Source organism: Salvelinus namaycush, chromosome 4 (assembly GCF_016432855.1).
Source record: "Salvelinus namaycush isolate Seneca chromosome 4, SaNama_1.0, whole genome shotgun sequence".
NCBI classification, from domain to species: domain Eukaryota; kingdom Metazoa; phylum Chordata; class Actinopteri; order Salmoniformes; family Salmonidae; genus Salvelinus; species Salvelinus namaycush.
The window spans coordinates 19,354,840-19,426,928 of record NC_052310.1 but is presented as its reverse complement, the minus strand read 5'-3'; the positions used below and the strand labels follow the sequence as shown (position 1 = coordinate 19,426,928).

The following is a 72,089-nucleotide window of genomic DNA, read 5'->3' as shown; positions in this document are numbered from 1 at the left end:
TTCTGCAAGGCACTTAACCCTCTGGATAATCGCTACTGCTAAAATATCAAATTAAATGTAGCAAAACATTATGGTGGCAAAATGAACTCTTCATCATCCTCTCTCATGTTTCCTGTACATCTTTATTTTGTTTTCCTCAACATGGCTTGTGCAATGCACTTCCTGAAACCAGAAAAGGAAAAGGTTGGCACTCAAAAAACATCGTTATTCCACCTCTTGCCACTATTACATTTTCGGGCCATATTGCATTGAATTGAATTGATTGCTTTTGAAGGCATTCTCCCAATATCATGTCACTCTTTCAAGACATACAGTGCCTTCAAAAAGTATTGACACCGCTTGACTTTTTGTTGTGTTACAGCCTGGATTTAAAATTGATTACAATTTTGATTTTTTTTCGCTGGCCTACACACAATATCCCATAATGTCATAATTATTAAAAAAGGAAATGCTCAAATGTCTCGGGAAATGGCAAACCTAAATAAGTTCAGGAGAAAAACTTTGCATAATAAGTTGCTTGGACTCACTCTGTGTGCAATACGTGTTTAACATGATTTTGAATGACTACCTAGTCTCTGTGCCCTACAAATACAATTATCTGTAAGGTCCCTCAGTCGAGCAGTGAATTTCAAACACAGATTCAACCACAAAGACCAGGGAGGTTTTCCAATGCCTCGCAAATAAGGGCACCTATTGGTAGATGGGTAAAAAAAAAAAAGCAGACATTGAATATCTCTTTGAGGATGGTGCAGTTATTAATTACACTTTGGATGATGTATCAACGCACACAGTCATTACAAAGATGCAGTCATCGTTCCTAATTCAGTTGCTGGAAAGGAAGGAAACTGCTCAGTTACAGAGTTTAACGGCTGTGATAACAGAAAAATTAAGACGGATCAACAACATTGTAGTTATTCCACAATACTAACCTAATTGACAGAGTGAAAAGAAGGAATCCTGTACAGACTAACAAATATTCCAAAACATACATCCTGTTTGAAACAAGACACTAAAGTAATACTGCAAAAAATGTGTCAAAGCAATGAACATTTTGTTCTGAATACAAAGTATTTTGTTTGGGGCAAATCCAATAGAACACATTACTGAGTACCACTCTCCATTTTTTCAAGCATAGTGGTGGCTGCATCGTGTTATGGGTATGCTTGTAATCGTTAAGGATTGGGGAGTTTTTCAGCATAAAAAATAAAGAGCTTGGAGCTAAGCAGAGGCAAAATCCTAGAGGGAACCCTGGTTCGGTCTGCTTTGCACCAGACACTGGGAGATGAATTCACCTTTCAGAAGGACAATAACCTAAAACACAAGGGCAAAGCTACACTGGAGTTACTAACCAGTGAATGTTCCTGAGTGGCTGAGCTAGAATTTTGACATAAATATACTTGAAAAACTATGGCAAGACCTGGAAATGGTTGTCTAGCAATGATCAACAACCAATTTGACAGAGCTTGATGAATTTTGAAAAGGAATAAAGGGGAAATGTTGCACAATCCAGTTGTGGAAAGCACTTAAATAGACTTACCCAGAAAGACACACTCTTGTAATCACTGCCAAAGGTGCTTCTACAAAGTATTGACTCATGGGTGTGAATACTTATGTAAATTAGATATTTATTTTCCAAAATTTCCAAAAATCTGTTTTCACTTTTTCATTATGGGGTACTGTGTGTCGATGGTTGAGAAAAAAATATTTAATCAATTTTGAATTCAGGCTGTAACGCAACAAAATGTGGAATAAGTCAAGGGACTCCCCATTGTAGGTTTATACTTTACCTCCTTATCTGTCTTGTTTCTGTCAAGGCTCTCTTCATGGCAACTTACAGTGAGCTCCAAAAGTATTGGGACAGTGGCACATTTTTTTGTTGTTAGGGCAACAGACCAGGAGAGATGTCTGCCTCCCCATGTAGGATTAATAAATCTTATCATCAGGACTGTCGTTTGAAATCACATTGATTTACCACAAGGCTTAACCGTCCTCCAGATGCAGCCATAAAAGACGCCATCTAAGTGTCTGTGTATGGCCATGTTGCACCAGATCACATGCTCTTAGCTAAAGATAGCAAGACTGTAACTAAATATACAGTATCTGTTTCTATGTACATATTTAAAATAATTGTATGATATGGGCTGACTATTACATCAGTCCCGGCCTAAAGTTCCTATTGGCTCAAGGCCAAGGTGGGCAAGGTCAAGGGGGCTGATTAGTGGGTGGAAGGTCCCTTGAGAGGTCAGAGGCGTGACCTGTAAACAGACACTTCACACCTCCAAGGCAGAGAGTGCCCCTCCTCATGCAGCAGACTGGCCATACATGTAATCAACTCTAGCTGAGGGGGAGAGGGGTTTTAACAGCTGCCCCTCCAAATTAAAAGAACTTGGACTCAAAGGACCATTCAGTCACTGTCCCAATACTTTTGGAGAATTGCATTGCATTGATTGCTTTTGAAGGCAGTGTTCCCAATGTGATGTCACTCTTTCAAGACATACAGTGCCTTCAAAAAGTATTGACACCGCTTGACATTTCGTTGTGTTGCAGCCCTGATTTAAAATTGATTAAAATGTAGATTTTGTTTCGCTGGCCTACACACAGTGTGTCAATGACCTCCCTATCATCACTACACAGCATTTCTCGAATGAAAAGTAAAGAAATGAGTTTTATTAATAAATCCTATAATCAGGACTGTCATTTAAAATCACACTGATTTACCACAAGGCTTAACCGTTCCTCCAGATGCAGCCATAAAAGAAGCCTTATACGTGTCTGTGTATGGCCATGCTGCACCAGTCCTACAGTAGATCACATGCTCTGAGCTAAAGATAGCAAGACTGTAACCTAATATACTGTATCTGTTTGTATGTAGGCCGTCATTGTAAATAAGAATTTGTTTTTAACTGACTTGCCTAGTTAAATAAAGGTACAAATAAATAAAAGTACATATTTTAAATCATTTTATGGTATGAGCTGGCTGACCCCTATTAAATCAGACCAGTGGTGTGTCTACGATCCGATCGATGTTCCTTAGACGAGGTACCTTGTAGTCCTAAGGCTTGGTCTTGATCATGTGGCCGTCTTGCTTTGGCTTGAGTGCTCCTGGTCTGCAGGAGGAGGTTTGTGCAAGGCCTTTAGCCAGCTGCATTCCAGTGCTCCTAGGGTTACGGAGCACTGCCTCCTGCGATTTTGGCTGTGATGAGACGGGTGGGACCAGTTGGCCACCTCGAGGAGCAGTTGGCCATTGCAGCTTAGCCGTCCCATTCGTGCTGTGTTTTTGGGGGCTGTGACATGGTGACTGGTCATGGTCTCCTTGACTTAGATCTTGTGAAGGACGTGGAGGTGGCGTCCCTCACAGATGTTGCAGAGTTTCTTGAGGATGCACTTCTCTGCTGAGTGCTATCGGTCACATCTGGTGCAGCGCTCCTCCTCGTCTAGGTCATTGGAGTAAGTTGAGTAGGGCTGGAGCTAGTCCTTAAACTTATATCGAAGTGGCGAGGCTGGCTTTCCCCAGGGTGGACTCTGGTTGGTTCCGTGAGAACGTTAGTGCCCCATATCTTCTGTGGGCATACGCTCACACCTCTCTCTGGTCGCTTGTGCCCTGCCCTGACACTCTGCCTCGATCTGGAGCCAATTCGCTAGGTCTGTGAGATCAGGACACTCACCATCGAGCGGGCAAGGATGGAGAATCTGCGGAGACCCTTTGGATCATCCAGGCGGACGTCAGCGGCATCCATCGTGTGGGCGATCTGCTCAAGTGCCAGGTTGTGTGGGAGGCCCCACTGCTGCCCAAGGGCATCCATCGCTGCTGTATAGGAAGCTGGATTATTATTTTTTATTATTTTTGTTGGACTTATAAAGATATACAAATTACGAATGTAACAGGTACATCCTTTTATCCCCCTATACTTATTGAAACACCTCCCTTCCTTAACAAAAAAAGCAGCGTATAAATACAAAATTAAATACATGTAAATAATAATAAATATATAAATTTATATGCACATATGTACATATACACATACAGTTGAAGTCGGAAGTTTACATACACCTTAGCCAAATACATTTCAACTCAGTTTTTCACAATTCCTGACATTTAATCGGAGTAAATATTCCCTGTCTTAGGTCAGTAAAGATCACCACTTTATTTTAAGAATGTGAAATGTCAGAATAATAGTAGAGAAAATGATTTATTTCAGCTTTTATTTCTTTCATCACATTCCCGGTGGGTCAGAAGTTTACAAACACTCAATTAGTATTTGGTAGCATTGCCTTTAAATTGTTTAACTTGTGTCAAACGTTTTGTGTAGCCTTCCACAAGCTTCCCACAATAAGTTTGGTGAATTTTGGCCCATTCCTCCTGACAGAGCTGGTGTAACTGAATCAGGTTTGTAGGCCTCCTTGCTCGCACATGCTTTTTCAGTTCTGCCCACAAATTTTCTATAGGATTGAGGTCAGGGCTTTGTGATGGCCACTCCAATACCTTCACTTTGTTGTCCTTAAGCCATTTTGCCACAACTTTGGAAGTATGCTTGGGGGTCATTGTCCATTTGGAAGAACCATTTGCGACCAAGCTTTAACTTCCTGATTGATGTCTTGAGATGTTGCTTCAATATATCCACATAATTTTACTCCCTCATGATGCCATCTATTTTGTGAAGTGCACCAGTCCCTCCTGCAGCAAAGCACCCCAACAACATGATGCTGCCACCCCCGTGCTTCACGGTTGGGATGGTGTTCTTTGGCTTGCAAGCCTCCCCCTTTTCCTACAAACATAACGATGGTCATTATGGCCAAACAGTTCTATTTTTGTTTCATCAGACCAGAGGACATTTCTGTAAAAAGTACGATCTTTGTCCCCATGTGCAGTTGCAAACCGTAGTCTGGCTTTTTTATGGTGGTTTTGGAGCAGTGGCTTCTTCCTTGCTGACTGGCCTTTCAGGTTATGTCGATATAGGACTTGTTTTACTGTGGATATAGATACTTTTGTACCTGTTTCCTCCAGCATCTTCACAAGGTCCTTTGCTGTTGTTCTGGGATTATTTGCACTTTTCGCACCAAAGTACGTTCATCTCTAGGAGACAGAACGCGTCTCCTTTCTGAGCGGTATGACGGCTGCGTGGTCCCATGGTGTTTATACTTACGTACTATTGTTTGTACAGATGAACGTGGTACCTTCAGGCGTTTGCAAATTGCTCCCAAGGATGAACCAAACTTGTGGAGGTCTACACATTTTTTTATGAGGTCTTGGCTGATTTCTTTTGAATTTCCCATGATGTCAGCAAAGAGGTACTGAGTTTGAAGGTAGGCCTCGAAATACATCCACAGGTACACCTCCAATTGACTCACATGATGTCAATTAGCCTATCAGAAGCTTCTAAAGCAATGACATAATTTTCTGGAATTTTCCAAGCTGTTTAAAGGCACAGTCAACTTAGTGTATGTAAACTTCTGACTCACTGGAATTGTGATTAAGTGAATTATAAGTGAAAAAATCTGTCTGTAAACAATTGTTGGAAAAATTACTTATGTCATGCACAAAGTAGATGTCTTAACCGACTTGCCAAAACTATAGTTTGTTAACAAGAAATGTGTGGAGTGGTTGAAAACGAGTTTCAATGACTCCAACCTAAGTGTATGTAAACTTCTGACCAACTGTACGTACATACATATACACAAAAATAAAATTAAAATATCACAACATACTGTCCCTTCCCTCCCACACCCTCTCATATCCCCTGTTGGCCAGAATTCTTACTCCTGATCAATAGAAGGCAACTGTTCAAAAAAGGAAATTTAAGGCTGCCATCTCAATGGCTTGAAAATAACGAGATCATTAAAACTGGCAAACTTCCCATCTAAAAATAAATCTTTGAAACATACCAAACCTCTCTCTTGACACAAAACAAAAGCCTGGTCGAGTTTGGAGGGTAGAAATAGGTGGTTGTTTCAGATAGGGCTTAGAAGAGAAGGGGCAGAAAGTCTCAAATGTTGATGAAATTGTCACCAGATCTTCAAAGTAGAGAGCACAATGGGGTTTCTAGTATACTTTGAAGGACACAAGGAGCACAAGTAAGAGCAGAAAGGGAGGATGGTTTTCAGGAGTGTGCTTCTAATGAGCACCAGTTGGTACTTGGAGCATTACACCAGACCATAATCTTTTGAATATTGGCTTCCCAATAGTAAAAAAGTACATTTGGAAGTGCCAATCCTCCATCTTGTCTCCTTCTTTTAAATATTGCTCTATGTATCCTAGGTGATTTGCCTTCCCAGATAAAATGACTGATGAGCCTATCCAACTTGGTAAACAATGATTTCGGCAGAAAGATCGGAAGACATTGAAAAACGTATAGAAACCTAGGTAAAATTTTCATTTGAACAGATTGGATTCTGCCAGCTAAGGGGAGAGGCAGACTATCCCAGCGTTGTAAGTCTACTTTAACTCGTGTAACTAGACTTGTAAAGTTAGTTTTATGGAGGGTAGCCAGAGAATGTGTTATACTCACGCCTAAATTGGAAAAACCATAGACGGAAAGGCAAGCCTCCAGGGGGAATTTGCTTGGCAGCGGGGTTGATCAGAAAACATGAACTTTTCTGAATGTTCAATTTGTAACCTGAGAAGGATCCAAATGTGTCTAAAATATGCAGTATGTTATCGACAGAGTTCACAGGGTTAGTGATATATAATAGTAGATCTTCTGCATTATAGTGACACGTTGTGTTCTTCACCAGCTCGGTGGATTCTCGTGAATAATGATCATTTTAAGGCCAAGTAAAGCGGTTCTATCGTATCTGCAAAAAGGAGTGGGGACATAGGGCGCCGGGTCCCTCTGGAGAGGGGAAAGTATTTTGAATGTTGAAAGTTGGTGTGTATGCTAGCCGTAGGAGCAGAATAGAGGAGACGTATCCATGAGATGAAATTGGACCCAAAACAAAATCTTCACAAAATCTTAAGTATAATGCCCAAAAGACGGCGTACATTGGAAAACAGTTGTCGCCCTTTGATGATCATCAGATATGACACCCTGAAGGCAGGGTTCCAACCGGCATGCTAGAACCTTAGCTAATAGTTTAACATTAGCGTTCAAAGTGAAATGGAATGATATCCACTACATTCCGCCAGATCTTTATCTTTCTTGGGTATAAGTGATATGTAGGCTTGAGTTAGCGTCGGGGGGAGAGAGCCATGTGATAACGAGTCGGTGAACAGATCTAATAGTAAGGGGTAGAGTTGATCTGAGAATTTTTTATAAAAATCAATGGGGAAGCCATCAGGGCCTTGCCACTTTGCATTAACTTTAGAGCCTTTGTTATCTCATCTAGAGGGTTATCCAGAACTTTACTCATGTCCATATCAATAGATGGAATATCCAAGTTATCTAAATAACTGTCAGTTTCCGTGTGTGTAAGAGTTCCATGTCACCAGTCTGACTGGAAGTCCCAAAACGTCAAATGAAGAAAAAGGAAAAGAGATTGAGAGAGGAGCAGCATGAAAAAAACATCTGAATAATAAATAAATAAACTTTAGAGAAACAGAAACAGAGCACAAGAATCAGGCTCATGTCTATCAGAGCAGACAGGGAGAAAGGACATAGAAAGTGAATCTCATTCTAGTAATGTGAGAGATACTGGCGCAATTCTCACAAAGCCACGGCCACGCGTTGGTCTCAAACATAGGTTACAATGTTGCGCAAATCATAAACACGGGCCGGCCCAACCCAAATCAACTCTTAGAATATTAGGCCAGGGCTGAAAATCTACTTTTCCACATTACGTTTTTTTTGTGGGGGCAGGATAATTAACAATGAGGCAACTCAAATTAAAAAGATTTTTCATGTCACGAGAGGTACCGGATCCAACAAAACAGTCCAAAACGCGGAAGTGCCGGAACCTGTTCTGCTCAAATGAAACACTGGCTCTGTTCCTTGCCTCAGGCTGCACAGGCTGTTATCTCACCAAGTGATCATATTTTCACCCATCAGACTATTCTCAATTTAATCTTGTCTTTACTAATATGTTAAATTCATTTTGATTTAAAATGGCCCGTTATCAAATGGGCAAGAACAGGGGCAAGACTAAAAATACATGTCATCCATATACACTGGAATAGTGAATGGAAGCCACTTTTCCGCAGGTACATTTTTCACTCATGTTGGGTAGGCTACTCCGGTTCTGGTAATTTCGCTGCACCACAGATGATATACCACTCAAACCCATGGGCTGTCCAACTGTGTTCCTGATGCTACCCAGTGCTTAATTTGGGAAACCAAGTGAAATCTGTTTGTGAACATCAATAGAAACATATTTAATGAAACTGTTGACATCTCTCTGAAAGGGCAACCAATGAAGAACAAACACCATTGTAAATACAACCCATATTTACTTTTGTACATCATTATAAAACTGGACATAGCCATAATATGACATTTGAAATGTGCTTATTCCTTTGAAACTTGTGAGTTTAATGTTTACTGTCAAATTTGTATTGTTTATTTCACTTTTGTTTATGATCTATTTCACTTGCTTTGGCAATGTTACCATATGTTTCCCATGCCAATAAAGCCCATTTGAATTGATTTGAATTTAGTTGAAAGCAATGAAGGAGAGAGGGGAGTAGATGGAAACTCATGGTGGTGAGATATTCTTTAATTAAAGGCAATGTGTCAGTCTATTAATTATGACGTTTAAAAAATTAAAAAAAACTATTACTAGCCTATTCGAAATCTAAAACAAATTCACTATAAATGTAGGCTAAATCTGCCAAATTTTGATTTAGGCTAGACCAATTATGTACCAAAGATATCTTGAATCAGTATTTTTTAAATGTTTTTCTGCTATGTGTAATATGTGGTTGGCTATGTATTGTATAATGGCACAATCATTATTTTAATTCAGGGTTTTTGGCAGGCAAGCTGCAGAAGGACGAGTAGGCTACAATTCCCCATCGTTTATCAGAGCAATTTTGACGGCCAGCTAGCGAAAAAGTTTGAGAGGGTTTATTTAATGTTCCTTCGTTAGATTTTAGCTCATCTTGCTCTGGCTAGCATTAGTTGTTGATCTTGTTGTTGTTGATGTGCATAACTGGGGGAGAGAGAGCCTACCTTTTCATGGTTGTTTGATCGATAGGACTGTAAAGTTCCCAAATCTAAAAGGACTCCTGTGGTATTGACATATTTGCAGAAATCCATTCAGGTGAATTTTGTGGCTTTTGGCGAATGCGCTCTAATGATGTAAAGTAGTGCTGTTGCAACTGCCTTTAAACACACAGTCCAGTTCAAAGTGAATGATGGCAGGCCTGTGTGGCAAATGGCTTGTTTTTTATAAAGGCCTACTGTAAATCTGATTGGCTATGGCGCACCGGTCTGCGTAGACTCCGGTCCTGGACGAGACAGATGTTTTTATTAGGTTTTATTTACTGCACTGTCTATTAATTGTCCAAACGCACGGCCGCTTTCCCACTTTGTATTGCTGTAGAATTGTCACAAATGCCTTAGTACATATAATTCCCAAACATTCTAAGAATTTCTGAAAACGTGAAAAAGAACATATTTAAGCGCTCGCTTGTTTCATGTTTCATGCTGCTAAAATGCTGTCAGTTCCACTTGAAATATTGATGTCACAAATGTATTATTTGTACAGTTCTTTATTACAAATGTTGTTATTTGTTTCATTTGACAGTGTAAAACCTCGCAGTACTAGTTATTTCTCTGAAAGTGAGGTGTCTACAGTATATAGCATTTTGCAAAAAAAACATGATTATTTCTCTCTCTGAAATGAAACCATCAAGTGATAGATTTCCAACAAATACAGTACATGTCTGTCATTGAACAACCCCATGCCACGATTAGAAAGTGAAAAACGCACCAATCTCTTTCGTAATTTCTTTAAAAAATAAAATCAAATTTTTTTTAACCAATATTTCTGAAAATGTATATATAGAGTTTTGGAATGAAACTCTTCATTTGTTGTTACTGAAAGGGAATTACTACTCCTGATGCATTTTAGCATTTCAATGTTAACTTCATCAAAAGTATGACCCGTACGATATATATAGGGCGTATTGGATGCCCACGTCTTTATGTGACCAACCAGGTATCAAACCAGGTAGCGTGACTCTATGGACTGCATTGGTCCATTGAGCTGAAGCCTAGGCATTAGCTTTGGTAGCCAACACAAATCTTTAAGTCTATAGCGAAGTTATACATCATGCAAGCATATTTCACCAAACCACCTCCTCTTCGTGTACATCTTCATGAAGCTATTGGAGGAGACTGACCAATCAGTGTCTAATCACTGTGGAGCCAGAAGTGTCAAACAGGGTGCTACTCTATAGCTGGAGTTCATGTGGACAACCTAAGACAGGTTGTTAATCAGTGAATTAATGCTCACTGGGTCAACAGTCCTGTCACACACTAGTTAATTTGAGACGTTAGTAGGGCTGTGGGGGTCATTAACTTTTGTCAGCCAGTAACTGTCATGCAAATGCATTGCTGCTCTGCTTGTGTGGCAAGCAGGTTAAGAGATATCTAATCAATGGAAGATGTCATTAAAACGACAGAATTAAAAGTGAAATGAGAAGGAACAGGTAGGCTGCTATTTATAATCCAAATGGAGTTGTTGTTATTTGTAGGCTATCTTCTCTCAGTTTGATGCAGTCAAGACAGGTACTATAATCGGATTGGATGATAAATAACTAGCAAGAAGTTTTTTATTTTATTTTTATTTCCCCTTTATTAACCAGGTAAGCTAGTTGAGAACAAGTTCTCATTTACAACTGCGACCTGGCCAAGATAAAGCAAAGCAGTGCGACACAAACAACAACACAGAGTTACACATGGAATAAACAAGCGTACAGTCAATAACCCAATAGAAAAAGAAGAAAGTCTATATACAGTGTGTGCAAATGGCGTGAGGAGGTAAGGCAATAAATAGGCCATAGTAGCGAAGTAGTTACAATGTAGCTAATTATCACTGGAGCGATAGATGAGCAGATGATGATGTGCAAGTAGAAATACTGGTGTGCAAAAGAGCAGAAAAGTAAATAAAAACAATATGGGGATGAGGTAGGTAGATTGGGTGGGCTATTTACGGATGGGCTATGTACAGCTGCAGCGATCGGTTAGCTGCTCAGATAGCTGATGTTTAAAGTTAGTGAGGGATATATAAGTCTCTAGCTTCAGTGATTTTTGCAATTCGTTCCAGTCATTGGCAGCAGAGAACTGGAAGGAAAGGCGGCCAAAGGACGTGTTGGCTTTGGGGATGGCCAGTGAAATATACCTGCTAGAGCGCGTGCTATGGGTGGGTGTTGTTATCGTGACCAGTGAGCTGAGATAAGGTGGAGCTTTACCTTGCATCGACTTATAGATGACCTGGAGCCAGTGGGTCTGGCGACGAATATGTAGCGAGGGCCAGCCGACTAGAGCATACAGGTCGCAGTGGTGGGTGGTATAAGGGGCTTTGGTAACAAAACGGATGGCACTGTGATAGACTGCATCCAGTTTGCTGAGTAGAGTATTGGAAGCTATTTTGTAAATGACATTGCCGAAGTCGAGGATCGGTAGGATAGTCAGTTTTACGAGGGTATGTTTGGCGGCGTGAGTGAAGGAGGCTTTGTTGCGAAATAGGAAGCCGATTCTAGATTTAATTTTGGATTGGAGATGTTTGATATGAGTCTGGAAGGAGAGTTTACATTCTAGCCAGACACCTAGGTATTTGTAGTTGTCCACATATTCAAAGTTAGAACCGTCCAGAGTAGTGATGCTAGTTAGGCAGGCAGGTGTGGGCAGCGAATGGTTGAAAAGCATGCATTTGGTTTTACTAGCGTTTAAGAGCAGTTGGAGACCACGGAAGGAGTGTTGTATGGTATTGAAGCTCGTTTGGAGGTTAGTTAACACAGTGTCCAAGGAAGGGCCAGATGTATACAGAATGGTGTCGTCTGCGTAGAGGTGGATCAGGGAATCACCCGCAGCAAGAGCGACTGTAACGGTAGTCATATTCCTCCTCCTCGGACGAGGAGAGGCGAGAAGGATCGGACCAATACGCGGAGTGGTTAGTGCTCATGATGATTTAATAAAACGAAACTGAACACTGAAAATACAAAAACAAATAAACGAAGAGCAGAAAACCGATAGAGTACCGTGTGGTGAAAAACACAAACACGGAAACAAACACCCACCAAACGCACGTGAAACCCAGGCTGCCTAAGTATGATTCTCAATCAGGGACAACGATTGACAGCTGCCTCTGATTGAGAATCATACCAGGCCGAACACAAAAATCCCAACATAGAAAATCAACCATAGACAAACCCACCCAACTCACACCCTGACCAACTAAAATAAATACAAGACAAAGGAAAACAGGTCAGGAACGTGACAGCGACATTGTTGATGTATACAGAGGAAAGAGTCAGCCCGAGAATTGAACCCTGTGGTACCCCCATAGAGACTTCCAGAGGTCCGGACAACAGGCCCTCCGATTTGACACACTGAACTGTGTCTGAGAGGTAGGAAATTACTTTTAAAGTGTGGAAATTACTTTAAAGTGAGGAAATTACTTTTAAAGAACGACCAGGCATCCTTGACTGACGGGATGAGGTTGGTCAGGTTGGTCAGGATAATATCTATGAGGGTGCCCATGTTTACGGATTTAGGGTTGTACCTGGTGGGTTCCTTGATAATTTGTGTGAGATTGAGGGCATCTAGCTTAGATTGTAGGACTGCCGGGGTGTTAAGCATATCCCAGTTTAGGTCACCTAACAGAACGAATTCTGAAGATAGATGGGGGGCAATCAATTCACATATGGTGTCCAGGGCACAGCTGGGAGCTGAGGGGGGTCTATAACAGGCGGCAACAGTGAGAGACTTATTTCTGGAGAGATTCATTTTTAAAATTAGAAGCTCGAACTGTTTGGGCATAGACCTGGAAAGTATGACAGAACTTTGCAGGCTATTTCTGGAGTAGATTGCAACTCCTCCCCCTTTGGCAGTTCTATCTTGACAGAAAATGTTGTAGTTGGGGATGGAAATCTCAGAATTTTTGGTGGCCTTCCTAAGCCATGATTCAGACACAGCAATGACATCAGGGTTGGCGGAGTGTGCTAAAGCAGTGAGTAAAACAAACTTGGGGAGGAGGCTTCTGATGTTAACATGCATGAAACCAAGGATTTTTTGGTTACAGAAGTCAACAAATGAGAGTGCCTGGGGACACGCAGGACCTGGGTTAACCTCCACATCACCCGAGGAACAGAGGAGTAGTCGGATGAGGGTACGGCTAAAGGCTATCAAAACTGGTCGTCTAGTGCGTTGGGGACAGAGAATAAAAGGAGCAGATTTCTGGGCGTGGTAGAATAGGTTTAGGGCATAATGTACAGACAGGGGTATGGTGGGGTGTGGGTACAGTGGAGGTAAGCCCAGGCACTGAGTGATGATAAGAGAGGTTGCATCTCCGGACGCAATAGTTATGCTGGGTGAAGTCACCGCATGTGTGGGAGGTGGGACAAAGGAGGTGTCTGAGGCATGTTGAGTGGGACTAGGGGCTCGACAGTAAACTAAAACAATGATAACTATCCTAAACAACAGTATACAAGGCATATTGACATTTGAGAGAGACATAAAGCGAGGCATAAAGCAATCACAGGTGTTGATTGGGAGAGCTAGCTAAGACAACAACAGCTAATCAGCTAAGACAACAACAAAATGTAAAATGGCGATGAATGGGCAGAGAGGGTCGGTTAGCTACACACAGGGCCTGAGTTCGATAAACAAAAATAAACAAAATGGAGTACCGTGATTAATGAACAGTCCAGCATGCATCATCTATGTAGCCAAGTGATCATAGGGTCCAGTGAACAGCACTAGATGGAGCAGGGAAGCCGCGGGGTAGTTGCGCTAGCACGCGGGAGACACAGCGATTAAAGTTAGCAGGCCGGGGTTAGTAGTAGCTTATGCTCCGACATCCGGCAAAGGCCGGTTGAGGGCACAGCGGATAGCTGACCAGTCACGGTGGTATGGCGGAGAGCCGTGTCGACAAAGGGTCCGGGCCAGATAGCGAAAGAGGTGTTGTAGTTGTAGTAATTTCGTTTTCTAGCCGGGAGATGCGCCTGGCTCACGGCTAACTGATGCTAGCTTCGGGGCAGGGGCGTGAGCCACTATAGCCACTCGGTAGCAGCGATGATCCGATGTAAAGGACCGGAGTTTACGGCAAGGATCCGGTGGAGTAGAGGATTCAATCCGTGTTGGGGTAGGGTCCAGGAGGTGATCACTGAGTAGGCCGGGAGGTGGGCCTGGCTCAGGGCTAGCTTCGGTCACTCGGTGGCAGCTAGCTAGCTGTGATGATCAGGAGTAATGGTCCAGGGCTTTTGGCAGGAATCCGGCGTTGTAGTGGAGAAAACAGTCCGATGCTGGCAGGCTGGGAAGTATTATCCAGGCTAAAAAAAACGGCTGGTGTCTGTGCAAAGGGTAAAGGCCGCTAGCAGTGGCTGACAATGACTAAATAGCTAGTAGCTAATCAGCTGGTTAGCTTCTGATGGCTAGCTTCTGATGGAGGTTCTGGCTATAAGGTATAAAAAAAAGCGGATCCGTATCACATTGGGTGAAGGCGGGTTACCGGAAGGTATATTTCATTTAAAAATGGAAAAGAGATTGAAAATAAATTGAAATATATACAATAAAAGACGAAAAATACAAAAAGGACACGAGAGGACGACAAAACCACGTCTGCACTGCTACGCTATCCTAGTGCGTAGTCTACTAGTACGAGTTAACAGTGGTTGATGTCTCTTTCCGTCCGTGCCTGCTCTGGTGCTCAGAGCCTCCCAACATATTAAGGTTACAATCTACACTCCATTGTTCTACGTGCGTGGGTGGAGTAGGATTTTTGGTGTAGTGGACACATTTTGGTAACATGATATCCTCACCGGTCCCACTCCCATTCACAAGGGGAAAATAGCAAAGTTTTTTTTTTGGTCTGTTCATTTTGCCTTCCCTTGTTAGTAGTAGCTAACGTCAGTTGGCAGCCTGGCTAGCTTGCTTTAGCCTGGATAAAAACATAGCAAGCTAGCTAGCCTTTTAAGTTGAAGTAATCACCATGTGAAATAATCAGATTGATAATGAAGAAAATATGCCCTGCAAATATTGAGTGTAAAAAACATTATGCCAGTTTGATATGCTGCTTGTGTATTCATTCCCATATCAGCTACAAATAGAATGTCATCCTGTTTTGGTCACGCAGAAAACGCACATGGCTAGCTAGTTGGGTACGGCAGGTTCTACCATTTTTGATAGCCTGTAATCACTAGTTATTACTTCTAAGTAAAATACATTTTGGGGTCGAATCTTGTTGTGTGGTTTACTGTTTAAATTGTCGTTGAGATTATATTTGGTAATCAATGCAAAATAGTCTACTTTGATGAATAGCCTAGAAATCCTATAGGAACCAAGCGACAACACTGCTCCCTGTCTCAATTTTCAGGTAGTAAAAACGCACGTTGAATGCCAGAGTTTATTACAAGGAGCTACCCCTTTTGTGACATAAAACAACATTCCAACACTCCGAATCTTACGTCTGCATAGAGTTTGTAGTAAGCTTTACTCACTCAGTCAAACACATCACACGGCCCCTCCTCTCTCTCCCTTTCTCTATAGCTCTGGTTAATGAAGCAGCAAAACTATTCGCTTTTCTGCTGCTTCCCTCAAGCAAATCGAACCAAATGTATTTATGCATATTGGGTCCAGGGCTTTCCCGTGTCCATTTTGTAACGGGACCTCTAACTCCCATCACCATTAACTCCTCATCATTCAGATTATTCAAACTCATAGTGTTTAGAGAGTGATTAGAGGGACATAAAGCACTGAGTACCGGGCCATTAGCGAGGGCCGTTATCAAGTTAGGTAGGCTACCAATCAATGGCATTCATTTGCGCAGCTTTGGATGGGATTACCGTGACCAACGATCACATGAAATTTGACTGCGGTCATGACTCCTGACTGCTGGTGTGGCAGTAATATGGTCATCACGATAGCCCTACACCCGTAACCCAGGGATCAGCAGAGGCCGTCATATGTTGAACCAAGTCATGCCCTCAGTAGCTCCAACCTATCAGATGAGTTTAGTTTTTTTTTCTTCATTGGGAAAAGTAGGTGTTATGAAGTCTCAGTATCTCTTTTACATCAGGAATACCACATACTAAATCATAATCTCAAGTATGGATACAATGTGAGTTGGTGTTAGTGCCCCAGCTGTGCCATGGCACTAGGACTGGAGGAGCCTCCATTTCCCTAATGCACTGGACTCTTCCCGGCATACTGAAGAGTGTTTTACAGATTTACACCTACTCCTCTAACAGGGTATCAGGGGCATTCACACCACGATGGTAGCCAGATAATACCCTGCTGTCTGTATTATCCAATTACTTCGTATTGCAAGATGTATTTTTACATAGATTTTTGAAGCAGATGTAAAAAACAAAAATGTGAGCAATGTACTAAAAGGTGTTATGTGATAACCATTAGTTCTGTCTGATACTTACCTAAACACACGGAAGTCAACACAATACCTGGTATCAAACAGTGCATTATGAAACCGAAAGAAACAGAAGTTGGTAACAAAAGTTGTAATTCATGTAAAATGTAATTATTAGACAAAGACACCAGGCATTTAAGCAGACAGTGAAACAAAGTGTAATCTAAATTGCTGAGAAGAAGAACATAAGGATGGTCAACGTATCTGTTTCAGATCGATCAAAGGTCTTCCTGGATTGAATCCGAAAAGGTCTTTGAAAAATGTACTTTAGCAGGAGCTTTTAGGGTAGAAAGAGACAGCCTGGCTGAGGACTGCAGAAGAGGTCAGCTCTGACTATTTAAGACAATGATGGGCAACTCAGGGAGAACTGACATGACTTCAGCAAGGACATAATACACCGTCCCTTTTCCAGCCGCCGCGGTAATGTAGTCAGGCCTGAGAAAACGTTGGGAGCCAGCTAGATGATATGCCTGATGCGTCTATTTCAGATTAGAGAGGGTTCTTTTACCAGCTTTCTGCCTCAGCCAATCCAAAGTCGGTCCCCTGTCCAATACCCCTGATAGGCAAAAGGCTCGCTGGACAAAAACCCGGACGGACCAGAAAGAGGAGTCATACCGGCAGGCCAGATAGCAATGTCCCGTTCCAGAAATATCTACTGTGGGTGATCCAATGACCCTGAGGTCACAGTGAAATTTGGGGTCAGGTATCAAATTTAAGGGTAATGCAGGCCGTGTTTCACAGTCTCCCACAAATTCTACTGGTGACGATTTTAAAGTGGATATTAAAAGTCTGGTGTCTTCCACTCTAGAGTTACACTCCAAAGAAGTGAGCCACACAGTAAAATGAAACACTACATTTAACATAGCTGCTCTAACGTCATTGCATGGACCGTCTGTTGCAAACATGCAGCGAAACCTGTGAGGGAAAGGCAAATATTAAATAAAGCTTAGTCTTATCACCTTAAGTCCCTAAATTAGACACCTCAAAATACTTAAGTATTATCAGAAAATGTTGTGTACCTTTGAGCATAGAAACAAAGCTTTTTTTATTGAAATGCCATTTTTCTCAATTTAAGTGGTAAGCATTTTTTAAATTGTAATGGTTTCATGATTGCAGTCGCGCATACGACATTGTAACACTGCCAATTTATGTTTCCATTTCAGATCAGGTCATGCGAATACTTATTTAGGAATCAACTGAGGATCAACAATGTTTTCCCTACAGTCTTATCAACTCTTCTGATGTGCGTGTACTGTGTGTTTCTGTTTTTTTTTAGTGAAGCCGGAGGGCGAGGGTGAGTAACCTATGGTGGCGACCTTTGAGTGCATTACAGTGGCATAGTTAGACATGATAATGACTCACATTTTTCCATGTCTTCTTGTCAACTGGTCATGTCAGAGGGTAAGCTACAGGAGGGTAGGTTACAGGAACTACTGTAAAACAAAGCCATGTCTCCATCTGCTATTATTGTGCATATGAAGTGGCTGAATGTCAGAGTGGACTGATGTAACTAAAACATGTAACTAAAACATCTGTACCATGATAATGTAGTATAATTTGACCCATTGTCTTACTTTCATGTAATTGCAACACCCATATAAAGATATGAGCATATTGTCATGGTTTTGACCAGTACTGATGACTGGTTATATACTGTCCACTTCTTCTTATCTAACCATTTTTTTTGTTTGCCTTCTCAGGAGAAGCACCAGCAGAAGGTACGGTGATGATTTCTAGTATAGACCCCAGTTCAGTGTCAATAAAACCACCTTTCTATGGTCTTCATACAATTGTTTAGAATGCAACACTTTTGAACACTTAGTGTAACACTGAAAACGTGATTCTAAAACGACCGGTTGTCACTAATCCCAATGCCGCGAATAGAACATGAATCAATATGTAGTCACAATTAAATCAGCTGGCATACATAATCAAACCAAAATATCCCCCAAAATCAACTCGAATATATAGACTCAGTCTTTGAATCACAAATGAAAGTGTTAAAAATGACGTCTCTGTTTTAGTCTAGCAAAAAAATGTATTTTAGCCTGGTGGAACCAACCAGATCGCTACATTCCTCTGATTAGTTGAAGGTGATCCAATCGCTGATAAGTCAGTTTTGAATAATTCCCATTATTAGACATAAGCTCAAACAGTTTCAAAATGGAGGAATGCCAGACTGATACGTGCAGTGAAAAAGAATGCTGAACGCAGCAATCAGGCTGGTTCCACCCGGCTAAATGTCTTTGTCCTCCAAATAAAGTGAATATTCAATTCAGTTCAGTCCCAGAATCCAGCGATGCATTTAAAAAAAAGTGGCTCAAATCGAAATAATCCAGGCGCAATAAATGTATTAAGGAAACACGAAAAGCTATACACTTCCCAGTTCAGTTGTTAGTCTGTGTAACACGTCTAATATCCATGCTGTAGTCCCTCTGTAAATAATGATCATTTTTCCTCAGTCGAAGAAAAAACAGCAGAAGATGGTAAGGGACACTATGTTTTATTGTATTGAGTGTTTAGTGTTGATAGGTTTGGTTGTACGTGCAGTATAACCTCAAAGAAACAAACTTCAGATACAGAGTGAAACGGTCAACTGAATGAGCAAAATCAAAGAGAAACATTTCTTAACGCATAAAATAGAATTACTGTGGGCTACTGTACGGACAAACATAAATGTTGTTATTACCTGCTAAAACACATCAGACATTAACAGAATTTGGCTAAATGATTATAAAATACTTACTGTACTGCAGTGTACTTGATGCAGTGTACTGTACTGTACTGTAAAATATGCTATCATATGCACTTTGATGTCTGATGTAGTCCCGTTTGATTATGTATCATCTGCACTCTTGCTGTCTTCCTTTGTTTAGTTTATTATTATTTTTGTATCTGTATCATTATGTGATTTGTCTTTTTCGTCTTGTTTTTGAATTTTTCTACTTATTTGATCTTAATGCATTTTGATTTAACTAACCTGTACAAAAGTAGGCATGGTGTCTAAAGTACATACATTTATTTGTTTCGTAAAGAAGATGTGGAAATGCATGCACTCCGTCAGCTGTGTGTTGGTTTGTTTATGTTGCATTACAATCTGATTTGATATCTGTGTCTATGTATACACATGTTTGATGTGTGTTGGTTTGCACATACTATCCGTGAGTGGCATGTGTGCTAGGTTGGTTTGACTGCTGTATTTTTTTAGGTATACAAAGTATATTGAAAGCAGGTGCTTCCACACAGGAGTTGATCCTGAGTTAATTAAGTCAAACACCAGATCTCAGCCCAATTGAACACGTCTGGGAGATTCTGTAGCTGCGTCTGAGAGCGTTTTCCACCATCATCAACAAAACACCAATGGATGGAATTTTTCGAATGGTGTCAAATCCCTCCAATAGAGACACTTGTAGAATGCCAAGGCGCCAAGGCGCATTTAAATTGAAGCTGTTCTGGCATCTCGTGGTGGCCCAACGCCCTATTAAGATAATTTGTGTTGGTGTTTCCTTTATTTTGGCAGTTACCTGTACATATGCATGCATGTCTGTATGTATGTATGTACAGTCTGGTCTGAAATTGACTCCATTGATAAAAATGAGCAACTGTATAAAATAAATTATTTAAATACTGAGCAATATTGTATGCAAAAACAAATGGGCAAATGATATTTTATACAATTTCTCAAAGAAAGATATTTTGTTAAACAAGTAAGATTTTTTTCTCAAATAGGTAGGGATCAAAATGATTGACACCCCTAAAGATTCTTACAAAGAAAATAGTCAAAAGTTTAGTATTTGGTCCCATATTCCTACTGTATGACTCTACAAAGTTGTTGGATGTGTTTACATTTATTTTTGTTTGTGTCTCAGATTAATTTGTGCCCAATAGAAATTAATAGTAAATAATGTATTGTGTGATTTTGGAGTCATTTCTACTGTAAATAAGAATAGAATATGCTTCTAAACCACAGGAGGCTGCTGAGGGGAGGACGGCTCATAATAATGGCATCAAACACATGGAAATCATTTGTTTGATGTATTTGATACCATTCCACTTAGTCATTACCACGAGCCTGTCCTCCCCAATTAAGGTTCCACCAGCCTCCTGTGTTCTAAACACTTTTACATTCATGTGGATGCCACCATGATTATGGATAATCCTGAATCAATCATGAATAATGATGAGTGAGAAAGTTACAGAGGGTCAAATATCCTACCGCCAAGGCATGCTAACCTCGCCTGTTATTGGTAGTGGTGAGATATTAGCATGTCTTGGGGGCACTTGTATTAGTATACTGTACAAGATATGTATGTATGTATGTATGTAGGTGCCTACGTATGTGCCTGCATACAGGCTGTGTTCAGGTCATGGTAAACATATAATACTCATAATATGATATCTTGCAAAGTAAAAAAAAAAACTATTTTAGCTGATGCAAAACCAGCAGACGGGAGTAAGAGAACTATGTGTGTAAGTATGTGGTATGTGTATGTTATGGACACAATGTACTGTATGTGTTTGTATGCATGTACTGCACTGTGCAGTATACATGTTCCTCAGTGTGTTAACATTTGATATTTAAAATTATTAGATTAAATATCTGTATTTTTTAATAATTCCTCAGACTCTGGCATGTGTGGAACTACGTCATTCTCTAATTTTGGTGGTGCGATAACCCTGTTTCAGTTCCTCAAGGAAGTCCAGTGTTTGCAGTTGAGTTGGTTCTGCGTGCATCAGAATTGTATGTCCAATTCACAGGAATGTGTCTATTTTATAGTTTTCCAGTTAAAATGCTTCCTTTTTCTCAGATGAGGCACTACCTGAAGGAGAGGAGGGTAAGATAAGTTTCGTCGGACTGTATAAACTATCAGAGGATGCCTTTGTACTGTATGACTGAGAACACAACCTATGTGTCAACTGTCAACAGCAGACCTGGGTCAAATACATACACAGTTGATGTCGGAGGTTTACATACACCTTAGCCAAATACATTTAAACTCAGTTTTTCACAACTCCTGACATTTAATCCTAGTAAAAATTCCCTGTCTTTGGTCAGTTAGGATCACCACTTTATTTTAAGAATGTGAAATGTCAGAATAATAGTAGAGAGAATGATTTGTTTCAGCTTTTATTTCTTTCATCACATTCCCAGTGGGTCAGAAGTTTACAAACACTCAATTAGTATTTGGTAGCATTGCCTTTAAATTGTTTAACTTGGGTCAAACGTTTCGGGTAGCCTTCCACAAGCTTCCCACAACAAGTTGGGTGAATTTTGGCCCATTCCTCCTGACAGAGCTGGTGTAACTGAGTCAGGTTTGTAGGCCTCCTTGCTCGCACATGCTTTTTCAGTTCTGCCCACAAATTTTCTATAGAATTGAGGTCAGGGCTTTGTGATGGCCACTCCAACACCTTGACTTCGTAGTCCTTAAGCCGTTTTGCCACAACTTTGGAAGTATGCTTGGGGTCATTGTCCATTTGGAAGTTCCATTTGCAACCAATCTTTAACTTCCTGACTGATGTCTTGAGATGTTGCTTTAATATATCCACATAATATTACTTCCTCATGATGCCATCTATTTTGTGAAGTACACCAGTCCCTCCTGCAGCAAAGCACCCTCACAACATGATGCTGCCACCCCCATGCTTCACGGTTGGGATGAGTTCTTCGGCTTGCAAGCCTCCCCATTTTTCCTCCAAACATAACGATGGTCATTATGGCCAAACAGTTCTACTTTTGATTCATCAGACCAGAGGATATTTCTCCAAAAAGTATGATCTTTGTCCCCATGTGCAGTTGCAAACTGTAGTCTGGCTTTTTTATGATGGTTTTGGAGTAGTGGCTTCTTCCTTGCTGAGCGGCCTTTCAGGTTATGTCGATATAGGACTCGTTTTACTGTGGATATAGATACTTTTGTACCTGTTTCCTCCAGCATCTTCACAAGGTCCTTTGCCTTTGTTCTGGGATTGATTTGCACTTTTTGCACCAAAGTACATTCATCTCTAGGAGACAGAACACGTCTCCTTCCTGAGCGGTATGATGGCTGCGTGGTCCCATGGTGTTTAAACTTGCGTTCTATTGTTTGTACAGATGAAAGGGGACCTTCAGGTGTTAGGAAACCTCCAATTGACTCAAATTATGTCAATTAGCCTATCAGAAGCTTCTAAAGCCATGACATCATTTTCTGGAATTTTCCAAGCTGTTTAAAGGCACAGTCAACTTAGCATATGTAAACTTCCGACCCACTGGAATTGTGATACAGTGAATTATAAGTTAAATAATCTGTCTGTAAACAATTGTTGGAAGAATTACTTGTGTCATGCATAAATTAGATGTCCTAACCAACTTGCCAAAACTATAGTTTGTTAACAATACATTTGTAGAGTGGTTGAAAAACAAGTTTTAATGACTCCAACCTAAGTGTATGTAAACTTCCGACTTCAACTGTCGGTCAAACACTGTTCTGCGCTTGATTTAGCTTGCCCAGTACAATTGAACTAATGAAAAAGCTGCAAAACTGCTAACTATAATAGCCCACCTCAAATGCTGTCAAGTATTTGACCAATGTATTTGACTCATGTATTTGACCCTAGTCTCGTCTATTTAAGCAAGGCCCGAGGGGGTGTGGTACATTGTGAATATACCACGGCTTAGAGTTGTACTTAGGCACAAAAGTGACAAATATGTAATTTTGCTGAACTATCGCTTCAAAATTACATGTTTATGTATTTGTTTCCTTACTTTAAAAGCAGTCTATGGACAAGGAGAGACTGCAAATAAGGAAATAAATATATGCATATGTAAATATATAAAGTACATTCCTTTAATGGGGATAGCAGAAGAAACAATGATGTACTTGTATATTTTGTGTAATATATGAATGTTTGGATGAACAGTATGTGAAATTTTGTACCATGCACAACATGTATGGGCCTGTACGTGTTGATTACCTGAGTAATGCCATACAATGTATGTGTGTATGTATGTGGAGTAAATTGGCGTTATTTTAATATATTCTATAATGGTTTTGTTTGGTCTTGGACATGGTGACACCATATTATTGTCTTTGGTGGTGCATGATTGCAGCACAATTATTGTTTATAATGACATTGTCTGATTACTGTAGTTGAAAGTGAAAAGTAAACACAGTACTTTGTATTTCCAGGAAAGGGAGAATGAAAATGTCGTCATTTTCTTCTCTTTCCCAAGGAACTATGACCAATGTTCATTATAAGAGGCAAAAGATTTTTTAATATTGTATAATTATATTTTTGGAAATACTTACTTTATACAGTTTATTTATTGGAAATATTTATTTGGAAATACAGTATCAGACAAAAGTTTGGACACACCTACATGTACTCATTCAAGGGTTTTTCTTTCTTTTTTTCTTTTTTTCTACATTGTAGAATAATCGTGAAGACCTCAAAACTAAATAACACATATGGAATCATGTAGCAACCAAAAAAGTGTTTAAAAAATCTAAATATATGCTATATTTTTGATTCTTCAAAGTAGCCACCCTTTGCCTTGATGATAGCTATGCACACTCTTCGCATTCTCTCAACCAGCTTCACCGGGAATGCTTTTCCGGGAATGAAGTTCCCACATATGCTGAGCACTTGTTGGCTGCTTTTCCTTCACTCTGCGGTCCAACTCATCCCAAACCATCTCAATTGGGTTGAGGTCGGGTGATTGTGGGTGATTGTGGAGGCCAGGTCATCTGATGCAGCACTCTATCACTCTCCTCTTTGGTCAAGTAGCCCTTACACAGCCTGGAGGTGTGTTGGGCCATTGTCCTGTTGAAAAACAAATGATAGTCCCACTAAGCCCAAACCAGACGGGATGGTGTATCGTTGCAGAATGCTGTGGTAGCCATGCTGGTTAAGTGTGCCTTGAATTCTAAATGTGTCTGTTACTTGAACTCTGTGAAGCATTTACTTGGGCTGCAATTTCTGAGGCTGGTAACTCTAATGAACTTATCCTCTGCAGCAGAGGTAACTCTGGGTCTTCCTTTCCTGTGGTGGTCCTCATGAGAGCCAGTTTCATCATAGCGCATGATGGTTTTTGCGACTGCACTTGAAGACTGATCTTTTTTGCGACAGCACTTGAAAACTGACCTTCATGTCTTAAAGTAATGATGGACTGTCGTTTCTCTTTTCTTATTTGAGCTGTTCTTGCCATAATATGGACTAGGTCTTTTACCAAATAGGGCTATCGTCTGTATACCACCCCTACCTTGTCACAACTCAACTGCTTGGCTCAAACGCATTAAGAAGGAAAGAAATTCCACAAATTAACTTTTATCAAGGCACACCTGTTACTTTCCAGATTGACTACCTCATGAAGCTGGTTGAGAGAATGCCAATAGTGTGCAAAGCTGTCATCAAGGCAAATGGTGGCTACTTTGAAGAATCTCAAATATAAAATATAATTTGATTTGTTTTAACACTTTTTTGGTTACTAAATGATTCCATATGTGTTATTTCATAGATTTGATGTCTTCACTATTATTCTACATCGTAAAAAAATTGTCAAAATAAAGAAAAACCATGGGAATGAGTAGATGTGTCCAAACTTTTGACTGATACTGTATTAATTTGGAATATAGCTGCGAGCAGCAATGAACAGTGTTCACAGCATGAAAGAAAGGACACAAAATCAGTTTCGATAACAAAGCAAGCACTATCATGTAGGAGCTACTGTATATTCCTTTAGGTGTAGTCAGTGAAAGCATTGCCATGTTTATCTCTCAATACCACAAGGAATTATTCAAATAATTACTCAATGTGTTGAGTTTATGTACCAATTCTGGGGTCAATTGGTTTATGTTAAGATTTGTTAAATATTTTTAGCGTTACCGTATTGGTATATTGCAGTCATCTTTGAATTCTGGGACTTTATTTTGTCAATCTGTTTGTGTAAATTGTTTAAATCTCAGTCGGTACTCTCCACATTAACATTCCAAAATACTTCAATACACTCTCACAGCTGTAATACACAGACCGCAAGAGTCAGGACTTCCTGTTTAAAATTTTCCCTCATAAAATATCCACTTTTCACTATGTTCCGACCACATAATGTGGAGTGTATTTACAGTGGTTTAAATGGACATGTAAAATCATTTTTAAAAAAAATGTGTCAATAACTTAGCCGTCTTTTGATCAAACGTAAGTTTAGACATGTACTATGTCCCTACATTCCACATTTGCTGTGATTTGGTCCTGGTTCATGAGAAGGAGATTTTTTAAGTATTTGGTTACATATTTTTATATTGGCTAATATGCATCTACTGGTAAAGTGTGGCCATCTTTGAATGAATGCATCAACCTTATTTTCTCAAACTCTTTAGAGTCCAAAGACCACATTTCGAGTGAATCTCACTTAGTCCATGAAGATTTTTGGGGGATTGTTTTAAACATTAGTGTTGCATAGTCCAAAAATTGAATTGAAAAAGTGAATTGTTAATAGTTTCCTTATTTTTTAAAGATATTAATGCCAAACTTAACATGTTTCATCATAGTAATGTATTTGAGGACCCTAAAAGTTTCAAGTAGATAGGCCATTGTGCAGTGGATTTACAAAGAATTTAAATGGACACCAATCCCTTAGCTTTTCTCAAACTAAATTACGATATGTACCATGGGCCTACATACAGAATTTGGTGTTAGTTGTTCGTTTTTTAAAGCTTTTCAAACGTTTTCAAGATGGAGGAAAATCTTTCCTGACGGATCTTATGGGTCCTTGAGCCAAATTTGTTTAGCATGAGGAAAGACGCCTACATACACAGTTTCAAGTTTCTAGGTCAAACAGGGTGACGTATTTGAGGATTTAAGTGAGACCGCTTACAACAGCGCCCCTATTGGCCAATCAGTGACATTATATTTTACCAAGTTACTCATTGCCTATAGTTCCTGTGTTCCAAAAGAGAAAACAAGTTCCCAGTCTATGTTTGAGTTATTTGACCATGTCAAGGAAAAAAAATGTAATCCAGCTTCGCTGTGAACCCCTAAATATATATTTGGAAAGACATATTGATGATTTAATCATTACAATGTGTAATTATCAGAGGCACCTGCAGAGGCACCTGCAGCCACTGGTGAGGCTAATTATATTTGGGGAGAAAGGGAGAATTAACGTGTCATACTTTTTTCTCTCTTTCCCAAGGAAATATAATGGTCGTTATCAGAATTCTAAAAGTTTTTGGGATTGGAAACAGATATTTATTCATCATTTATTATGTGCTTATTATTTTTAGAGGCACCTGCTGAGGCAGCTCCAGCCCCAAGTGAGAATGTAAATGTGGAATGTTGTTTACATTATCTGCCTCCTCTGTATATTCTTTGATGTTAAGTCACCTATTTAGGGGACTTTGAGAGGTCCTGAACCAGTTCCGACTGACATTTTGGTGTACAAAGCGCTGTGTCAACGTCGTACTGTCCCGTGCCTTATTGTGCCAGAAAATCCAATTTGTCTTCTCTCCACTATCATTCTCTCAGCGGAGCTGAATTAAACTGTCAGGATCCAGACCCCACATTTGTATAGGGAGTGACATGTCACATTTTCTGGCCTACCCAGACAAATAATCGATTTGCTCTCCTTCTGAGCAACAGAGCCCAGCCTGGGAGACGGTATAATGAAAGGGGACAGTCAAGCGAATCCAAATTGTGGTTTCATCTCACTGTGGTATTCCCAGACGGATTTAGAGCTCTCAACATGAACAATACTAAATCATTTCATAGAATCATAGAACAAGACCACATACTCTTGGTCACAGACAGATTAATTCACTTCTGCTTAAAGCTGAAGTTGTAAAGGCGTCTCTGCGCCGCTCAATGGACGTTTCCGCGGAAAAGTATCTGTTGTCAGTCTACGAAATTGTGCCAATGTTGTACTGTTGCTGTCATTTCAGCTGCAGAGGCTAACTACCAAGTCGGTGGCTAGCTAGCAAGTGACGAGAACGTTAGCCCACAGGTGAAAGGCTAGCCTGCATGCATAGCAAAACATATTTGATTGCAACCAGATTTACGTCTATACTATGTCCTCTGGTGGAAGGATGAAATAGTATGAATTTACCTTTCAAAATCAATTTTTTAATGAAAATATGTTAGTTATTGTTTTAATATGTTAGTAGCAATAAGGCACCTCTGGGTTTTGTGGTATATGGCCAATATACCATGGCTAAGGGTTGTGTCCAGGCATTCCACTTTGTACTGTGCCTAAGAACAATCCTTAGCAGTGGTACTGTATATTGGCCATACACCACATCCTTTGGGCCTTATTGCTCAAGGATAAACGAATATCACGATATGCCTTGCTTGTATCGATATCCAATGATATCGATATCATACTATAAAATGTTACCAACTTTTTATGATATTGTAGTAAAGTAGCCTACCTGCACATTCGATTGCTCAAACACATAGTTGTGGGGGGAAAAAATCATAGATCTTGACGACAAACATCTTGATTACTTCAGCGAATAGCATTCTAATTCTGGAAGTTGTGAAACAGTGAATCTGTTAATAATAATACATCAACTGGTTCACTTTATTTAGAGACCCAGGCAGAACCAGCAAGATAAGAAGTAAAACGGTACAAGAAACGTTTCCTCCGATGTCTGTTACGGTCGAAAGACTGTGGTCCAGTCCAGTATCTTGATTTTAGGACTCGATTTTCACAATTGTTTCAGTGCTATTGATTATTCTGGTAACATTCCTGCACAGTTAATATGGGTTACAGTATTATGATCTTGCTGGATGTGTGTATGTATTTGAATGTGTGTGTGTTACAAGATGTATCCAAACAATGGATTAGTGCTCATCCAAAAATGTGTGTTATGATTGTTCAAAACATGCATATGTTACGAAAAAAGGTGTGAGACCAGGTTGCTTCCTTGTGTGTCTATGTACATGTGTGTGTGTTTGTGTTTCAAGAGGTATCCAAACGGTTACTTTGAAGAATCTTAAATATAAAATATATTTTGATTTGTTTAACGCTTTTTTGGTTACTACATGATTCCATATGTGTTATTTCATAGTTTTGATGTCTTCACTATTATTCTACAATGTAGAAAATAGTAAAAATAAAGAAAAACCCTTGAATGGGTAGGTGTTCTAAAACTTTTTGACCGATAGTGTATGTAAAAAGAAAAAGGTGTGAGACCAGGTTCCTTCCTTTTGCTTGCTTCCTTGTATGTCCAGATGTAGGATCTTAATGCGTTTGCTACAGCAGGAAGATAATCCTGTAGCGACAGGAAACTTGAATTATTATGTGGATTATACTAAATTGACACTTGTACAGGGGTTGATACAGTTTTCGTTAGGGCAAATAAATTCTGATATTTCAGTGGAAATTGCAAACTACGGAAGCCTTTTTAAAAACTCAAATGCACTACAAGTATGCATTTCCTGCTGTGCAGGAGCAGGACAATTCTCAGCAAACAAAAGAGTGATCAAATTAAGATCCTACATCTGTGAGTGCGTGTGTGTTTGTGTGCGTTAATGTGTATGTGTGTGTGTTTGTGTGCGTTAATGTGTATGTGTGTGTGTTTGTGTGCGTTAATGTGCATGTGTGTGTGTTTGGAAGTGTGTTCTCATCTCTACCCTCACACCCATCAGGGGCCCATCAGTCACAGGAGATTACAGGACTGTTTCTTCAGCACCCCGAGACTACGGTTGCCATAACAGGTTATACAAACAACACTGGCAGTTGACTAATACTAGCTACATCCTAGCATGCAAATACCAATGTGTCTTACTACTTTGTATTCACGTAGGGTTTTGTTAAACTGAGTAGTTATTTGCTGTAAATAAATACTACAGTAGGCCTAATTCTGTCATGTACTTTTACCAACCTGTTGACCTGAAGTTTACACAATTCAGCTGTACTGTAGGAACTTTGGTATAGGAACACATACAAATAGAAAATTGCCAAATTCTATTCCTTTACTGGCTTTCTGAGTGTTGATTGTGAATGGCAGGTACGGACATTGTGTTTACTGCCAAAGTGGACTCTACTACACTAACAAGGAAACCCACCATTAAATGGCTGAAGGGGAAGTGGCTGGACCTGGGCAGCAAAGCAGGAAAACACATGCAGTTCAAAGAGACTTTTGACAGAGCCACAAAGGTAGGTCTGTGCAAGTGGGTGGGGTTAGCTGGATGAGTGGAGGACAAAAGTGAGTGAATGTTCTATGCACTCTCTCTCTCTCTCTTTCTCTCTCTCTCTCTCTCTCTCTCTCTCTCTCTCTCTCTCTCTCTCTCACGCACACACGTACACTCACTCACTCGCTAACTCTCTCTCTCTCTCTCTCTCTCTCTCACACACACACACACACACACACACACACACACACACACACACACACACACACACACACACACACACACACACACACACACACACACACACACACACACACGCACCCTTAAATGTTCTACTCCACTTAGATCTACACCTGGGACATGAAGATAATCAAGGTGGTCCCTGGTGACGCTGGGGCCTACAGGTGTGAGGTCACCTCCAAAGACAAGTGCGACAGCAGCGCTTTTGACATCTCTGTGGAGGGTGAGTGGGACATTTTAGGAACACTGACCACTGTCCCCTTAAGGCAGGGGTTCTCAAACCTCTCCTCATGGACCCCCAATACACTTTGTAGCCCCGAACTACCATCACATCTGATTCATCTATAAGGCTTGATGATGAGTTGAGTCATTCAGTGTGCTACCTTTGAAATGGATGAAATACATGGAACGACTGGAGGTTTTCGAGAAGACGTTTGAGAACCACTGCCTCAAGGGACCCAAGGCACTCTTGAAGTTAAAGGCTTATTGTTTTGGTATGTTCTGTAGAGCAGAAGGCATCATTGCCTTTGTCAGGAAGTGATGATGTATCACCCATACACTTAAAAAATTATTCATGTCAAGTTATACCTAAATACTGAATGGAAAATGTTGTTTACCATCTATTATTTCTTCTATTCAGCATTTCCAAAAGAACAGAAGATTCTATAATGTATTTTTTGCTATTTGATTAAATGTTAGTTAAAATGACTAGACAGTGAGCCTATCATTATCTGATGTATCGAAAAATGTGTTCAACTCCAATGAATGCACAATCAAAGGTTCTTAACATAAGATAGGGGGTATTACAAGTGTGGCAGGTAGCCTTGCCGTTAATAGCGTTGGGCAAGTAACCGAAAGGTTGCTGATTTGAAACCCCAAACCGAATAGGTGAAAAATCTGTCGTTGAGCACGGCATTTAACCCTAATTGCTCGTGTAAGTCGCTCTGAATAAGAGCGTCTGGTAAATGACTCAAATGTAAACATGTAATCAGTTTAGCGTCTAGGTGCACGCTACTGTAACCCATATGTGTTCTTTATGCAATCCCTCTTATTCCAGCTGTGCATATTGAGGAGGAACACGATATTATGTCCGCATTCAAAAGAACGTAAGCATTTCTATTCATGTTTTGAGCTTATTAGTATTTCTTTGTGTGTGTGTGTGTGTGTGTGTGCGTGCACACCTGTGTACGTGTATGATTGAGTGCTATCCGTAACGTGTTCGACTGCATTTCAGCAAAAATATAATGTCCATCGCTTAATCTAGAATGACAGTGTATTTTGTGTCCTGTCTTTCTCTAATTAGGGATGCTGGAGAGGATGAAGGCAGTTTGGATTTCAGTGCTTTGCTGAAAGCTACCAAGAAGTGAGCAGTGTTAACATTGTGTGCCATATGTAGGGATCACATAAAGTACCAGGGATCAGGGATCACCGACCACATTCCAGGGATCACCGACCACATTCTAGGGATCAGGGATCACCGACCACATTCCAGGGATCAAAAATGCATATATGATTACATTATTATTGTTTTTAGGCTGTATAATTTTTTTGAATGCTACATCCATTTGCAGTATACAGTACATTCCTTCATGTAGCCTCTCCTTTAGATTATGGGTACAAAGTTGATTGGATAGTATGATAGAACGTGCTGGAACGAGTCATTCATTTGTAACAGTCATATTAAATGGAAAACTGAGAGTGGAATGACCATTGATTTGATAGATTTTTGCATTGTTGACGAGGTAGCCTCTCCCTTTGTCCTCTCTCTTCATCTCGGGCCCTCTCGCTTCCTTCCCTGCCTCATCCTTCCATCTTTCACCCACAGGAAGAAGAAGCCAGTCGTAGATGAGGAGAAGGCAGACGTGTGGGAAATCCTGAAGAACGCTCAACCCAGCGAGTATGAGAAGATTGCTTTTGAGTACGGCATTACAGACCTGAGGGGTCTGCTCAAGCGACTGAAGAAGATGAAGACTGTTGAGCCCAAGCACAGCGACGGTAAGATGGAGAGGGGAAATACAAAAAAAAAGTTTCTCAAAGTTAAACAAACGGTAGTATCTTGCCAATCTTACAACAATTGCACCCAATGTCATGCTCTCTGTTTCCCATGCAGCTTTCCTAACGAGAATGGAGTCTGCCTACTCTGTGGATAAGGGCAAGAAAATCGTACTGCAGGTGGAAGTGGTTGACCCAAATGCCCAGGTCAAATGGTTAAAGAACGGTCAGGAGATAAAATCATCAGCCAAGTACGCACACAAATAAACACACAAATACAGATACACACACCATCAAACACACACACATCCTAGAAGAGGTTACTGGGAGGCTGAGGCTCGGTGAGGGTCATTATGGTTAGAACATATCATGACTGAGGGCCGAACCCCAACTTGAGAAATGACGGCGTTGCTGGAACCTTTGCAGAAATTACTGATGTCAATAAGCGAATCACGTTCATCTCCTGTTAGGATGTGGCCATAACTTACTGACGTAATACTAGCAAGGGGAAGCGAAAGAAGTGCAATGGCTATTCATGGAGATGGCCACTAATCGAGATTTACAAAATAGATTCAAAAAAGTCCATTTACGTGAGGAAGCTATAGGCTATGTGACTGTTTCCTAGTAATGAGTTAACGTGACTTAACCCAAAACACCAAAAGCAAACTCACCAGGTTGTTTGTTTACGTTCATCTTGGCATATTCAGTCAACAATATATATTTTTTGATGAGACGTTTTGTATCATGTAAGCCTTCCATTGAACAATCCCCATCAAAAGGCAATGTAGGCCTATCTATTTTTGTCTTCTCTCTGGAATGCATTGGTAGAGCAGAGTCCTCTCTCTCTGTAGCAATGCCAGATATGTGATTAATTGCACAGTTGGCCCTATCTGATTTACCGCAAGCTAAGATGGTGTTCTCCGCGTCTCCTGGACTTGACCGGCAGTGCTGGAAAATAGCTCTCTAAAATTATCTCTCCACAACTCCATCATTCTAAATTGCGCTGCCATCAACACATTTTATTTATAGGAAGCCATAATCAGCTTCTCAGTGGCCAACAAATCATGTTGACAAGTCATATTATTCCCTGCGCATAAATGCCTCATGTTTTTTTTTAAAATCTGAATATTTTTGCCACAATTTTTGAAGCCCCAATCTTCGCAGTGTAGAGACATTTTTGGCATTTTTAAGCCAATTTCCTGCAATTCTACACATTTCTCCATGGAGCCGAGAGAAAATGCTGCAGTTTTAAAGTGAATTTCCTGAAATTCTATGCATTTTGCCATGGCTAATGCTGTGTTCTTTTGCTCAAACATAACAAAATCAATAGTGCTGAATTCCTAGTTTTTCATTTTTATTTTGGTGATTGTTAGTTCTGAAAGATTATATTATAAAGAAAATGGATTGGTCCATTATCTTTTCTACATACTTTGTATCTGATTAGTCGTTTAAGTTTACACTAAAAACTGTTTGGACTTAAGCAGCCCGAAAAAACACTTGGGCTGCCCGCCAAAGTGTCTTCTATTCAGAAAAATCCTTGCTCATGTACAAAGTCAGGTCTGAATCATTATCATGGACATGGCTCAATTTAATGGTCATAGTTGTTTACTTGTGGCCTCGTGACAGTTTGGTAACCTTTACTGTACGTCACCTCTGATTACCTAGTACTCTTGGCTAACTCTTAACTTAATACTCTTCTATTCTTTCTTTTTTACGTTTTTCTTTTTTGTCTATCCCTAGTGTGAACTATGAGATTTATTGCGGTACAAGAAAAATGGGCAACAACTTTAGAAGACTAAAATAACCCATGCGTTAGTTCTTCTAAACAAACGATAGGTCAATCACTTTCATAAAACTGTAGATTGCCATTTTATTCAAGTTGACATGCTGCTCATACATGTCTTATAAACTGTCTTTCGGAGAATGTGAAACGACATTCCTTTACAATGTTGTCTCTGTCCATCCGTTCGTCCGTTTGTCCGTTTGTCTATCTGTGCACCAGGTACATCGTAGAATCAGTTGGCAACATCAGGACGCTCACCATCAACAGGTGTAGCCTGGCTGACGACGCTGCGTACGAGTGTGTGATTGGGGACGAGAAGTCCTTCACAGAGGTGTTTGTCAAAGGTACGCCTTGTTCTCACTCGTCTACACTCAAAAGTTACTATTTAGAACCTAAAAGGGTTCTTCGACTGTCCCCGTAGGAGAACCCTTTGAAGAACACTTTTTGGTTCCAGGTTGAATCATTTTGGTTCAAGGTAGAACCCTTTTGGGTTCCATGTAAAACTCTTCCCACAGAGGTTTCAACATGGAACCCAAAATGGTTCTACCTGGAACCAAAAAGGGTTCTTCAAAGGGTTCTCTTATGGGGACCGCCGAAGAACCCTTTTGGAACCCCTTTTTTCTAAGAGTGTGGAGTTGTGATTTGTTGATGCCATGTATCATAAAGTGTACCTTTATTGTAAAGTGTTACCCATGTATCCTTTATTTAACGAGATGACTCCCATTTACATAGTCATCTTTTTTTGCAATTCAACTTTGACCATGAGAATCATCCAGTATCCATATAACGACAATAATCATAAAACAAAAAGATTTTGAATAATGTAAAAAAAAAATATATTACAAAAATATTTGCAGTTGTGTACGCTCACTGTCACACATTTTTCAAAACGACTTTTCCCCTGAGGGCCACCGTGTAGCCAATGTACCAAGAAATAAACACAATGCTTTTTACACTGCACTTACAATACTGTCCCAGTGTTAAGGAACATGAAAATGGTGTCTTCTTGCTGTTGTCCTCTCCAGAGCCCCCGGTCACCATCACCAAGCTGCTGGATGATTACCACGTGGTGGTGGGAGAGAGAGTGGAGTTTGAGGTGGAGGTGTCTGTGGAGGGAGCACACGTTAACTGGTCAGTAAACCTTTCAGTAATGCTTTATTTTACAGTCCCCTTTAATCTGGTATCTTTATTCTATTTACATGGTGTTAACTAAGAAACGGTGTAGTAAAAATGTATACTTTATAGTACTGACCTCAAAGTTAAATAAAAAGGAGAGTAAGTTCAGCTTGGAAGGCCTGAACCATTTTATGTTCCTAGTGTCTTCACAATTCACTCAGGTGTTTCTATGTCACCTACTCTCACTCCTCAGGATGTTTGAGGACCAAGAACTCTCCAGGGACTCCCATAAGTACCGCTTTAAGAAGGACGGGTTGAAGCACATGCTCATCATCCAAGAGGCTACGCTGGATGACATTGGAATGTACTGGTGCTTCACCAACGGCGGGCGAACCAAAGGAGAGCTGGAAGTTGAAGGTACCATTCTTTGTTCTCGGGAAAAGATGAGACATATTTTTCAGTCTTCATGTTGATTCAAATTCAGTTCTATATCTGCGGTGGATTTTTGTTGTAATGTCGTGGACAAACACTTGTCGGTATGCTAGTTTGGGTATCCTCTCACTTTTCCCTCTCCCTCTATCCCTGTCTCTCTCACTCTGCCCTCTCCCTATTGCCCCCCTCAGAGAAAGAACTGGAGGTGTTGCAGAACATCGCTGACCTGACGGTGAAGGCCGAGGACCAGGCCATGTTCAAGTGTGAGGTGTCTGATGAGAAGGTGACAGGGAAATGGCTCAAAGATGGCGTGGAGGTGCTGCCCAGCAGTCGCATCAAGCTGACCCACATCGGAAGGTACGGGACGGGAGAGACGTGGGGACAGGTTACGTGTCAAGTGACTTTAGATTGTAATAATGTTTTTGTATCAACTTCTGATGATGTTTTACCTACAGAATGTGTTATGGTCATATGTAACCACATGGACTGTCTGTCTTTTATTATCAGTATGTATTGTATTCTAGAATGACGAGGAGCTGTGACTGTGTAATTCGCTATTGAACTAGAATGTGGCAATTATCTCAACTTCCTCATCCGTAATGTGTTTTAGAATCCATCGGCTTACCATAGACGACGTCAAGCCCGACGACGCTGGAGACTATACGTTTATCCCAGACGGATATGCCCTCTCACTGTCTGCAAAACTCAACTTCCTGGGTGAGAGAAAGAGAGAGAAAAGATGAGAAAAATATCTCGATTTTTTTAAATGACAAATTCGCCAACTTTGGAGAAATTTACATCATGCCTATACATACTGTTTAAATGGAAATAAAGTCCCGTAACATCAGTTCAAGTCACATATGAATAAATACATTTTGTCTTCCTTTCAACAGAAATTAAGATCGACTATGTCCCCCGCCAAGGTAGGTTTTCTAAATTACTGCTATAAACATAATGTCATAAGTATTGATTCACATCAATATATGTAATATATCAATGTACAGTGCATTCGGAAAGTATTCAGACCCCTTGACTTTTTCAATTTTTTGTTACGTTACAGCCTTATTCTAAAATTGATAAAATAAAAAAATTTCTTCATCAATCTACACAAAATACCCCATAATGACAAAGCAAAAACATGCTTTTAAAAATGTTTGCAAATGTCTTAATAATACAAAACTGAAATATGATATTTACATAAGTATTCAGACCCTTTACTCAGTACTTTGTTGAAGAACCTTTGGCAGCGATTACAGCCTCGAGTCTTCTTGGGTACAACACTACAAGCTTGGAACACCTGTATTTGGGGAGTTCCTCCCATTCTTCTTTGCAGAGCCTCTCAAGCTCTGTCAGGTTGGATGGGGAGCGTCGCTGCACAGCAATTGTTTAGGTCTCTCCAGAGATGTTCGATCAGGTTCAAGTCCGGGCTCTGGCTGGACCACTCAAGGACATTCAGAGACTTGTCCCGAAGCCACTCCTGCGTTGTCTTGGCTGTGTGCTTAGGGTTGTTGTCCTGTTGGAAGGTGAACCTTCACCCCAGTCTGAGGTCCTGAGCACTCTGGAGCAGGTTTTCATCAAGGATCTCCCTGTACTTTGCTCTGTTCATCTTTCCCTCGATCCTGACTAGTCTCCCAGTCCCTGTTGCTGAAAAACATCTCCACAGCATGATGCTGCCACCACCATGCTTCACCGTAGGGATGGTGCCAGGTTTCCTCCAGATGTGACGCTTGGCATTCAGTCCAAATAGTTCAATCTTGGTTTTATCAGACCAGAAAATGTTGTTTCTCATGGTCTGAGAGTCTTTAGGTGCCTTTTGCAAATTCCAAGCAGGCTTTCATGTGCCTTTTACTGAGGAATGGCTTCCATCCAGCCACTCTACCATAAAGGCCTGATTGGTGGAGTGCTGCAGACATAGTTGCCCTTCTGGAAGGTTCTCCCATCTCCACAGAGGAACTCTGGAGCTCTGTCAGTGTGACCATCGGGTTCTTGGTCACTTCCCTGACCAAGGCCCTTCTCCCTCGACTGCTCAGTTTGGCCGAGCGGCCAGTTTTATGAAGTGTCTTGGTGGTTCCAAACTTCTTCCATTTAAGAATGATGGAGACCACTGTGTTCTTGGGGAACTTCAATGCTGCAGAAATGTTTTGGTGCCCTTCCCCAGATCTGTGCTTTGACACAATCCTGTCTCGAAATGTGGTAAAAGTCAAGGGGTCTGAATACTTTCCCGAATGCACTGTGTATATGTATGTATGTATGTGTGTGTGTGTGTGTACATTAATTATCAATATACTGTAGATATAATAGTCTAACATTTACATTTACATTCACACCGTTATTTGCCTTGTGTATAAAGACCCACCCAAGATCCATCTAGACACCACCGGCAACATGGTTTCCCAGAACACCATCATTGTGGTGGCTGGCAACAAGCTGCGCCTGGATGTGGAGATCTCTGGAGAGCCTCCTCCCACTGTCGTCTGGGCAAAGGGAGACACGGTAGGCACTTCCTATAGTAATTCATATAAATATGTGTGGAAGTCAGTTGCTAATTCCTAATTCCTTTGTCTTGAGTGTTTCTGGTATGGTTTACATGTATATACAGATATGTATATACAGATTTGCTCGAGGGCGTGTTTTGATTTCTTGTCTCTTAGGCAATCACAGCTGTGGAGGGGCGTGTGAGGACGGAGAACCGGAAGGACCTGAGCTGCTTCGTCATAGAGGGGGCGGAGAGAGAGGATGAGGGCAACTACTCCATCATTGTCACCAACCCTGCCGGAGAGGACAAGGCTCATCTGTTGGTCAAGATTGTTGATGTGCCTGACTGCCCTGAGAATGTAAAGTGTACCTCGGTGGGAGAAGACTGTGCCACCATGGTCTGGGAGCCACCCAAGTTCGACGGAGGCGTCCCAGTCACAGGTACAGTCAAGATTTTTTCATGGTTTTTAAATACTGAAATACTTTAATGTTAAAAACATGAGTAACCCCTTTTAGTAACAGAACGATGTGGTGGGTGGGTGGATGGATGGGTCACTCATTCTCTTCCTCTCTCTCATTCAGGCTATCTCATGGAGAGGAAGAAGAAGGGCTCCACCAGGTGGACGAAGCTCAACTTTGACGTGTACGAGGGGGTGACGTACGAAGCCAAGAGGATGATTGAGGGCGTGTTCTATGAGATGAGAGTGTACGCCGTCAACGGCATTGGCATGTCCCAGCCCAGTCTCAACTCCAAACCCTTCATGCCCATCGGTGGGTGGAGTCTCAAACGGATCTCATCATTTTCTCCCTGTCACTATTGGTTGTCTCTCGCATCTTCCTGGATTGCTCAGTATTGTCCACCCTCACTTTTAGTAGTTTTGTCTCCCTCACTGCCTCTGTCTTTTGTGTCTTCTTTCTTTCTCTCTCTCTCTTTCTTTCTCTTTCTGTCTCTGTATCTATCTCGTATCTCCCTCCGTGTCTTTTGTCTCCTTCTCTTCCCACCACAGCTGCAACCAGTGAGCCTCTGGGCCTCAAGGTGCATGATGTCACAGACACCACATGTACCCTGAAGTGGCTGGCCCCTGAGAAGATCGGTGCCGGAGGCTTGGACGGATACGTTATTGAGTACTGCAAGGAGGGAGGTGAGGGTGTGAGACAAAATAAGACTGTTATCCCTTTTGAATGGGAATTTCAATTAGGCCTAGCTGTGTCTAAACACAGATTTGTGTCAGTTCAACAATGGCATGAAATGAATGTTGTCCAAAAACATGAATTTGTTGTGTATTACAAGTTGTGGTAACATAGCTACCGAAACGGTCAGTTTCCTACGCCCTGTGTCAAACGCCATAGTCTATCATTGTCAAACTTTATATATCTTTGTCAAACCTCATTTATCACTGTCAAACCTCATTTATCACTGTCAAACCTCATTCATCACTGTCAAACCCCATTCATAACTGTCACACCTCGTTCAAGGTCAAACCTCATTTATCACACTGTCGAACCCCATTCATCGCTGTCAAACCTCATTCATGGTCAAACCTTATTTATCACACTGTCAAAACCTATTTATCTTGGCCATACTGTACCTCATTTATCACTGCCAAATCTCATTTATCCTGGTAAAACCGACTCTGTCATTGTAAAACCTAATTTATCATGGGCAAACCTTACGTATAACACGGTCAAAACTCCTTTATCGCTTCCACCTCAGTCTGTTTCCCTTTCTTTTGGTCCTAGACACGGAGTGGGTGGTGGCGAACACTGAGCTGGTGGAGAGACAGATTTACACAGTCCGCAACCTTCCCACCGCGGAGAAGATCAACTTCAGAGTGGTGGCCGTGAACATTGCTGGACGCAGCCCCCCTACCGGCCTGACCCAGCCCGTCACTATCCGCGAGATCGTGGGTGAGTTCTCTGTCGCCCGTAGGAATAGGACTGTGTGTCCTGCCGAACAGGACCCTGTTGTATTGTATGTGGTTCATTTCAACATCAATCTGGTGTGGATGACGTAAACCACTTATCTCAATCCCTCTCTCTCTCTCTCCCCATCTCTCTCTCTCTCTCTCTTTCTCTCTCCCCATATCTTTCTCTCTCTCTCGCTCTCCCCGTCTCTCTCTCTCTCTCTCTCCCGATCTCATGCTCTCTCTCTCTCTCCCCATCTCTCTCTCTCCTCATCTCTCCCCATCTCTCTCTCTCTCTCCCCCTCTCTGCCTCTCTCTCTCTCTGTCTCTCTCCATTAGAACTGCCCAAGATCCGCCTCCCTCGCTACTTGAGACAGAAGTACCTTAGAAGAGTGGGCGACAAAATCAACCTGACCATCCCCTTCCAGGTCAGTTGTTCAAAGTTATCCATTAAACCAAGGTTTGCATTTTTGTTTGTTTATTTAACCTTTATTTAACTAGGCAAGTCAGTTAAGAACAAATTCTTATTTACAATGACGGCCTACATATGACGTATGATCCAAAGCTATCTTGAATGCTGTGACGTCTACAGAATCACTCTATTTGGGACAAGCTTGAACAGCTTATCAGGTGCCCATTATCTAGTGAAGTTGGTTTACCAGGTACCACTGCAGTTAGTCATTGACAGCTATTGTTTTGTCCTTAATTTGTTTCTATTCTGAACAAAGTATTACCTTGTGTCTAATAGGGTAAGCCACGTCCCAAAGTGCAATGGTACAAGGATGGGGAAGAGCTTGACACTCGAGTTGCCAGCGTACGCAATTCTGAAGTGGACTCTATCCTGTTCATCCGCTCGGCTGAGAGATCCCATTCTGGGAAGTACGAGTTGGTCCTGCAGATCGAGAACATGGAGGCCAGGGCTATTCTGGAGATCAGGATCGTAGGTAAGAGATGAAAGACAACTGTAGACATAAGTGTCCTCCCTTCTTCCATCCGTGTAATGGCTAATGAACACAACCCAGGATCATAGTGAAGTGGATGGCTAAGTCATTTAGCATCGCTACTGCCTTCCTGAGAACTGAAGTAGCTACTGTTACCCCCAGAACCAGAAATGGCTTGGCTTTTTGCGTTGTTGTGTCGCGGGTTCAAATCTACGAAGTAGACAGTATACTTGCTCTAGGCCGCTGTATTGTCTTACTGTAGAAAAATATCGTGCCATTTTTTCATCCTAAACGTTTAAAAAAATGACCATATATTTTTGTCCAATCAGAGACACCCGGGCCTCCCGAGGTAGTGAAAGTCACAGATGTTTGGGGCTTCAACGCTGCGCTGGAGTGGAAGCCACCAAAGGACGACGGCAACTGTGAGATCACCGGTTACACAATACAGAAGGCGGACAAGAAGACAAATGTGAGCGAGGAGGGCATATACAGTAGGGACAAAGGGATCAAATACTCCATCCCCCAGTATGCAAAGCAACGCTATGGGCTACTGTATAGGATTGTGAATTTATGGCATGGGGAATGGGAATAAAAAAATAACTAGAACCAAATCAAATTATTTGGTAATGGACACTGTGGAATTTTTAAAGTAACTTGAAACACCAGATCACTACAACTAACCACTCTCCTCATTACTCTCTCTCTCTCTCTTTCTCCCCACCCCCACCGCTCTCTCTCTCTCTTTCTCCCCCGCACCCCCCCCTCTCTCTCTCTCTTTCTCCCCCCCACCCCTCTCTCTCTCTCTTTCTCCCCCCACCCCTCTCTCTCTCTCTCTCCCCCCACCCCTCTCTCTCTCTCTCTCTCTCTTTCTCCCCACCCCTCTCTCTCTCTTTCTCCCCACCCCTCTCTCTCTCTTTCTCCCCCCCACCCCTCTCTCTCTCTCTCTCTCTTTTTCCTCCCCACCCCTCTCTCTCTCTTTCTCCCCCCCACCCTCTTTCTCTCTCTCTCTCTCTCTCTTTCTCCTCCCCACCCCTCTCTCTCTCTTTCTCCCCCCCACCCCTCTCTCTCTCTCTTTCTCCACCCCACCCCTCTCTCTCTCTTTCTCCCCCCCACCCCTCTCTCTCTCTCTCTCTCTTTCTCCCCCCACCCCTCTCTCTCTCTTTCTCCTCCCCACCCCTCTCTCTTTCTTTCTCCCACCCACCCCTCTCTCTCTCTCTCTTTCTCCCCCCCACCCCTCTCTCTCTCTTTCTCCACCCCACCCCTCTCTCTCTCTCTTTCTCCCCCCCACCTCTCTCTCTCTCTCTCTTTCTCCCCCCCACCCCTCTCTCTCTCTTTCTCTCTCTCTTTCTCTCTTTCTCTCTCTAGGAATGGTTCACTATCTACGAGCACAACAGGAGGACAAACTGCACAGCCTCAGACCTGATCATGGGAAATGAGTACATGTTCCGCATCTTCAGCGAGAACCTCGTTGGAAAGAGTGAGGATTTCTGCCTCAGCAAGGACACAGCCATCATACCTAAGATAGGTGGGTATGTCTGTGTGTGTGCTGTACATACTTACATACATTATGTCAACAAGGCCTATAGTATCTTCAATGCCTACAGTATTTTAACAGAGACATCCATTACAGTATTAATTCATTACCATTCCGTATTAATTCAGTGTATAATAACCTCCCTTTCCTTTCCTTCAGGATTGGAGTACAACCCACCTCCATTCAAGGAGAAGGATATGCAAAGCGCCCCCAAGTTCATACAGCCCCTGCTTGACAGGTCTGTCGTGGCAGGCTACAGTACCGCCATCAGCTGTGCTGTCAGGGGCTTCCCCAAGGTATGTCTTTTGGGACAAGTAGTCCGAATACTCTAACTGTAGGTGCAAAGGGGGGGGGGGGGGGGGGATTGTGGCTCTGTCCTAAATGTCTCCAATTACCTTGTCATCATCTTCATGGCCACTGACCTGAAAGGATGTGTATACATATTCAGTATTCTTTCATCGTCATGAATGCACATTAGAGTGAATTCAATAAAAAACAATGTTAACCAACCAGAAATATCATTTATACTGTATGGTAAATTCATACATGCACATTTCTGAATATTCATAGAGGGATTTATAGTGCATTCGGAAAGTATTCAGACCTCTTGTGTATTTCCACATTGTGTTATGTGTATTTCCACATTGTGTTACGTTACGGCCTTATTCTAAAAGGGGTTTAAAATCTCATCAATCTCACCAAACTACACACAACACTCCATAATGACGAAGCAAAAACTGGTTTTTAGAATTTTTCGCAAATGTATTAAAAATAAAAACAGAAATATCACATTTACAAAAGTTCTTCAGACCCTTTACTCATTACTTTGTTGAAGAACCTTTGGCAGCGATTACATCCTCAAGTCTTCTTCGGTATGAAGCTACAAGCTTGGAACACCTGTATTTGGGGAGTTACTCCCATTCTTCTCTGCGGATCCTCTCAATCTCTGTCAGGTTGGATGGGGAGCGTTGCTACACAGCTATTTTCAGGTCTCTCCAGAGATGTTCGATCAGGTTCAAGTCCAGGCTCTGGCTGGGCCACTCTAGGACATTCAGAGACTTGTCATAAAGCCACTCCTGCATTGTCTTGGCTGTGTGCTTAGGGTCATTGTCCTGTTGGAAGGTGAACCTTCTCCCCAGTCTGAGGCCCTGAGTGCTCTGGAGCAGGTTTTCATCAAGAATCTCTCTGTTCATACTCTCCCTGCCGCTGAAAAACATCCCCACAGCATGATGCTGCTACCACCATGCTTCAGCGTAGGGATGGTGCCAGGTTTCCTCCAGACGTGATGCTTGGCATTCAGGCCAAAAAGTTCAATCTTGGTTTCATCAGACCAGAGAAACTTGTTTCTCATGGTCTGAGAGTCCTTTAGGTGACTTTTGGCAAACTCCAAGAGGGCTTTCATGAGCCTTTTACTGAGGAGTGGCTTCCGTCTTGCCACTCGACCATAAAGGCCTGATTTGTGGAGTGCTGCAGAAATGGTTGTCATTCTGGAAGGTTCTCCCATCTCCACAGAGGAACTCTGGAGCTCTGTCAGAGTGACCATTGGGTTCTTGGTCACCTCCCTGACCAAGGCCCTTCTCCCCGATTGCTCAGTTTGGCTGGGCGGGCAGCTCAAGGAAGTGTCTTGGTGGTTCCAAACTTCTTCCATTTAAGAATGATGGAGGCCACTGTGTTCTTAGGGACCTTCAATGCTGCAAAAAAAAAAATCATACCCTTCCCCAGATCTGTACCTTGAAACAATCCTGTCTCAGAGCTCTAAGATATTTCTGTTTTTGCAAAAAATTCTAAAAACCTGTGTTCGCTTTGTCATTATGGGGTATGGTGTGTAGATTGAGGCTGTAACGTAACAAAATGTGGAAAAAGGGAAGGGGTCTGAATACTTTCTGAATGCACTGTATATACCTACGCATTTCTAGACATTTACAAGCATTTCAAATGGCTTACTCATGAAAGTTTTTATAAAGTGATACCATATTTTTGTTAAGTCCTTCCCCTTAATTTTTATTACATTGAAGGCCATTAAGGCCGCATACTTGTCATGAAGCCACTGACACAAGTCTCTCTTTGGCTCCCACTTAGCCTAAGATCAGGTGGTTGAGGAATAAGATTCCCCTGGACGAGAACCCTAGGTTCCTGATGCAGAACAACCAGGGGGTTTTGACCCTGAACATCCGCAAGCCCAGTCAGTATGACGGGGGCAAGTTCACCTGCAAGGCTATCAACCCTCTGGGGGAGGACGTCGTGGAGTGCACCCTGCTCGTACGAGGTATGGATGGAGAGGGACAGGGGGGAAGGGAGGTGGAGGAAGAGTGGGGGTGGAGTACAGGGATGGGGAAACGGATTGAGGGAGAAAAAAAGATGGCGATGTGAGGTATAGAGAGAGGGGTTGGGCGGGGGAGGGATTGGAGAGAGATAAGGTGTAGTGTAAGCTAAAGATAGGAAGTGTGGAGCGAGGGAGGGTGGAGGGAAGGAGAGGGGTGGTGGGCGTAGGGCGGGAGAAAGGGATGAGAGAGAGGGAGTGCCGGCTGGAGATATGAGGTACGGAGAGAGGTGCCGGGGAAAGGAGGGAAGGATAGAGAAAAGGATGGATGAAAGGAGAGAAAGTGGAGTGCAAGCTGGAGGTACAAAGTATGGAGGGAGGGAGGGATTGAGAGGAGGGGTATGGAGGAAAGGACTGGGAGAGCGAAACAGGGAGTAGAATGATAGTCATTGTAATGGAACCAACACCATGGGTTCAAAAATACAACTTTTTTATATGATTGATGGATTGATTAAATGTCTTCGTTTTTAATTAGGTTCTACGGTGTACATTATCTCAAGTATATTGACCATGCAGTATGAACAGCACCTGAATGTTCCTTTGCAACCGCTGTCATTTTTTCATCTTCTCATAGCTCTCAAGGACAAGGAGGATGGAGATGAGAAATGAGCTGCAGAATGTTCACAAAACATTCACAATGTTTCAGTAGGTTTTGAAGCATGCATTGAAATAAAAAATACTTGAAGTTCTGGCTGTTTTGGCTCTCTTTATTTCCTCTTGAGCATATTTTATATTTTTGTGGAATCAGAGTAGTACATAGAAAATACAGTACATTGAATCAGAATATTCAGCACGCTTGTTAAACTACAGTTGCACATTTGGGCAAGTCTCTAAAAGCTTTCCACACCTGGATTGTGCAACATTTGCCCATTATACTTTTCAAAATTCTTCAAACGCTATCAAATTGGTTGTTGATCATTGCTAGACAACAATTTTCAGGTCTTGCCATAGATTTTCATGTAGATTTAAGTCAAATCTGTAACTCGGCCACTCAGGAACTTTAACTGTCTCCTTGATAAGCAACTCCACTGTAGATGTAGCCTTGAGTTTTAGGTTATTGTCCTGCTGAAAGATGAATTAATCGCCCAGTGTCTGGTGGAAAGCAGACTGAACCAGGTTTTCCTCTAGGATTTTGCCTGTGCTTACCTCCATTCTGTTTATTTTTTATCCTGAAAAACGACCCAGTCTTTAACGATTACAAGCATACCCATAACATGATGCAGCCACCACTATGTTTGAAAATATGGAGAATTGTTCTCAGTAATGTGTGGTATTGGATTTGCCCCACACATAATACTTTGTATTCAGGACAATAAGTGAATTGCTTTGCCTAATTTTTTGCAGTGTTAATTTACTGCCATGTTGCAAAGAGGATGCATGTGTTGGAATACTTGTATTCTGTAGAGGCTTCCTTCTTTTCCCTCTGTCAATTAGGTTAGTATTGTAGAGTTACTACAATGTTGTTGAGCCATCCTCAGTTTTCTCCTATCACAGCCATTAAACTCTGTAACTGTTTTAAAGTTTCCATTGGCTTCATGGTGAAATTCTTGGGGACTTTCTTTCCTCTCTGGCAACTGAGTAAGGAAGGATGCCTGTATCTTTGTAGTGACTGGGAACACCATCCAAAGCATAATTAATAACTTCAACATACTCAAGGGGATATATTCAATGTCTGCTTTTTTATTTTTACCCATCTACCAATAGGTGCCCTTCTTTGCGAGGCATTGGAAAACCTCCCTGGTCGTTGTGGTTGAATCGACTGAGGGACCTTACCTCTAATTTAATGTGTGGAGTACAGAGATGAGGTAGTCATTCAAAATCATGTTAAACACTATTATTGCACAGAGTGAGTCCATGCGACTTATTATGTGACTTTAAGCACATTTTTACTCCTGAACTTATTTAGGCATGCCATAACAAAGGGGTTGAATAAATCTAATACAATTGTATTTGTCACATGCGCCGAATACAACTGGTGTAGACCTTACAGTGAAATGCTTACTTACAGGCCCTTAACCAACAATGCAGTTTTAAGAAAAGACCTGTAAAAAAAAGGAAGAGATAAAAGTAACAAATCACTAAAGAGCAGCAGTATAACAATAGCGAGGCTATATACAGGGGGTGCCAGTACAGAGTAAATGTGCGGGGGCACCGGTGTCGAGGTAATTGACGACTTATTGACTCAAGACGTTTCAGCTTTTCATTTTTTATTAATTCGTAAAAAAATTGAAAAACATAATTCCACATTGACATTACGGGGTATTGTGTGTGACAATAAAATCTTAATGTAAACCCATTTTAAATTCAGGCTGTAAGACAACAAAATGTGGAAAAAGTCAAGGAGATATAACTAATTCAATCATTTTCTAAATATTATAAAAGCCAAATCACTCAACAAAGACCTGAGATGACTTGACATTCTGCTAAATAGAACAAAATCCAATAAGAACTCAATACAATACAATACAAAACAGTACAACAGATCACAAGAGAACAAAATTCACAAGGTCATTGTATGGATTATTTCCATTTTAATCTCAGAGATAGTAGGCCTATAAGTATTGATGTATTGCCCTGTCCTCTCCCAATGCCTCCATGATGTTTTAGGAAGACTTATTCAAGCCTGGAGAGCCCTACTACCCCTCCCTGGAGTACAGGTTTCTCCTCTGGTGAATAAACACAGTTATGCTGGTCAACAGCGCCACTGTCAGGATAGCTACTGCCACTGCAAGCGCCGCAATGACACCTTGCAAAAGTTAGGAGAGATGCAATGATAAGTAATCAGATTTAAAAGATGTCAGTCTTAGAGTCCAGTTTCAATGAGTAGTGTCAGTTTCCGAGTAAATGTTATGTTTACTTATACTTACAGTATTTGTGGCAATATTTATGGATATTCTGGTGTATAGAATGACAGGAAAATGAGCTCCTATAAGCAAAAGTAACAAAGCAAAAGCTTTGAACCATTAGGACAATATGGAACTACCTTTCTTACCTGTGTTGGACCATGACGGTTTGAGCCCGCACTCGGCGTCCCAGTCCGTTGAGATGACATCTTTAACCAGGTCAGTGAATGAGGTCAGAGGGCACGAAGTTGTCTCACAGCCAGGCACAGGGGTCGGGTAGGGATCACGGGATGAGTCATTACGGTAATACATGTCAAGAGAATAGGACCTGGAATAGTTTATACAGACTATGTAAAGACATAGCCTATAGTCATGTGTTATGCAGATTTCTGTGACACTCTAAGACTCATTTCACATCTCGCATACCATTTAGTTGTCATTTAAAGGTGCAATATGCAGAAATCGCTCAGCCATTTCCTGGTTGCTAAAATGCTAATAGTTCACCAAATGTTTATGCGGCAAAACAAGCAATGTATAGTGTAAGAAATTCATTGTACCTTCTAAACCACTGTGCAATATCTTTTCAATAAGCAAAAATATTGTATTTTCAGCTCTTTGAAGCTGGTGTACAAAACCGAAAGTAAAAGATGCAAATATGAAACTTAAGCACGGGAAGCATAAAAATAGTGCACATAGAACAGATATAGCGCTTCTTGGACTTGCTTTTAATGTGAATGACTATGTAAATTTTTTCAGGTCACCCAAAAAGTTACATATTGCAGCTTTAAACCAAATAATTTGTACAGTTTATTGCGCTAAAACATTAGCCTTGTACATATGATCGTTTCTGGAGGTATCACAACTAAAACTACATTACCCATCATCCTCTTGGTAGAACTCAAAGAGCTGACAGGCAGCATAAGGAGGAAGAAGACCATTGTACACGTCTAGGGCAGCCTGGAGAGTGATGAGGGTGGAGTCATGCTAGAGAGAGAGAGAGATGTACACATTAGAACACAGAATTAATTGTGTCGCATAAATTTGCTTAATCACATAGCGTTAACATTGTGTTTGGTCACGCGTGGATGTGTTTGTGAATGTGTAAATATGAATACGGAGACATGCTAGATGTTAGATTGCATAATATGAAGTGTGAGTGTACATTTATGCATGTGGGTGTGTATGTGTGTGCCAGCGGTGTTCACTAACTGCTGAATACATGATGAACTTGAGCGTGCTCCCTTGCTCCATTGCCTTGGAGAAATTCCTCAGGATAGCATTCAACAGAACCCCTGAACAATAAACAAACCGTCAACATTATAAAAACAATCATAGTGACATACACGCAAACAAACAAACAGTTGGCATAATCCAACTCATTAACATACCATTCAGACCAACTCACAATCCACAGGATATTTCATCCACTCAGCATGAGCAACCTCTCAGCCCACAGTCACAACATTAACTCAACGTCACTTCAACTTATTTTCAACTCTCAACCCCGCAGCCACCCCTTCAACTCTTTCACAACCCACATGACCTCTGACACCTTCTGAACTCTAACCGCTCACCTCCTGAGAGCCTGGCCTTTTCCTTTCTCTTGTGAGTGACGACGCTGAACATGACCTCAAAGGAGGATATTTCCTGTAGAGTGTTGAGTACTTCCTGTGTGGCCCAGCCAGGGGTGGTCAGGTTGTGATTCCTCTAACAAGGGTACAATGACAACCGTTAGCATCGTTCTGTTTGACGCGCAATGTTCTACAACACATGAGTCACAACCAAGCCTGTACCCGTGTAATTATTGTGTCTGCATCCCAAATAGCACCATATTCCCTTTAAAGTGCACTACCTTTGACCAGGGCACATAGGACTCTTGTCAAAATTAGCACACAATATTGGAAATAGGGTCCCATTTTGGATGCAAGCTCTATTTCACGGTTTGTATAAGTCGTTCTATTTATATCCGTCTCTGAAAATAACAGATGACGGATGTACACTTTGCACTGGTGCGAATGTGCATTACTGTAAGTATGACCAAGTCTACCTCTTATATAATCATGAATATTGTTCATTTCAACGAGCTATTGAGTTATTCATCAAGCCCAACTGCCGAGATGATCACATGGCAGTGTTCCCCTATGTTGTTTGTTCCCAGGCGGGGCACAAAGGCCCAAAGAGTAACATCCAGGCTTTCTGGCATCAAAGTTGTCAATTGAAACCAATAGAAGCCAAACTATTTGACACAGGGCAACTTGAAACAGAGGTAGGCATGGGAAGGGAGGGGAGGCGTCCTGCCTATATAATGAGTGAGGCAGGATCCAGAGTCAGATGAACTCATGGATGCAATTTTTATGTCTCTGTGCAGTATTTGTATTTGTATTTTTGTATTTATTATGGATCCCAAGGCAGCAGCTACTCTTCCTAGGGTCCAGTAAAATTAAGGCCGTTTATACCATTTTAAAAACATTACAATACATTCAGACTGTGTGCCCTCAGGCCCCTACTCCACCACTACCATATATATACAGTACAAAATCCATGTGTACGTGTGTGTATAGTGCGTATGCTATCATGTGTGCGTGTGTATGCATGTGTCTGTGCCTATGTTTGTGTTGCTTCACAGTCCCCGCTGTTCCATAAAGTGTTTTTTAATCTGTTTTAAAATCAATTTTTACTGCTTGCATGAGTTACTTGGTGTGAAATAGAGTTTAGTACTGTGCGCCTCACATAGTCTGTTCTGGATTTGGGGACTGTGAAGAAACATGGCATGTCTATGCATGGATGTCCGAGCTGTGTGCCAGTAGTTCAAACAGACCGCTCGGTGCGTTCAACATGTCAGTACCTCTCACAAACACAAGTAGTGATGAAGTCAATCTCTCCTCCACTTTGAGCCAGGAGAGATTGACATGCATATTATTGATATTAGCTCTCTGTGTACATCCAAGGGCCAGCCGGGCTGCCCTGTTCTGAATCAATTGCAATTTTCCTAAGTCCTTTTTGTGGCAACTGGACCACACGACTGAACAGTAGGACGTTAGAGGTAGTTTCGTAAGCCAATGCTAACTAGCATTAGTGCAATGACTGGAAGTCCCAGAGTGGCACGGACAACATGCAGGAAACGTGGGTTTCATGGGTTTCAAGCAAGTCTATGGGTGCATCCCAAATGGCACCCTATTCCCTTACAGTGCACTACTTTTGACCAGAGCCCTACGGGCCCTTCACAAAGTAAGTGGCCTATAAAGGGAAGAGGGTGCCATTTGGGACGTAGATCCCTTCGAAGGGGACCTGCAACTAACCCTAGAGGGGAAACCCTACATGTGGCATGGTATTTATTTCAGAGTCAGAGTGTGTATGCAGAGAGCTACATGCAATAGTACCTGACAGGAGAGAGTGTCGTAGACCCTCCAGATGGAATTCCTGCCCAGCAGCCTAGACACAGGATACCCAGTGTGGTTGGAGAGCTCCTGTATAAATCGCTGTGGGAAGATGTTCATTTTACACTATTTTTATTTTTTATTCCAGTCAGTCAATTTTAAGATTGCGCCTGGTGGATTCCTAAAAGCAATCACTCGGTCACATATTCACATGTCACATTCGTTTTTTGCTTCCATAAACAGTTGATTATTAAAACCGTAAGTCTTGTCAAATAAGGGCACTCTACCAAGGTTTTTTTTATACCCAGTGCTTAGTTGAGAGAAAATGACTCAGGGGAAGGTTCATCTACACTGATGCAAAATACATGATTACTGTCAGTACGTGTTGATAGGTCATCGTTCTAGGTCCAGTATGTAGCTTTGGTGGTGACCCAACCAAATTCAGATAGAAATGTGAGTTGTAGATCTGTCATTCTCATTGGAGGCAAGTCTGATAAGCAGCATATTCTATGTGAGCTATTTCTATGCTTCCCGTCCTTAAAGAGATTGAACGGGATCTTATGGACTTACATATTGTACGAATTGGAATTCATAACATGCTCATGAGCGCTACTTTTCAACTACTGGCTGAAAATATACAAAACCTTTATAACGTATCTGTAAGATTTGGTTTTGCATCTTTTTACTTTCCGTTTTGTACACCAGCTTGAATCATCTCAAAATACGATATTTTTTATTTTAGAAAATATATTTCACAGCAGTTTAGATTGTTTAATGATTCTCTACACTTGTTTTGTCACATCAACTGAAATTAGGCAAACGTGATAGAATTTTAGCAACCAGCTAATGGGGAGCGATTTCTACATATTATGTCTTTATGCACATTAACCTTTCACCTCCTTTTCAGATCACATAAAATGAGACAAGAGGAAGCCACTTGTGACTATTAAGATGAACCCAGGGTGACAAAAATGTTCAGATACCCCATCTTCTCACCAGAGGGTAGTAAAGAGTACCAAGGACGCCTCCATCAAAAGCCAGACATCTCCATAATAGGAATCAGGATGGGATTCAGTTAATTAAAGCCTTTTCATTTTAATTCTCAATATAATTCAATCCTGTCATTAATTAACAGCTCTGAGAATGTGAGAGAAATTGCACCAAGCAGCTTTTTGGAAGATGAAGGAGAAAACTGTGAGTGAAGAAATCACTGAGGGCCTGATGTCACACCGAAATAACTAACAAGGCCTTTGTGACAACTAATAACCTACCGGAATGAAACAATAAATCAGTCTTTGAATAACAAAACACATGTAGCAAGTGAGTCAAAATTAATTCACAAGACAAGATGAATAGGGACAGGGTTGTGAGGAAAAGGGTTTCATTGCTGCGACATATTGCTCAAGGCCCATCTATGACAGGATAGGACTTGAAATGACTAGACAGAACAAAATGAAACATTAACAATAACAATATTTTAAAAAACGAGTGAAAGCGATTGAGGTGTGTTTGATAACCTTGGAGTTTTTCCCCTTGGGGCTATTCTATTTGGACAAACTCAATCAAACGCAGAGTATTTGAAAGTATTTGACATACTACTATGCATTTGACACAGGTCTGAACATGTTATGTCATGTCTACTACAGGTGTAGTATCTTCATTTTTAAAACTCCAGAGTGGCGCAGCAGTCCCTGGTTTGAATCCAGGCTGTATCACATCCGGCCGTGATTGGGAGTCCCATAGGGCGGCGCACAATTGGCCCAGCGTCGTCCGGCTTTGGCTGGGGGGTAGGCCGTCATTGTAAATAATAATTTGTTCTTAACTGACTTGCCTTGTTAAATAAAGATTAAATATATATATATACAGTGGAGAGAACAAGTATTTGATACACTGCCGATTTTGCAGGTTTTCCTACTTACAAAGCATGTAGAGGTCTGTAATTTTTATCATAGGTACACTTCAACTGTGAGAGACGGAATCTAAAACAAAAATCCAGAAAATCACATTGTATGATTTTTAAGTAATTAATTTGCATTTTATTGCATGACATAAGTATTTGATCACCTACCAACCAGTAAGAATTCCGGCTCTCACAGACCTTTTTCTTTAAGAAGCCCTCCTGTTCTCCACTCATTACCTGTATTAACCGCACCTGTTTGAACTCGTTACCTGTATAAAAGACACCTGTCCACAACCTCAATCAAACAGACTCCAACCTCTCCACAATGGCCAAGACCAGAGAGCTCTGTAAGGACATCAGGGATAAAATTGTAGACCTGCACAAGGCTGGGATGGGCTACAGGACAATAGGCAAGCAGCTTGGTGAGAAGGCAACAACTGTTGGCGCAATTATTAGAAAATGGAAGAAGTTCAAGATGATGGTCAATCACCCTCGGTCTGGGGCTCCATGCAAGATCTCACCTCGTGGGGCATCAATGATCATGAGGAAGGTGAGGGATCAGCCAGAACTACACGGCAGGACCTGGTCAATGACCTGAAGAGAGCTGGGACCACAGTCTCAAAGAAAACCATTAGTAACACACAACGCCGTCATGGATTAAAATCCTGCAGCGCACGCAAGGTCCCCCTGCTCAAGCCAGTGCATGTCCAGGCCCGTCTGAAGTTTGCCAATGACCATCTGGATGATCCAGAGGAGGAATGGGAGAAGGTCATGTGGTCTGTTGAGACAAAAATAGAGCTTTTTGGTCTAAACTCCACTCGCCGTGTTTGGAGGAAGAAGAAGGATGAGTACAACCCCAAGATCACCATCCCAACCGTGAAGCATGGAGGTGGAAACATCATTCTTTGGGGATGCTTTTCTGCAAAGGGGACAGGACGACTGCACCGTATTGAGGGGAGGATGGATGGGGCCATGTATCGCGAGATCTTGGCCAACAACCTCCTTCCCTCAGTAAGAGCATTGAAGATGGGTCGTGGCTGGGTCTTCCAGCATGACAACGACCCGAAACACACAGCCAGGGCAACTAAGGAGTGGCTCCGTAAGAAGCATCTCAAGGTCCTGGAGTGGCCTAGCCAGTCTCCAGACCTGAACCCAATAGAAAATCTTTGGAGGGAGCTGAAAGTCCGTATAGCCCAGCGACAGCCCCGAAACCTGAAGGATCTGGAGAAGGTCTGTATGGAGAAGTGGGCCAAAATCCCTGCTGCAGTGTGTGCAAACCTGGTCAAGAACTACAGGAAACGTATGATCTCTGTAATTGCAAACAAAGGTTTCTGTACCAAATATTAAGTTCTGCTTTTCTGATGTATCAAATACGTATGTCATGCAATAAAATGCATATTAATTACTTAAAAATCATACAATGTGATTTTCTGGATTTTTGTTTTAGATTCCGTCTCTCACAGTTGAAGTGTACCTATGATAAAAATGACAGACCTCTACATGCTTTGTAAGTAGGAAAACCTGCAAAATCGGCAGTGTATCAAAAACTTGTTCTCCCCACTGTATATTTATATATATTGATCACTCTGTTGTCACTGAGAATTTTCCTGCAGAGCAGGATATTCAAATGAGCCTCGTTATTTACATACATTCACTGAAAACCTGTAGTTCACTTTCTCTCTTGCTCGCTCAAACACTAAATCACCAGACAGAATAAATGTCCTACTACCGTAGGTCCTACTACTGCCACATGAAAATGTACAACATTGTATCTGAAATGCAGCCATACACATCAACAACTGTCGTTGTGTCACGCCCTGACCTTAGTATTCTTTGTTTTCTTTATTATTTTGGTTAGGTCAGGGTGTGACATGGGTGATTATATGTTTCTCCTGTCTAGGGTTTTTGTATGTTTATGGGGTTGTTACCAGTCTAGGGGTTTTGTATGTCTATGGTTGCCTAGATTGGTTCTCAATTAGAGGTAGCTGTTTATCGTTGTCTCTGATTGGGAACCATATTTAGGCAGCCATATTCCTTGAGTATTTCGTGGGTGATTATCTATGTCTATGTTTAGTTGCTTGTGTCAGCACTATGATTATATAGCTTCACGTTCGTTTTGTTGTTTTTGTATAGTTCATTCCGTGTTCTTTCTTTATTTCAAGAAGATGCATTCAAATCACGCTGCGCTTTGGTCTCATCGCTATAACGAACGTGACACGTTGTATATAGCTTATTATAAACTGGGTGGTTCAAGCCCTGAATGCTGATTGGCTGACAGACGTGGTATATCAGACCGTATACCACGCGTATGACAAATCATTTATTTTTACTGCTCTAATTACGTTGGTAACCAGTTTATAATAGCAATAAGGAAACTTAGGGGTTTGTGGTATATGGCCAATATACCACGTCTAAGGTCTGTATCCAGGCACTCTGCGTTGCGTCGCGCATAAGAACAGGATGTATACCACAACCCCTCGGGCCTTATTGCTTAAATAACACAAATAGATAATGGTCTCTACTACAACATAGTGTATCCGAAATGCAGCCTATAGCCTACTTGTAGCCTATCAAAACTAACTTCCGTTTGAAATTATCAGTGAAAAAAATACAAAAATAAAATCCTCCTGCAGCAGGATTATTTTACTCCTGTGACGAAACTGGTCCAATTAAGATGTATGAAGCGTCATAGGCTTTCTGATTTGATGTGTTACCTTGACAACTCTTCTGAGACTTACCTGGTGAGACTTGAGAACTCTCCGGTAGTGTTGGCTGTCAAACGTCTCCCCCATCAGCTCTCTAAACCTGGGGCAGTGTTTGCTTGGGGACTTCAACAGCTTGTGAAATCCAAGACAAAACAACAACTTTTATTCCTCTTTCAAATTCTTCTTCCTCTTCTCATAAAACCCATGTAAACTCGGTTTACAGCTTTGCTTTATTAGTGGCCCTTTCTTTTCTGTTTAACGCCATCTCAGTGCCAAATGGCCTATTGGTCTGGGAAATGGACATGAAGGTCCATGCTCACATCTCAAATGGGCGTAGTGATATTGAGTTCCACATCAGGCTCCACACAAAACCAATATATCTTGATTCAAACTAGTCTTTTTTTTTCTTCAAATACTTCAGATGGGATGGGTTTACACTTCTGGAACTATTTCATTGGTTCCAATTAAAATTACAAAGAAAATTGTTGAATATTTGGTTTCTACATTGTGTAAAAGCACAATTTTCATATTGCGATGCGTTACATTGAAAATTATACACTGTCTCTTTAAAAATATCAGGTTTGCGATTAAGAGCTGCGCTATTGGTGAAAGGAGGAGCTAGGAATCACATTGGGCAATAAATGGAGGACCGTATAATGCCCCACCCAGCATACTGCCGAACAATCGCGTTCATGTTGTCATGCTGCTTCACTTGGTTGCTAAAATAATCGTCACGCAATCCCTTCTCAAAGTCAGGGTATGAGTCAAGAAACCTGACTATTTTTCTCAAAAGTACATAATGTCATGATTCCAAAGCTATACGATATTACATCATTATCTCGGAAAAGACTTGTAATGTTGTACTTCTTGTTCACGGAATTCATGCTAATGTTGGGTTTTTACACTAGCGCCCAATTGACCCCCATTCATTCCTTGAAGGAGATATTTTCTTGTCGTAGAATAGCCCAGAATGCATCTCGCGGCCCATTGACGACGCATGGCAATGTACACAATCGCATTAATACGATTTCAATTTAGTTTCCAATCTCCTCAAAAGTATCTCTGTTAGTAGCGTGTGATTGCAGCTGTAATCGAGCATCCCATTGGTTTCTGCATGAAGCCTTGAGCACACCATCTTCATGGTTGTGACACTTTTGATATTCTGTATTTCCCCTGATTGTCTATGCAATTAAAACATTGGTCTAAAGGGAAATAAAAGTATTATCAGAGTTTTTACCAGTGTCTGAGCTAGCTAGCTACAGGTGTTGCCCCCGCCTCCCGCCTGCTGTGTACCGGAGTCTAGCTAACTAACGTAAACTCGTACATCGCCTTGGTCCGTACAATTGCCCTTATTTTAGCGCCCCAAAAACGTAATACTTCCAGATCAACTGTAATGTCAATACCATTGTAAAGCACAATTTCTCCCCTTTCCAACAAAATCGATTACATGACCTAAACGCTGCCCGTTTCTGCATAATTCAAGCAGGCAATGAGCCCCGTCGTGTCTTTTTAAAAATGGCGGGTGGGGAAGCGAAACTAATGCGTGGCAGTGAGAAGGACAGATGTCCTGTGGGAAAATTGCTTTTTTCACTCGATCTGTCCAACTTATCACCTTATCGCCTCTAAAATGTAAATAAAACACTTTAAAGAGTTTATATAATGTGTCATTACATACCTATTTGAAGGTTTGTGTCGAATTTGAATCAGGTTTTTAGGGCGGTGCTAAAGTGATCTTAGAAGTTAACAGCGGCTTTGAGAATGATGGACGCATGCAATGATGCTGAAAAAATGACTAGGTATCCCCCCTTACCCCGTCACTGTCCATTTCTTGTTTTTAAACGAAGAGAGAAGTGCTTCACCTGGTGGAGAGAGATTGTAAGACAGAAATAGTTGCTTTATGCGTGCTGTACGTTACGACATGACACGTCAAGATGTAACGTAGGGTCAGTTTTTTCGACTTTTCTCCAATACTATAGAGCCATTACCATGTCGATCAACGCTTGAATAGAAACCCAGTTCACACCCCCGCTTTTGAAGTCAACACAGTCGCTACAGTCCCATTAGTTTTCTTTGTAGCCTCGTTTGAATGTCGCGGTTACGCACATTTGTACGGAATGGGGTGAGTTTACGTTAGTCCTTCACTGACACCTGCTTGCTAGCACACAGTGTCCTTCGCTCCCACCGGCTGAACCTGCCCTTAACAGAACTGCAGGAAAACAGTGCCCGACAGGCGGGAGCAAAGTACACTGTCTACCGGTGTCCTAGATAGCTAGCTATCTATCCTGCCTCCTGCCTGCTATGTACCGGAGTCCTAGCTAGTTAGCTAGCACCCAGTGTCCTTCGCTAACACCTGCCAAACACCTGCCCTCGCCATCGTTAACAGAACTGGAGGAAAGCAGTGCCCGACATGCAGGGGCAAAGAACACTGTGTACCGTTTTCGTAGCTAGCTAGTTAGCTACCATTGTCGCCCCCGCACCATCTTATTTTTCTATGATATTAAGGCGGTCCACAAAAAAAAAGGTTTAAGGTGCATGCCACCACCTACTGTGCTGGAGTGTGCGATCAATCATGGTCTGCCAAATTCTGTACTAAGAAAATACATTTTTAAACCAAATAAATCTCTACTAACTTCTACCACACCCTCCCCTCAAAAACCCTCCCAAGCCCCCCAACCTCATTAAATATGATCTATATTATGTTGAAACAATCCATCCGTGGGATTATTCAGCATATTAACAACCATTTTGACAGTAACATCTGTTACCCTCATAACTATTTTGCCGTATCCACAATAGCCTTCAAGCTGGTATTTCTGCTTTCCACAACCCGAGTCGTGTTGATAACCTTACCAATGAAAGCTATGAAATGAACTTTATTCACCATCAAAGTGTCCTTTGACACAGCATATTCTTGAGCGCAAGATTTCTGAACAGGTCTCAAAAACATGCCAGAACCAGCAGAAGCACCAGCCCCAACAGCAGGTCCACTTACTACAGGAACAGCCATGGAAGCTCCATCAGTCCGCACTGTAGTTCCACCAATCTGTTAACCAGCCTCTGCATAGAGTGCATTCGTAAAGTATTCGGACCCCTTGACTTTTTCCACATTTTGTTACGGTACAGCCTTATTCTAAAATCTATTATTTCCTCATCAATCTACACACAATACCCCATAATGACAAAGGTTCTTTTTTAAACAGTTTTTTTCATTTTTTGCAAATTTATAAAAAATAATAAAACAGAAATACCTTATTTACATAAGTATTCAGACCCTTTGCTATGAGACTCGAAATTGAGCTCAGGTGCATCCTGTTTCCATTGATCGTCCTTGAGATGTTCCTACAACTTGATTGGAGTCCACCTGTGGTAAATTCAATTGATTGGACATGATTTGGAAAGGCACACACCTGTCTATATAAGGTCCCACAGTTGACAGTGCATGTCAGAGCAAAAACCAAGCCATGAGGTCGAAGGAACTGTCTGTAGAGCTCCGAGACAGGATTGTGTTGAGGGACAGATCTGGGGAAGGGTACAAAACATTTCTGTAGCATTGAAGTTCCCCAAGAACAAAGTGGCCTCCATCATTCTTAAATGGAAGACGTTTGGAACCACCAAGACTGTTCCTAGAGCTGGACGTCCGCCCAAACTGAGCAAATGGGAGAGAAGGGCCTTGGTCAGGGAGGTGACTAAGAACCCAATGTTCACTCTGACAGAGCTACAGAGTGCCTATGTAGATGGGAGAACCTTCCAGAAGGACAACCATCTCTGCAGCACTCTACCAATTAGACCTATATGGTAGAGGGGCCAGACGGAAGCCACTCCTCAGTAAAAGGCACATGAAAGCCTGCTTGGAATTTGTCAAAAGGCACCTAAAGACTCTCAGACCATGAGAAACAAGATTATCTGGTCTGATAAAAAACAAAAAACTATTTGGACTGAATGCCAAGCGTCACGTCTGGAGGAAACCTGGCACCATCCCTACGCTGAAGCATGGTGGTGGCAGCATCATGCTGTGGGGATGTTATTCAGTGGCAGGGACTGGGAGACTAGTCAGGATCGAGGGAAAGATGAACGGAGCAAAATACAGAGAGATTCTTGATGGAAACCTGCTCCAGAGCGCTCAGGACCTCAGACTGGGCCGAAGGTTCACCTTCTAACGGGACAACGACCCTAAGCACACAGCCAAGACAACGCAGGAGTGGCTTCGAGACAAGTCTCTGAATGTCCTTGAGTGGCCCAGCCAGAGCCCGGACTTGAACGCGATCAAACATCTCTGGAGAGACCTGAAAATAGCTGTTCAGCAATGCTCCCCATCCAACCTGACAGAGTTTGAGAGTGTCAGCAGAGAAGAATGGGAGAAACACCCCAACTACAGGTGTGCCAAGCTTGTAGCATCATACCAAGAAGACTTGAGGCTGTAATCGCTGCCAAAGGTGCTTCAACAAAGTACTGAGTAAAGGGTCTGAATACTTATGTAAATGTGATATTGAATTATTTATTTTTATTATACATTTGCAAAAATGTCTAAAAACCTGTTTTTGCTTTGTCATTATGCAGTATTGTGTGTAGATTGATGAGGGGGGGGGGAAACGATTTAATCCCTTTTAGAATAAGGCTGTAACGTAATAAAATGTGGGAAAAAGTCAAAGGGTCTGAAAACTTTCCGAATGCACTGTGTAATACATCATGACTGATTCTATATCTCTGAGCCTCTCTAGCCTCTCTCTGCACCTGGCATCCACCAAATGATGCACTGCTGTCGTCGTACCCCCCTTCCACAATTACAACTCTTAACCTTCACATCGCTCCCACATTCACCGTAATCATGTTCCGCTCCACACTTGGCACATATTTTCTTTCCTTTACACTGAACAACTACATGTCCCATTCTTTGGCATTTAAAACACTGCATTGGGGATGAGGCAAATTCTCTGACATTGAAACTAAGGAATCCTATCTGTACTTTTCCAGGCAAAACCTTCTCAAACCTCAGCATCACTGATAAGCTTTCACTTCTTTGACCCTCTTTCCTACTGATCAACCTTTTGGCCTCAATCACTCTGCCTCCCTTCACATTTTCTTTAATATCATCTATGGACATAGATACCGGGACCCCAGTGATGACTCCCCTCGACCTAGCATAAGCATCAGGGACATGGCTTTTAATCTTCTTCCCATTAAGCTTTTCCATTACAGAATTTTCCCTTGCTAAGCCTGGCTACCACAAAATATTATCAATCCACCATTTCCAATGGACCAGGCTAGTTTGACTTCACCTATCTCTACGGCATTGGTTAATCGGATAGGGTGTGAATGAGGCCCTGTGGTCTCATCAAACACCATCACAACTTTCCACTCCAACACATTATTACTCTTGCTCCCTACCTTGGCCCTCTTTATGCTTTGCAGACTAGACGCTCCACTGCTTTCAGTATCATGATCTCTCTTCTTCCTATGTCTTTCCTCTACAGACCATTCAGATCCTTGACCCTCATCCTCCCACTCCATATCATCAGAACGGTCACCCATATTGATCGCATTCCAGCACAGCTGTTGCTTCTCCAACCTTGTCTCAATTTCCTCCACTTCGTCCGCACTACTCGCCGCCGTTTCCAACCATCCGCCATACGTCTTTTTTGCTCTGTTATGGTTCTTCCATCTGGAGGGAGCTGCCAGCTTGCGATCGATCTGCCATAGGAAGATGAAAATGTTGCGCCGATAATATTGGTCAGATCTTTTGACCTGGTTGGGTTAGAAGCACGCCGTTTTCGCTGTCGTAATGGTGAAACCATGACGCGAATGACTCTGCACTCGCTTGTTTCTCTAGGGCACAGAGAAACAAATGGTACAGTGAAGCCTTATCGTTACAGATGTTTTCATAGTCGCTCAGTGCTCCCAAAATAAAACTCCTAGTCGCACAGGAAAATATTTGGTCGCAAGTTTAGAGCCCTGCGCCCGCCTACCTTATCCTGTGCTCTGGTGACAGTGTGCACTGGAATGGGCCGCCATGGTAACTGGGGCATGAGGGGAGGGGGGCGTCTGTTTGGGGGGAACAGCCCAGCCAGGTTAGCCTGGGCACTCATTAGAGTGCGGTCATAGTCTGTGCTCCGCACGTACACCTGTGTGGAGGGGAAGAAGTAAAGCTTTGGTTCCTATGTCTATACCAGCATACCACTTAGAGAATGCATGTCCAAAAAACTGCTCCACTGTACAGTAAGTGGTTTGCCAGTGTGCATAATGGAACAAAGCTTTACTGTATTAAGAATTAATATGTTCTACTTAAAATGTGCTTTTCCCTTTTCTGTCATCCTATGTGAAGTGATTGCACACTGTAAATCATTTTGACAACATTGGCTTTTCCTGTGATGCCGATAAAGCTTGCTTGAATTCGGATGTGACATGACAGGGGACAGGAAAGGTACAGCACGAGCTGAAACTTGAGTGTGACAACAAATCGTTAGCGACAGCGAATTAGGAAAGTTGTTATTTTGGTGGTAATTGCTACTTTATGGACGGAGGGAGGGAAAAAGGGAGAGAGAGACGGGGACGAGAGAGAAAAAGATAAAGAGATAGAATGGAGTGAAGAGAAAAAGGGAGAGAACGACAGGAAGAGAAAGAGAGCGACTGGAAAAGGGAAATCAGATCTTTGTTGTAATGCCAGTACGATGCGAACTGCCTTGGGGCAAACAGAGCCAAACAACATGCATGCAGTCTAATGCACAGTGACGAGATCAGGCGAGATTAGCCCACATGTTACATCATGTTATGAGGCCGGGGTGATGATGTCATCAACATGAGTCATTCTCATTAGCCTACACCATAACAGACATTACAGGCACTAAGTACCACACATGGATATTTTGTGGTCATATGCTCCAAAGAACCCAGACGTATAGCCCGAAATAGATTTGCCAAGACTTAAATGCACAAACAGCACACATGGTAAACAATGCAATTTCTCTCCTGTGTAATATGTACACGTTTGGGCTCCAGTAACGCACCTCTTTGCTGTTGTAGTCTTCACTGAGGAAGAGTCCATAGCGTCTCTTTAGAAACCTGCCGACGTCAAACTGCTGTCTCATCCCCAACTGAGCCAAGCGAGACAAAAAAAGACGAGAGAAAGCTTATACCTCACACAATAGCCTAGGTCAAGTAAGAACTTCTACGGAGAAGATTTAGGAGATATTACTGTGAAGTGTGATAATATTGCTTGTTTTTGTTACGTACAGGATTATCTAACATTTCATGACAGACTCCTTCAACTTTTTCTAAAGAAAATGTGTGTGCTTGCTTAAGCTTATAGTTGTAGAAGAAGTTACAGGCACATTCAGAATGAAAATATAGGCAAAGGGATATGTTTTTTTGAAATATAATTGTCATTGCATACTCAAATTTCTGTACCTCAGTTAGCTGCCCGAAGCCTTGTGCCCACACTTCCTCACCGTGAGGGTCCATGGGAAACGACTCAATGGGGGATCGATCGCCATGACGAAATACCTTACGCCAGTCATATGTTTTATGTCATATGTATAGAGCTACAGTACCTTACACAAGTCATGTGTCTTATATTCTTATGTGATATGCAGAAGTACCTTTTATACCTGGTGCTAACGTGTCCTATGTCCTAATCTTATCCACATTCCGATTGTGCCCACTTATTAGTCGTTGCATCTACACGTGGTATTAAAATGTGTTTCTTATCCGATTACTGTGCCCCCATTGTGACCAGATATTCTAGTCCCTCTGGAGGTGGTCAGGAAGATCGGATCACAATCAGCAAATAATACATATTTTAATCATCTACACCTGTCTTAAAATGTGGGCGCAATCAGAATGTGGACAAGATTGGGACAAAGGACACATGTTAGAACCAGGTATAAACGGGGCTAAAATTGGGTTAAATTAAGCTTGATTGGTTGGTTTAATACATGGCTCCTACATCAGACATAAAATACAATATGATTATTGATCATCTTATTTACTTTTCCCTTCAAGCATAAACCATGTGTTGAATCTATCAGGATTTCATTAAACATTTCAAAACAAATCCCAGAAGAGTAAAGCAGAACTGAAAAGACTTACGGCAACAACAAATTTTAGAATGCGGGATTCAGTCGATGAGACACAAGAAAGAAGTAAAAGGTATCCCAAAGTTTTCAGGCATCCCACCATCTCTTCTGTAGTTTCTTTCACTTCTGTTACAGCGGGGTCGCCTTTTAGAGGTTAACTGAAAAAAAGGTCATATCGAATATCGATAAAGACAATTAAAAATTTTCTGCCAAATTCAGTCTATTTGCTCACTCAATATTACTTGGACACTTTTAGCAGAAACACACTATTTGGCACGTCCATTAATAAGGTCATTATTTTATATAAATGCAATGGTGATTCTAATTCCACAAGTTTAATAGTTGTTAATTAACTAATAATAGTTTGTTTGTTTAATAATAGTTTGTTAATTTCTTCTGAACCCTTATTTCATTAAATGTAAATGATGACCTGTCATGTAACAAATTAGAATAATTATAAAACATAATTACTGCAAATGTTCACTTACCTTAATTTGTATGTAACAGACTCAGAGTAGTTCCTTACAGCTGGTTTGTATTTGAAGAAATCTATGAGAAAAAGGCCCACTGCAGTAAATCTCATCCGTGAAGCTATACACAGATATGAATTGACATTTAGTGCATGTTTCACTAAAGGATGCACTGCTTTCATAACCCACCTAGCTGACCCCCTCTTCCTCTTCTCTTCCTCTCTCCCTTGTGATGCCTGCTCCCAATTCGCACTGGCCGCTCAAAATACAAATAACCGTATCTGTCGATCTCACTCTCTCTCCCTTGACGTACCAATGGACCAATATACCCTGGCAGTTCTCTTCAGTTTCACATTTGATCTGTAGACATATCTGTCCACCTCAGACAGGACTGCTCTCCTTATGTAGCAGCCATACAGTGCCTATGGTGAACCAAGCCCTAAACATGAGAATCGCTCAACCCCCCCCCCCCCCCCCCACCACCACACACACACGCACATAAACACACACACGTCCGTGGGCACACAGACACATGCTTACATCCATGAGTGCATTCACACAAGCAAGCACACATGCACTTATGCACACACACACACATGCATGCATGCATGCATTCACACACACCACACACACACAGCCCGGGGCCACAAACACTCATTATATCGTGCCATGTCATCCACCATGGATTTTGCCCCAAAATTACAGGCCCTGCAGTGTTTTCCCTGACTTAGCAAACTTGTAGGGCTCTGTTAGTATCAAAGTCGCCTTATGGGTCAGTAAAATAGGGTAATATGATGTACTATAGGCTTATAATTTATGACCCATCATGACTGGAACAAGTGAGCTGACTTTTAGTGCTCAGTTATTCATCAGTTCATTATTTTGTAACCCTGTACATTCTTAGAATGTGGGGACAGCCAAAGAACCCTCTTGGAACCCTTTTTTGTAAGATTGTAGGTATGTGTATACATAGTAGGATTAATATGGTATAGCAGTACAAGCTAAATGACACATTTGAGTATACAGCCATAAGCCATAAATAATATGCACACACAGTACACACTGTACACATTGTACACACTGTACACATTGTACACACACACAGGGCCTTCAGAAAGTATTCAGACCTCTTGACTTTTTCCACGTGTTGTTGTGTTACAGCCTGAATTTAAAATGGATAAATTGAGATTTGTCATCACTGGCCTACACACAATACCCCATAATGTCAAAGTGGAATTATGTATTTTTTTTATTTTTTACAAATTCATAAAAAATGAAAAGCTGAAATGTCTTGAGTCAATAAGTATTCAACCCCTTTGTTATTGCAAGCCTAAATATGTTCAAGAGTAAAAATGTGCGTAACAAGTCACATAATAAGTTGTATGGACTCAGTGTGTGTGTGCGGTAATAGTGTTTAAAATTATTTTTGAATGACTACCTCATCACTGCACCCCACACATACAATTATCTGTAAGGAGTGAATTTCAAACACAGACTCAACCACAAAGACCAGGGAGGTTTTCCAATGCCTCGCAAAGAAGGGCACCTATTGATAGATGGGTAAAACATTTATTACACTTTGGATGGTGTATCAATAAAACCAGTCACTCCAAAGATACCAGCGTCCTTCTTAACTCAGGGATTTCACCATGAAGCCAATGGTGACTTTAAAACAGTTACAGAGGTTAATGGCTGTGATGGGAGAAAACTGAGAATGGATCAACAACATTGTAGTTCATCCATAATACTAACCTAATTGACAGAGTGAAAAGAAGGAAACCTGTACCGAATAAACTGCAAAAAAATTGGCAAAGAAATTAACTTAATGTCCTGAATACAAAGCCTTATGTTTGGGGCAAATCCAACACAACACATCACCGAGTACCACTCTTCATATTTTCAAGCATAGTGGTGGTTGCATCATGCTACGGGTATGCTTGTCATCAGAATAGAGCTAAGGACAGGCAAAATCCTAGAATAAATCTTGGTTCAGTCTACTTTCCAACAGACACTGGGAGACAAATTCACCTTTCAGATGGACAATAACCTTAAACACAAGGCCAAATATACACTGGAGTTGCTTACCAAGATGACATTGAATGAAAATCTATCGCAAGACTTGAAAATGTCTGTCTAGCAATGGTCAACAACCAACTTGACAGAGAGTCAGGGGCTGAGCCCCACCTGTTTAGAAAAAAATGTTGGGCCTGTTTTGCATGTTATTTTGGCATTCATACGTGTCACATATCAGTTTGCAAACAATGTAAAAAAATATATATATTTGAGGTTAAACTTCTTATGGCTGCAATCCCGTTAACGGGATGATATGACAACACCCAGTGAAAGTGCAGGGCGCCAAATTCAAACAACAGAAATCTCATAATTAAAATTACTCAAACATACATGTATCTTATACCATTTTAAAGGTAATCTTGTTGTTAATCCCACCAAAGTGTCCGATTTCAAATAGGCTTTACAGCGAAAGCACCACAAACGATTATGTTAGGTCACCGCAAAATCACAGAAAAACACAGCTATTTTTCCAGACAAAGACAGGAGTCACAAAAAGCAGAAAAAGAGATAAAATGAACCACTAACCTTTGATGATCTTCATCAGATGACACTCATAGGACTTCATGTTACACAATACATATATGTTTTGTTCGATTAAGTTCATATTTATATCCAAAAACCTCAGTTTACATTGGCGCCATGTTCAGAAATGCCTCCAAAATATCCGGAGAAATTGCAGAGAGCCACGTCAAATAACATAAATACTCATCATAAACTTTGATGAAAGATACATGTTTTACATAGAATTAAAGATACACTTGTTCTTAATGCAACCGCTGTGTCAGATTTCAAAAAGCTTTCTGGCAAAAACACAATATTCAATAATCTGAGAACAGCGTTCAGCCACAAAAGGAAGCCATACAGTTACCCGCCAAATTGTGCAGTCAACAAAACTCATAAAAAGCATTATAAATCTTCACTTACCTTTGCTGATCTTTATCGGAATGCACTCCCAGGACTCCCACTTCCACAAGAAATGTTTGTTTTGTTCGGTAATGTCCATCATTTATGTCCAAGTAGCTACTTTTGTTAGCGCGTTTAGTACACAAATCCAAACGCTCGTGCAGGTCCAGGCGAACGTCGGACGAAAACTTCAAAAAGTTATATTACAGGTCGAATAAACTTGTCAAACTAAGTATAGAATCAATCTTTAGGATGTTGTTATCATAAATATGCAATAACGTTCCAACCGGAGAATTCCTTTGTGTCTATAGAAGTAATGGAACGCAAGTCCCTATCATGTGAAATGCGCATGACCAGGAAATGGCTCTCTGCCAGTAACCTGACTCATTCCCCTCTCATTATGCCCCACATCACAGTAGAAGCTTCATTCAATGTTCTACAGACTGTTGACATATAGTATAATATGCATATATTAGCAACTATGACTGAGGAGCAGGCCATTTACTCTGGGCACCTCTGTGCACCTTTCATTCAGCTACTCAATACTGTCCCTGCAGCCATAAGAAGTTAATCAAGCCGCATGCAAACTTGGTCTCTTTTGCTTTCTTGAGGAAGGCAGCTCCAAAACGCAGGTGTTTCAGCCTAGTTCAGTGCTTTCTGTGGGGGTGGGGCAGCCAGCAGAAAATATGGGGTTTGTAATGTTCTCTAGTTGCGCCGTGGCTCAGTGTTCTGTCACTCATGGAGACACTACGTCACCGCAAAATCTACGTGTAGAGCTACGTCTACGTTGAGACTTTGAGAGTCTACGTTGAGAGTCTACCCTTAAATTAGGGTCATTAAATTAAAGATCCAAGCAACCTCTCGTTTTAACAATAAATTGTCGAGGTCACCCCCTCTCCTAGGGAGGGTGACATGTTCGATGCCAATATAACGTAGAGACGAAATCGAGTGGTTTTCTTCCAAAAAGTGGGCCGCAACTGGGTAAGTCGAGTTTTTGCACCTAATGGTGCTACGATACTCCGAGATACGTACTTTTAATTTGCGTTTTGTTTTACCCACATAATTTTTACCACAAAGACAAGTTATAAGATAAATAACTGCCTTAGTGGAGCACGTGATAACACCTTTCAAATCAAATCAAATCATATCAGGGAGTTTCTAGGGAGTTTTTCCTAGCCACCGTGCTTCTACACCTGCATTGCTTGCTGTTTGGGGTTTTAGGCTGGGTTTCTGTACAGCACTTCGAGATATTAGCTGATGTACGAAGGGCTATATAAAATAAACTTGATTTGATTTGATAACACCTTTGATTGGGATCTGTTTCCCTGTTTGGGGGTGTTTGAAGGATCTACATTTATAAGTGCCATTGCATTGAGCACAGCCATTACACTTCAGTTTCCAACCAGTAGGGTTGCAAATAGACGTTGTGCAGGGATATCTTGGGGTGGTAAATCAGAGTTTACCAGTTGATCTCTGAGGTTTCTGCCCTGTGAGAATATGACCAAGGGAAGGTGCGAATCCACCTGACACACACACACACACACACACACACACACACACACACACACACACACACACACACACACACACACACACACACACACACACGCACACACACAGTCTTGTATAACTAACCTTGTGGGGACACACAATTCAGTCCCCTTCAAAATCCTAACCTTAACCCCAAAACCTAACCCTAGCTCCTAACCCTAAAACTAATTCTAACCCTGACATTAATTCTAACCTTAACTCTAAACCCCCTAGAAATAGCATTTGACCTTGTGGGGAATAAGAAAATGTCCCCAGTTGATCAAATGTTTTTGTTTGCTATTCTTCTATTCCCCACAAGTATAGTTAAACACGACCCCTGCACACACACACGCACACGCACATACAGTATATACTGTTGACACTGCAATACACTGACTACGACATCTGAACTGCATTAAAGGGATACTGCAGCAATAATGTTTCTGTCTCTGTTGAAATACAGTGCATTCGGAAAGTATTCAGACCCGTTGACCTTTTCCCCAAAAAACTACGTTACCGCCTTATTCTAAAATTGATCAAATTGTTTTTTTCCCCTCATCAATCTACACACAATACCCCATAATGACAAAGCAAAAACAGCTTTTTAGATTTAAAAACAATTTACCTATCACATTTACATAAGTATTCAGACCCTTTACTCAGTACTTTGTTGAAGCACCTTTGGCAGCGATTACAGCCTCGAGTCTTCTTGGTATGATGCTACAAGCTTGGCACAGCTGTATTTGGGGCGTTTCTCCCATTCTTCTCTGCTGACACTCTCAAGCTGTCAGGTTGGATGGGGAGCATTGCTGAACAGCTATTTTCAGGTCTCTCCAGCGATGATCGATCTGGTTCAAGTCCAGGCTCTGGCTGGGCCACTCAAGGACATTAAAATATTTGTCCCAAAGCCACTCCTGCTTGTCTTGGCTGTGTGCTTAGGATCGTTGTCCTGTTGCAAGGTGAACCTTCGACCCAGTCTGAGGACCTGCGCGCGCCCTGAGGCAGGTTTTCGTCAAGGATCTAGCTGTACTTTGGTCCATTCATCTTTCCCTTGTCTCCCAGTCCCTGCCGCTGAAAAACATCCCCACAGTATGATGCTGCCATCACCATTGCTTTTCCGTAGGGATGATGCCAGGTTTCCTCCAGATGTGACGCTTGGCATTCAGGACAAAGATTTCAATCTTGGTTTCATCAAACCAAAGATCTTGGTTCTCATGGTCCATCTTGTTTCTCATGGTCTCTGAGTCCTTAGGTGCCTTTTGGCAAATTCCAAGCGGGCTGTCATGTGCCTTTTACTGAGGAGTGGCTTCCGTCTGGCCACTCTACAATAAAGGCCTGATTGGTGGAGTGCTGCGGAGATGGTTGTCCTTCTGGAAGGTTCTCCCATCTCCACAGAGGAACTCTGTGGAGATGGGAGAATGTCAGAGTGACCATCGGATTCTTGCCAGGTCTAGGAAGAGTCTTGGTGGATCCAAACTTCTTCCATTCAAGAAGAATGGAGGCCACTGTGTTCTTGGGGACCTTCAATACTGCAGACATTGTTTGGTACCATTCCCCAGATCTGTGCCTCGACACAATCCTGTCTCGTAGCTCTACGGGCAATTTCTTTGACCTCATTGCTTGGTTTTTGCTCTGAAATGCACTGTCAACTGTGGGACCTTATGTAGACAGGTGTGTGCCTTTCCAAATGATGTCCAATCAATTGAATTTACCACAGGTGGACTCCAATCAAGTTGTAGAAACATCTCAAGTATAACCAATGGAAACAGGATGCACCTGAGGTCAATGTCGAGTCTCATAGCAAAGGGTCTTAATACTTATGTAAATAAGGTATTTCTGTTTTGTATTTGTAATACATTTGAAAAAATGTATAAAAACCTGTTTTTGCTTAGTCATTATGGGGTATGTGTGTAGATTGATGAGGGAAAAAATATTTACATATATTTTTGAATAGGGCTGTAACCTAACAAAATCTGGAAAAATGGAAGGGGTCTGAATACTTTCCAAATGCACTGTTATTGCCACAATTTCACAATGGTTGTCATGGAAACCCAGCATTTGATGCATTTTGAACGAATCTGTGCAGAGAGACTGAGACATTGAAAATGGGAGATGAGAGGTGAAGGGATACACAAATCCATCAAACGAGTGAACGTTACTAAACAGTGCAGGGCATTTCAACACAATAAGGCTCCAATGGGAATGAACGGTTGTGAGAAAGAGCACAAGAGAAAGAGAGAAAGAGACAGAGCAAAAAGGACGGAGAGGGAAAGAGCGAGCTATTTTAGGCCGCGGGTTGTCATGGAAACAGCAGCCTTGCTACTACAAATGGAGACAACTAGAACACATGGATCGACAAACAAATGGCGTGCGTACAAGCGCATGCAAATGCCACGGCATGTGTGACTACTCTCCATCTTGGTCGGGTTAATCCTCATGAAAACACAGTCTCTTTCAGCCAGAGTGAATATGAATGGGGTGCTTTAGTGAGAGGGGACAAATGCTGGGAGTCAGGGGCTAAGTAATGTCCATTCAGTCAATAGTGAGCCAGCCACTCAGTCTGTCTTTTAATTAACCAGTCCCTTTGGCCGCTTCCTTCCCCCTCTTTTTCTCTCTTTCCCTCTCTATCTTTCTCCCTTTCTATCTGCCCTCTCTCCCTTTCTCTCTCCATTTCTCCCTCCCTTTCTCTCTCCGTCTCTCTGAAGGACAGAGGTATTCCCACAGTTCTCAGGTTGCTATAGCAACACTGCGGCGAGAGAAAAAAAAAGAGAGGACACAGGCAGGAGGAGGAGAGAGGGAGGAGGAGGAGTAGGGGGGAGGGGTAGAGAGAAGCGGGGCCTAAGATGAGGGGATGTGTGAACAATGCTAATGCTAATGATAGCCGCACCCGACCGGGGCGATGGCGAATCTCTGCTTCTAGAGCCGCCGAGAGCCCAGACTGTCACTGTCATTAACATAATTCTCGCCGGATATCTTATCTTGCTTCGAGTCGATATCTCTCTCTCACTCTCTACAGAACACAGTGGAGGCCTATAGCCATCTGCTCATTCATTTGACATTGAGTTGCTCGATTGTCATAATTGTGTTGAATTTATTTACCTCGTGAGCGTCGTTCAGAATGACAGGAAGTACAGTGATAAGATCCCACACATCATTACTTTACCCAGGGAGACTGAGAATGACAGGGGGATAATGCAGTGTGTGGTTATTGCGTGAGGACTTAAACAATGCAAACCAAAAGGGCCCATCTGACAAGAAGGTGGATTTTTTTAAACATGATAAATAAACGGATAAATATGGGATGAAGTTACATACGTACTGTTATACACATACTGATATAATACCATTCCGTGAATGTATACAAAGTCGGCATGCTGTTGGTCCAGTTGACGACACCCGACGCATGCCTTCACTCAACCGAGTTCGGCCCGAGTCCTGGTGCTAACTGGGTAATAACGATGACACGCAGTCTCTAATATGTACATGTACAGTGTATGTATGTATATGTAGGTAGGCTATATGTAATATCAAAAATATTTGTCACATTAACACAACCGAAGACATACAGTATGTGCCACTGAAGGCCATGAGGAATATAAAGGGGAAATAATCTGGGTGTCCGTGTTGCCAATGCACAAAACAACTGCTCTTTCCATGACATAGACTGACCAGGTGAATCCAGGTGAAAGCTATGATCCCTTATTGATGTACTTTGTTAAATTCACTTCAATCAGTGTAGATGAAGTGGAGGAGACAGGTTTTAAAGGAAGGAATTTAAAGCCTTGAGACGATTGAGACGCATTGTGTATGCGCGCCATTCAGAGGTTGAATGGGCAAGACAAAAGATTGAAGTGCCT

The 72,089-nt window shown here is 41.7% G+C and overlaps 2 protein-coding genes and 1 pseudogene across 2 annotated transcripts; 1 reads left to right on the top strand and 2 right to left on the bottom strand.

Moving 5' to 3' along the window:
* LOC120045767 overlaps positions 1-3,803 on the bottom strand; it is a 26,728-nt pseudogene extending 22,925 nt beyond the window's left edge.
* Positions 3,804-17,912: 14,109 nt separating this feature from the next.
* LOC120045766 (myosin-binding protein C, fast-type-like) lies at positions 17,913-45,051 on the top strand. The gene is made up of 27 exons (XM_038990696.1): positions 17,913-17,937; positions 18,222-18,239; positions 29,140-29,208; positions 29,502-29,650; positions 29,971-30,088; positions 30,923-30,971; positions 31,169-31,228; positions 31,691-31,860; positions 31,976-32,108; positions 33,860-33,984; positions 34,666-34,771; positions 35,010-35,173; positions 35,380-35,545; positions 35,799-35,905; positions 36,082-36,111; positions 37,539-37,681; positions 37,840-38,104; positions 38,246-38,434; positions 38,671-38,805; positions 39,404-39,571; positions 39,907-39,995; positions 40,316-40,511; positions 40,838-40,977; positions 41,874-42,033; positions 42,202-42,338; positions 44,122-44,308; positions 44,937-45,051. The coding sequence occupies exons 1-27, from the start codon at positions 17,913-17,915 to the stop codon at positions 44,969-44,971; spliced, it is 3,333 nt and encodes a 1,110-aa protein (XP_038846624.1). The 3' UTR covers positions 44,972-45,051.
* Positions 45,052-46,666: 1,615 nt separating this feature from the next.
* Positions 46,667-64,272, bottom strand: LOC120045765 (testicular acid phosphatase homolog). The gene is made up of 11 exons (XM_038990695.1): positions 64,267-64,272; positions 62,589-62,684; positions 62,189-62,275; positions 61,151-61,306; positions 55,221-55,319; positions 50,586-50,684; positions 48,780-48,912; positions 48,415-48,497; positions 48,083-48,189; positions 47,355-47,533; positions 46,667-46,671 (listed from the first exon to the last, which is right to left on the bottom strand). Exons 1-11 carry the CDS (start codon positions 64,270-64,272, stop codon positions 46,667-46,669), a joined length of 1,050 nt encoding a protein of 349 aa, XP_038846623.1.
* Between the last annotated feature and the right edge of the window lie 7,817 nt (positions 64,273-72,089).

Excerpts from the sequence above, each read along its gene's own strand:
- LOC120045766 (XM_038990696.1), top strand. The coding sequence starts at position 17,913 with ATGTCAGAGGGTAAGCTACAGGAGG. Across the intron at positions 38,105-38,245 it reads CGGAGGCGTCCCAGTCACAG|GCTATCTCATGGAGAGGAAG; the intron begins GTACAGTCAAGA and ends TCTCTCATTCAG. Across the intron at positions 40,512-40,837 it reads TCTGGAGATCAGGATCGTAG|AGACACCCGGGCCTCCCGAG; the intron begins GTAAGAGATGAA and ends TTGTCCAATCAG.
- LOC120045765 (XM_038990695.1), bottom strand. Across the intron at positions 48,190-48,414 it reads AGTTCATCATGTATTCAGCA|CATGACTCCACCCTCATCAC; the intron begins GTTAGTGAACAC and ends CTCTCTCTCTAG. Across the intron at positions 47,534-48,082 it reads TTCTACCAAGAGGATGATGG|GTCCTATTCTCTTGACATGT; the intron begins GTAATGTAGTTT and ends AAACTATTCCAG.